Source organism: Cebus imitator, unplaced genomic scaffold, assembly GCF_001604975.1.
Source record: "Cebus imitator isolate Cc_AM_T3 unplaced genomic scaffold, Cebus_imitator-1.0 Scaffold55, whole genome shotgun sequence".
Classification (NCBI taxonomy): domain Eukaryota; kingdom Metazoa; phylum Chordata; class Mammalia; order Primates; family Cebidae; genus Cebus; species Cebus imitator.
Genome location: NW_016107370.1, coordinates 7,827,513 through 7,899,601, shown reverse-complemented (window position 1 = coordinate 7,899,601; position 72,089 = coordinate 7,827,513).

Below are 72,089 nucleotides of genomic sequence, written 5' to 3'. Positions count from 1 at the left end.
CTGGGTAACACCATTAAATGTTTCCTGGGGAGCAGAACTCTAGGGTCATTGCTGAATTACTATTTAACTTCCATGGGTATGTGAGCCTTCAACTGCTATTCAACTGTACTATTGAACTCTGCACGTGGTAAAACTAAGATTCCCATGAACTGAGTCTTTGATAAAAGGAATCATGGGCTGAATCTTTGACAGAACATGTCTGTTTTGTTCAACTCTGTATACTCAAAGTCCAACATAATGCATACATGGCACATAGTAGGTGTTCAACAGAAGTTTACTGAATGAATGGACTTGGAGAAGAAGCAGCTGGCTATGTGTTGTTATCTCAGCATTTATCTATTTTTTCCTCTGAATGAAGAAATGTAACTATGTTGACTGCACAGGTTAAAAGATAATTTAGTGACTCAGATTATAAGAGGTAATGAATATATGGGAAAAGTAATGAAGATGTAAGTTATTGGAAGACAGTTTGGGGTAGTACTGTCTGGACTAAACTCTACCTATTCTTAGAGTGACTAATAATCACAAGTAAATTGTCTACTTTTCTCTCTCATGCACACACACCCTTTCTGCTCTTCCAGGAATATATCTGGATACACATACAAAGGTGCTACAGAATTTCTAGGGGACCCAACATGAGAAGGACTGGAGCAATTGTATTCTGAGCTCCCTAACAAAAGTTCATTGCATAAATACTGAATGCTTTTTTCACCTAGAATCTCATGACAATTTATCTTTCTATAAAAAATAGGTTTAGAAAAGGCTTTGAAAGGTCAAATCTAACATCTGTTTCCCTAAGAATTTTGTTTTAAAGCATGGGTAACACATAATTAAGGGGCATTTATTCTATAAAAGGGAGAAATACTCTTTTGTCTCATTTGGTTTGTTTTGGGGAAGAAATTGGCTTATTTCTGTTAGCATATTTCCATTTAGATTTACTTTCAGAGGGGAAACATCTCTTCTTTGAACTTCAGCTTTATTTAATGTTTGAAGATGAAAGAAAAAATAAAGTGTGATGAAGAATAGTAAGGGATCCTGAAAGTACAGAAGTTACCAAATTTGTTTAAGGAGAAATACAAAATCTAAGCAGACCTATAACAAGTAAAGAGATTCAGTCAATAACCAAAAACCTCCAAGCAAAGAAAAGCTCCTGACCAGATGGCTTCACTGATGAATTCTACCAAACATTTAAAGAAGAGGTAATAATAATCATTCTCATTAAAACGAAGAAATACTTTCTAACTCATTCTACGAAATGAACATTATCTTGATACCAGAGCCAGACAAAGACATCACAAAAAAGGAAAACTATAGACAAATAGGCTGTATGCATAAAGATATACAAATTCTCAACATTGTGTCCCCAAAATACAAGGTGGTTCAACAAAACAAAACCAATCAATGCAATATATCACATTAGTAGAATGAAGAGGGGAAAAAACATAGTCATCTTAATTGGGCCGGAAAAAATATTTGACAAAAATCTGATACTACTTCATGATAAAATCACTTAACAGAGTGGAGATAGAAGGTAATTTCTTCAACCAGATAAAGGGCATTTATGAAAAAGCTAGTGCTAATTTCATATACAATGGTAAAAAAAAATGAAAGCTTTCCCCCTAAGCTCAGGAACAAGACAAGGATGCCCATATCCATTACATCTGTTCAAAAGTGTATTGTAAATTCTAGCAAGATCAATTAGGCAAGTAAAGAAATAAAAGACATTCAAACTACAAAGGAAGAAGAAAGAATATTTGCTGATGAAATGATCTTATCTACAGAAAGTCCTAAGGAATCCACAGTAAGCAAACAAAAAACAATTTACGCTAATAAGCAAATTTGATAACGTTGTAGGATATAAGATCAACATACAAAAACAATTTCATTTCAATACAAAAGCAATAATCAATCAAAAAATCAAATTAAGAAAACCAGGCTAGTGTAACATATCCATATAATTAAATATTATTCAGTCACTAAAAAAGAAAAAAATTACTGACACACCCAAAGCGTGGGTAGCCCTAACATGCTGTTAAGTAAAAGAGCCCAGACACAAAGGTCTGTATTATATAATTCAATTTATATGAAATATATATAATTTATAAATTCTTAGAGACATAAATCAGATTAGTGTTTGTTTGGGGATAGGGAAAGGAGCGAAATGTGAAGAGACTATTCAGTGGACACTGGGTTTCCTTTGGGGGTAACAAAAATGTTTTAAAACTTTAGGGTAGTGATGATTGCACAACATTGTGAATGTACTAAATTACACACTTTAAAGGGGTTAACTTTATGTTATATGAATTTTGCCTCAATAAAAATAAAAACAAGAGAAAAAAAAAAGTTTTTGAAATTCACAATTGGTGTTTAGAAAAAAAATTAAAATATATAATACACACACACACACACACAAAATGTATGAAAGACTGAAAATACTTGATCGTTTTTGAGGCTTGTATCATCACTTATGATTGAGGATTTTATCTAAAAGCTGAGTTTTTAAACACATGAAATTCACAGAAACTAAAAGGGGTCAATAAATAAAAATAAGAGCAGTTATTGGCGAAACAGAAAACATGCATACAATAGAGAGCATTGTTTAGACAAAAATAGATTGTTCAAAGGAATTAATAATATTGATAAGCTTTTAGCAAGACTAATTACTGATAGAAGAAAGAAAACATAAATATCAATAATCGGAAAAACTTGATTCCTATAGTGGATGTCCTTGTGGAATAAGGCAATAAGTGAACAATAAACAAAATAGATAAATAAGCAGACAGACAGAAATGCAGATAAACTAACTGTAACTACACCAAGAAAAAAATGAATTTCACAGACATAAATTTGCAATTAATGAAACCAGACATAAACACACATACTTTATGATTCATTTATATCAAGTATAAAAACAGTAAAAATATATTAATATTATTAGAAGCGGATAGGCTTTGATTTTCCTGAGTTAGTTAGCGACAGCAGCTTTGGTTGGAGGGGAGAAAGAGTTCCTTGGGGATTCGTATGTTTTGTGCTTTGACCTGGGTGCTGGTTGCATGAATGTGCTCAGTATGTAAAAATTATTTGATATGCACATTTATGAATCATGCATGTTTTTATATGCATGCTAAACTTAAAGAAAATGTTTGAATTTTACAAAAATTCTTGGGAAGGCACATATCCTTTAGGTAGATTAGATACTTAAAGACACATCAGTGCAAGAGACTTCAGAGTCTTAAATACTGAACATTTTTTCTTGAACAAAAGTGCACAGAGATATTTACTGGTAAGATTTCATACTGTACTTGAGACATTAACCAATTTGCCTTCTAAGAGATCAATGTCTTTCTTTTCCCATTTCAGGGTGTTTATTCACCCAGAATTTGTGTGTCTGTGTGCGGGGTTAGGGATGAGTATAGTTTTTCATGTTATTGGTTTCCCAAACATAAATTCATAATTGGGATTATGCTAGCAGCCAAAGAGACATGATTCTCTCAGTAAATAACGTAAATAAATAGATAGATAAATAAACAAATAAACAAACCAATAAAGAGCTAATCCTCCTCCCAAAATAGATGAGAGTGATATCGTTTAATAATAAGGTCAGACATGAAGGGTCCACAATAGACAGAGTGGGGGTTCAATGAAACTCTCACTGTTAGGCTGGCTCTCCTCCTTCTGAGAACCACCATAGGATTTCAGCAATTGACTTTTCATATCAGTAAAATTGTGCCTATTGTCATACAGATTCTCTAGTATTTATAGGAAAAGAATAGAAGCAAATTTGGTAATGGCATGCCTGTAGGTCAAGTTAAGATCAAGTGATCTCACAGCATATTATGTAGAGGCACCAAAAAAGAAAGGCAATGGCAGAAGGGTGGTATATACTTAGCACAGGCAGCCAGATTTAGAAAAACCATTGTCTTGCTGTGCTCTTCCCCTCTAGAATCATATTGTAAATAACAGTTAGATTGCAGTGTTAAAAAAAAAAGTCTGTCACATTGTTATAGGATCTTTGGAGCATGGCTTTGTCTGGCTGGAAACCTCTGTGGCCAGTGGCACCTTTGCCAAAGTTCTTGATCTGTGTCCAGGAAAAATGAAGTATGCAGACAAGTGAAGGGTGAGCAAGATACAGAGAAGCTTTACTGAGTGTTAGAACAGTTCAGAGGAGACCCCAGTGGGTAGCTCCTCTCTGTAAGCAGGTTGTCTCCTTGAGAATTCAGCTCTCGGTAGTAAGGAGACCATGGAGTGGGTGTCTCCTCCCTGCAGGCAGGTCATCCCATGTGACACGCTCAGGAGAGATGTCCTGGAAAGGGTAGCTCCTCTCTGCATCTGGTTGTCCTATCACCTGTCCATCCACTGCCCTGCTCTAGCTGAGTCGGGGGTTTCCCTATGAAACTCAGAGGGGAGGAAGTGCCTGCTGACTTGTCCATGGGCAGCCATGGGTGGGCAAGAAAAGGTACCGGAAGTCCCCACTGTGGTCCAGGGGACCAGCAGCCTGTACAGCAGCCTTCAGGCCCTCCCTGAGAGGAAAGTGGGGCTTTACTGGGACCTGTCCCCTTAACCCAGGAGTCTGCCTATGGCAGCCGTTCATGGCCACTGGGATCACTAGACTTTGCTCCCAGATCAGAGAGGTCAGAGCTCAATTTGAGCTCAATTAAATGGAGCAAAGCCTGAGGAGCTTGTAAGACCTGGAATTGGGGAACATTAGGCTACTTATGTTTGCCAATTGGTCTTAACAAAGGAAAACAAACTTGTTCATATTTTCCTAACAACAAGTAGTTTCACAACTTAGAACCAGGTCTTGCTGGAATTAGGCTGCTGGCCTCCACAGACTCAGAGATAGGGCCCTGTCTTCCTGGATAATTACATTTTAAAGAAACTGCTCCCAGCCTTTTGGCAATGATGTTTCTGGGTTATAAATGTTTTAAGAAGTTTTGACAAGTTTTACATCTCAAAAGGACAGAGAAGAAATTTACATGTGTAAGTTTTCTACAGGAATGCTCTAAGAAAAGGGAGATGAAAGGCCTGAAGCTGGGAAGAAGCCTGTCTAAAGTTTATTCCAGCTGTGGCCAGAGTGAAGGCTGTGTTGGTCAGTGACGCTTTGTTAGCGTACATTGGCCAGTTCTTCCTTATGACTGTAATACACTTGAGTGATCTACGCAGATGGTTTCGCTGGTTAATTTTCATGGCAATATCTCATGTTTGGAACTTAAAAGTCCTGTTTTATTATTTTAAGAAATAGTCCTTCCTTTGTTTCTGCGAATACAAAATACCATAAATATTTATTATACTAATTAGTATGTTACAAAATATTAATGATAGAAACCTCTCTTAATTTTACAATTCAAGAATAAATTGTAACTGTTGAAAAATGTTAAAGACCCAAATTCATTAAAAGATCATTTTTAACCTAATTGTCTAAAACTAATGGTAGACCCCAAATTTGTGTACCTTCTAGGTACACTGTATATATTTATTAAATATACTTAAATAAGCAATCAAACTGCATAAATTTTGCATCTTTTTTCTTTTGAGATAGGTTCTCACTCTTACTGTGCAACGGTGTGATCACAGCTCACTGTAGTCTCAGCACCCTAGTCTTACGTGATCCTCCCACTTGAGCTTCCTGAGTAGCTAAGACCACAGGCATGTGTCACTAAATCCTGGCTAATCTTTTATTTATTTATTTATTTATTTATTTTTATTTTTATTTTTATTTTTATTTTTTGTGAGGCAGAGTCTTGCCCTATTTGCCCTGGCTGGAGTGCAGTGGGGCAATCTCAGCTTATTGCAACTTTGCCTCCCGAGTTCAAGCAATTCTTCTGCTTCAGCCCCTTGAGTATCTGGGACCACAGGCACCTGGCACTGCGCCCAGCTAATTTTTGTATTTTTAGTGGAGACAGGGTTTCACCACATTGGCCAGGCTAGTCTCGAATTCCTGACCTTATGATCAGCCCTCCTTGGCCCCCCAAAGTGCTGGGATAACAGGTGTAAGCCACCATGTCTGGCCTAATCTTTTGCTTTTTGTAGAGGTATGTTCTCACTATGTTTCCCAAGCTGTTCTTGAACTCCTGAACTTAAGAAATCCTCCTGCCTTGGCCTCCCAAAGTTCTAGGTTTAAAAGCCTGAGGCATGGTGCCCAACTATTTTTGAATTATTAAATAGGACTATTTCATGTCAGACAGGATATTGTGTATTATGTCACTACAATATTGTGTGGGGAGGTCTTCTTTGAAGACTTTGGAGATACAATCTTGGAAAAAAGTACTCCATGCTTTATTCTCTGTGTGTCTGTGTGTGTTTGCATGTGAGTATAAAAGAGAGAGAGAGAGAAAGAGACAGAGTTTTAATTGTTGACCTTGAGCCAAAAATTTATACAGATAAATGTAGTTAATGCATTAAGTTCGTGTTTTAAGGTATCAAGTTGCTGAGTCTGTATGGGTGAAAACAAAGAGACCTGAAAAGGTTATGTTTCAGGGCCTCCAAGTAGATTTAAATTGTGAGAAGCAAATGTTCAAGGACAATGTTAAAATTTGCCATTCTAGAGTTAGCATCTAATTTGTAGAAGCTTAATACAATAATGGGGCATGCTTCAGCAGTATATATCAATAGGTTAAACAAATTTGCATTAACAATTAATTTCTAGTCCACAAACATTTCATGATAACCTGATATGTGCCAGAGATATAGAATTAATTAGGTCATAGCTGCTTCCCTCAAAAGGTTAACTTCTAGTAGGGAGATGCACACATACAGAAATAATTTTGATTGAATATGCTACAACTAAACTTTCTTCCCTTTATTCCGAAATAGTGTATGTAAACACCTAGTAGGTCAACTTAAGATACAATTGATGCTTTTCTAATGTCTCTATGTTGGTCCTTTGTTCAACTTAATTAAGCAGCAAACTGAGGCAGAATTCAGAATATGTATAATATATTATACATGTAATATATTATAATGTAATATGTATAATGTAATATGCTGAGGCTCACTAGTTAGCATATGAATCATATGTAAAGTAATATTTATTAAAATTGTAACTTTGATTTATTATCATTTCCTGAACAGTGTACCTTTTACCTGTAAATACCATTTTCAAAATGTCACTGTCATTGCTGTCTACAAAAATGCATCAATGATACATATTGATATAGAAGTTTTAAGTTAATTTTGGACAGGAAAGCATAGCTGATCTTATAATGGTTGTGGCATATGTGGTCTAAAACATACACTCAAAATATTGTTTTCATTTTCAGAAATTAGAAAACTCCTCATTTTCGTTATGTATATTACATAACCATGCATTCATGACTGATATAGTGATATAGAAGACAGAACGAGTACCTCTTATACTCCAAGGTGGTGGTAAATTATGTTTCTAGAAATAGTGCTTTGAAAAAAGAAATTTTATGCAATATAAAAATAGACCACCATTTTCAAGAGTGAAAAATGAAATAAAATTTTCTTGAGGTCATGTTCAATTAGGCTGCACCAGAGATAGCTGATGAAGGACAAACCACTATAATGGTGGCATTGAATTCTAAAGGTTTCTGTGTTTAGGTTTTTTCTTATTCTGTTATGTGGTACCCTAGCTTATATGTTCATATTTTTTATTTAGTCTTCAATAAATTTTCCTAATTTTTCCTAATACATTTCATATTATGTGCTTTGAAATTTGCCTAAATCTGATTTTGATCTCAAAAAAACACTTTTCTTAGCTTCACTAAACATCATCCAAAATATGAAGAAATTAAGATAATGAGAAATCTTAACTTTTCTTAATATTAAAGGAAATGAAAACAGTTACCACATGTAGGCATTTTACAACACAGACATGGAATATTCTCAACACAGTTCCCTCTCTTGCAGAGAAGAAAAATCTTCACAGCGCTCCCTAATCTTGATATGAGTACACAGTGTTGATATTTACATTCAAATGAAGTTAGGATCATAAAGGGTTTAGCTGGTGCTATTTGCTCATCAGGACTATAGGCCCATCAGGACCCATCCTTTTTAAGTATTCCATTTCTTTAGAACAGAATCTAATTGTTTCTTGAATGATCCTTGTGTTTTGCCTCAGCAATTGTGCCTGATAGGCCATTCCATATGTTTATTACGTTCTAAGTAGGAGGAAAAAAATCTTGCTAACATCTGTTATGGGTTGGTTTCTTTTTAATTCTCATTTACATCCGTTGCAATTCTTAGGTTTCTGGAAATGGGAGCTCAATTGTCACAACATATTAATAAAATAAGTATGTGGCTTAACCGTTGAAATATTTATAGTTTAATATGTTATTTTACGGTATTAAATTCTAGTTATTAGAAATTAAAATGATTTTGATTTTTTCTTCAACTAAATAAAATAAAACCTACATAGCAAGTGCCCTTCACCACCAAAAGGGGAAAAAATTGGATAAAATAAAGCTTGTACGTAATCCATGAAGCACTCGTTATTACAAAGTTCTAGGAATATATAAAGTACAGCAGTAGCAAAGTAAATAAAATTCTTTATAAATTGAAAAACTCAAATTATACCCATTTATTTTGTTCATGTGTATATTAATAGTAATAATGCATCCATCTTGGCCTTAACCATATGACTTTTATTACTTTTTGTTCAGAATGTAAATAATATTTACATTTCTATGTTTTATGAGTATATTTTCCTAAGCTACTTCAAACTTAACTAGAGAAAGGCAAAATATAAATAAAGAAAGCCAATATTAATAATAAGGAAAAGCCTAAAATAAGTATAAAATTTTTAGTATACTTGTTTTGATAGTCTTACATAAACCTCATAATAACCTGCCATAGAAAATCTTATTACTTTTCTTTGCTTATCACCTTGAAAAGGAAAGTAAAACTCAACTAAATTAAATGGCCGACCCAAAATGGCAAAATTGGAATAGAATCTATGCCATTGGGGCTATAGTATTATTTTAATAAATAGGTTTTCCATGTAACTTATGTCTAAATTTACATATTTTCATTTGGTCAAGTATGGACTCAGGACTAGCTTCAAATCTGGTGGGTAGTGAATTATTCACATTTTAAATGAGTTGTATGAGTGTGTGTGTGTGTGTGTGTGTGTGTGCATGCGCGTGCGCGCAGGCGTGCACACATGTGTCTGTGAGTTCATATCAAGGTGTAAACATCAGGATTATAGAATTCATAAGAACTTTGGAGTAGTATAAATGACACACCAAAGATAGAAGACATTCGGAGATAAAAGGAAGAAATGTTGAAGTTTAGCCCTTATGCAATATCTGATTGACACCCTGCATTTGGTGAAATCATCTAGGGATCTATAAACGGTTAAAAACAGGCTTATGGCAACTAACCTTATAATACTATTGCATTGCTTAGAGAGGTGAGCTGCAAATCTAGGTTTTATTGATTCTCATAGTTGTGCTCATTCAAACGCCTGAATCTAATTTAGTAGTTTAGGGCACAAGTTGCCTAAATCCATGAGCAAATCCTCATGGCTTGTTATCATACAGTATCTAAAGAACATGTTTTGTAGGAACACCACTGGGAGATTAGCAGCTGTGCTTTCTGCAGGTTAGTCATGATGGAATACCCTTCTCAGAAATGTGTTGTCAGACTCTACAGAGAGGTATATATTTGTATTATGAAGCGTTCAGATTTCCTGTGCAAACTGTCAGAAAATCTAATGAGAAGTTGTTTCTAGCTTTATATTTTCGTTACTTTTATCAGACTTAGATATTACAGGAGAAAAAAAAATTGTGCTTTGAAGAACTCAAGATGCTAATTGTATATTCCAGCTCGGGACTGCCTTCCTGGGTTTATACAAATGTCAAGGGATACCAGAAGCCAAAATACAAGAGAGAAAAATAAAGAATGTAAGGATTATAGCAATTCCATGTTCCTTTGATATCAAGAAACAACATTAAATCTCGTAGCCTCCATGTTGTTTTCTATACCAGTCTATTCATGAAAAACTACCCATAGATTCCTCAGGTTCCAGCAGCTAGTAATTTGGTTTCAGATACTGGTAGGATTTAGATATATATCCTCACAGATGGAGAAGGCAATAAAATAATTATTCTTTCAGTTCTTCAAAGTAGACAATAGTACTTTCTTGGAATATGGGGTGAGGAGGAAAATGTTACAGGATCACAATGAAGCACATTACAGTATTCTTTGTGAAATGTCTCCTCATCATGATATGTAAGATCTAATCAATAATTTGGATTTAGAATTATGATAATAATTATTAATGGTGCCATATTGTATAGTATATCTTGAAAAGCTGTAATGTTTATCTGCATGCAATGGAAACTTCTGTGTATTCATCTCCATATTTAAAACTTCAAGGCAAGAGTTACCATTGTCTTATCAAAATATGTGCTTCCAACTTCTACATCTTTTACTTTGTTTAGATTTGCCACTCTCCATTGTTTCAAAGAAGCTTGGCATTTCTTACCTACTTCACATTTATCAACAATGTGTGGCAAGGAGTACATGCGGTGGAATAAACATCTCAAATTTTAAAGCAAAATTTCAAAGGTCAATGTTCGATACCTATTTTTGTCTCTTATATGTTGTGTGATCTAAGCTCATTGCTTAACTTTTTTTAATTCTGCTTTCTAAACTGTAAAATGGGAATTAAATGAACCTCATAAGTATAACATAACCATCTAGTGAGACATAACTGTGTAAGTCTAAAATTTATTGAATGCCTTGTCTGTTTCAAAATGCTAGATATGTTGTATTGAAATAGAAAAGGCATTCAATAAATTTTAACCCTGCTTCTATATTCTTCATTCATTATCCTACTTTCCATGTATATACATTTTCAGTCATTCCCCTTTTGTAATATTCATTGCCTTTTACAGATGTAAATACCTCTTACCTCAAGTAGTGCCATGGTAAATGAATTGATTACTGTATCACCTACCCCTGCCCATGCTAGCCAATCATGTTATATATTGTTCTATAAATGTCCTGAAGCACATAACTTATCATGCTTCACCTCTCCAAAATAGATAATTATTTCTCCAGGTTGCATATAAAATAAAGTGAAACCTTTTACACTTGGCATTTAAAAGTCTCCACTATCTAGCTTAACAGCATTTTCAACCTTAACTTGCTATTTTTAACGTCCTCTTTATTCTCTCCTCACTGGTCAGGCCAATCTATTTGCTGTGTTTCTTAAACTCTTTATTTCATTATGCCAGGTGCTACTTTTTAATGCAAATATAAGAAAGTAAAATTCATTGATACTTATTTCAAAAACTAAATACCACTATTTTATATACATTAACCCATTTAATCTTCACAAATACTTTCCACATTAGGCATTATATAATTGTAAACAGAATAAACATTGAAGCCATGCTGCCTCAGTTGAAAACTGAGCTCTACCACTTCCTAGCAATGTGACCTTGGATAAATTACTTAATCTTCCATTGTATATAAATTTAGAGGGCAGTTACTCTCAGGGATACATTTAAACACCATAAGGTTTGCCAGAATCTAATTCCAATATACATATTTTTAACCAATACTTAAGTCTTTAGTTGCTAACACTAATAACTAAAATAGAAAAATAATTGCAACTCCTAATGAATATTAATTTTTTTTGTTAAGCACTTTAAGGAATACACCACACACAATTTTCTATATACGCACACAAGGAAACCTGCTGGGATCTGTTGAGTTTCCAGGGTATAAGAGTGATTCAGCAAAGGCAGTGGCAGGATATTTGATCTTGATTTTTTTTAATAATAAGAGTAACAAGCCTATGGAAAAGAATGAAAAATAATACTACAGAGCACCCATAGAAGTTTACAAGTGCAGATGAAATTTCATTATATATAACCTTGTGTTTTGATGAGCATCATTGACAATTATTTCAGGATAATCTTACACTCATCAAATGGCCTACAGAGCAAAAATAGTTTTAAAATACACATTTGCTGACATTTCATAATTACATTAAACTCTTTCTGTAAAGATTAAGAACTATAACTGAGGGTGTTTCTCCCTGTAATGAGGTGTTTTCCTTCCTACCGTTCTTTTCATCTCCTTTTTTTTTTTTCACGTGTCTGTTAGAAAGTGGTAAAATTTCCTCCATGCTACACTTCCAGTATGGAATGCTAATGAGGAGATTTGGGTTCTAAAAGTAGCTAATTGAATAGCTTGAATTGGGTTTGAAATTCTTTTGGGGAAATGTGCGTAATCCCTTCAGTGACCATCACCCTAAACATCACTTCTCCAGGAAAAGTAACTTTAAAAGAAAGTTTATTAATCCTATATAAAAATAGTACAAGCTCTGAGATCAACATGTGAAAAACAGAAAAGTAAAGCCAAATCTATCTACTCGTATTCGTACAATGCAGAAAGTAATTCATGCATTCCTTAGCTAGTTATTCATTACTTTAACAAATATGCAGTAATAATCCTTTCTCTGATAAGTGCTGTGCTACAGAATGACCAGCATGGTCTCCTAGGACACCAGGATGTAGACCTCATTGCAATATAAATATAAATGTATGCACATAAAGTGAGATGCATCTCTTAAATACCTAAGTGCACCCTACGCATCTTAGACTGTAACATATCATCAAATACACCACAGTGAATGGAAAATTGTCCCAGTTTCTTTTCTGAGTTGATTGTTATAGAAAGCCTTATGACCGTTAATGACACAGGGCAGGGAAGCCAACAACCGGGGCTTAGCTTGAGAAGTTTCTTGCCTTTGCTCAGGAAAGAATTCAATAGCTGGCCGGTGGGTAGTAGAAAATAGATTTATTGAGTGGACAGCGTTACAGCTTTGCTTTGTGACTGCTCCAGCAGAGTTGGCCAACCCCTAGGCATTGTGTGGAGAGTAGCAGCTTAGGGACAGTTAGTTCTGCAGTTATAGTTATATCCACTTTTAATTACATGCAAATTAAGGCGTGGATTATTCAGAAAGTTCTAGAAAAGGGGTAGTAACTTCCTGGCTGTTTCCACTGAAAGTGGCAGTAACTTGCAGGTGTTTGCCATGGCAACAGTAAACTAACATGGCACTGGTAGGCATGTGCGTTCGCGTCCTCTCTGTTTCAGCATTTTCAATTTGGTCCACAGTAAGTCTCGGCTTCTACTTCATTAATGTATCACAACTACCAATGATATCGGTTAGTTTTCTCATTTATTTTTCTGAAAAACTTAACTAGATGTCAAATTTTGTTTTGAAATCTAACCCATATCTCACATTAAAAATAAAATTTGAATATCAAGATATGGAAAGACTCGTAATAATTTCAGTGAAGTCAGGATTTTTAGTGCATTTATATTATGAGGAAAATACAAGTAAGCTAAATTATGTTAGTAGCCAAAATATTTGATCAGTCACAAGTGCAACAGAGGCAGATTTGTAGTAACAAGGCTTGCGTGTGCAAGTTTGTAGAATCAAATCTAGGCATTTTAAAAAGGTACATATTTTCATAAGATGGCAAACATGAAAATTAGTTATGCAGATCTCTGGTGTGTTGTTCAGTAACCTTGAAAGTTACTCTAAAGACTAGCATAAGCATACTGAGAATTAGCCCTGGTTATCACATGCTCCAATTCTACCATCCACTCTTGACTGTGTTTCGACAAGTTTCTTAACCTGTAATTTATCTTGTGTAAAGTGCTCTTAGTACCTTTGTGCGAAAGGTTGTCATATTAAGTGGATATCTAAAGATTGCTTAGTCCAGTGCCTACTACTCAGTGGGAACATTGTGTCAGCTGCATTTAATCTTTCTTTGTCCTGTTTTTCTATTCACACAGCAGACATTAATACATTGATAATGCCAACATATCTCCTTATAAAATCCTTCCTAGAATATAAAAAATTAAAAATTCAAAATTATGACCTAGGATCTCATTAAGAACAAGGAAAACAACAGCTCCACAAATTGGCCTATGTTGAAAATGTGTTTTTACTATTCATTTTTACATGTACAAACAGTCTTTTGTAACGGGAAGAAGCAAACTTTTAAATGGGAAGAAGCATATTTTTTAAATGCCTGTAGAGTTTAAATGTGTTTTTCCAGAAATAATTAATCACTCTTAGAGAAAAGCCTATTAATTTCTCCTCTTCTTTTTCTTCTTTGTTAATTTTTGGTTGTGGTAAAGCTTTATGAAAAGTCTTCAGTATTGGAAATTAAGATAATCAGGAAAATGTTGAAAAGAAAGCTAGTATACAAAGAGGGGCAGAGAAAAAAATAAAACAAGGGGTATGAAAACTTGAGCTACTTAATGGGGCTATCAAAATAAAGACTGACCTCGGACATATTGAATATTTGGAGCCATCAGAGTTACATATATTTAAGAATGCGAAGTTTTCAATATTTACCCCGCAAGTCTAGTTAACTGACGTTCTGGAGGTCAAGCTGCATGTTTTCATATCATCCCAAGATGTTAAATTTACTGACTCCACTTACTTAAGGCATTGTTTTTATTTATGTTTAAGCTTCATGTAATTATTACACCTAATATTAACACTAGTGATGGCTGATATCTACTGAACTTTTATAACTATTAAATACTGTCCTAGTGTTTTACGTATTGCACCTCATCAACAATCAAACAACTTTCTTAGTTTGATATGATTTTACTTTCCATTTTGTAGAAGAGTACATGGTAGCATGGCCTATTAAGAAACTTGTGCAGTAAACCCCAGCTAGCAAATGGCAGAGATAAATTCCAAATCCAGGGTGCCTGTTAGATGAATCAGCTATGCTAAAAGATTCAAAGAGCAGCAGGAAGTGTAATGCTTAAGAAGATCATGATAAGCCTTTCCTAGATCTCAGCCAGAAGTCAGTGATTTAGGAGAAGGCTACAGAACCATTAAGCACCCAACAGGCTTTCAATGTGCTCTAAAGCCAGTCTCCCACGTTTAATGCATCCTGCCGTTCATTTTTCATTGGATGATTTTGGGTAGCTATCAAGCAGGAGTGGAAAGGCATGCTCAGTGATGCATCCTTAAATTAGATTTGCTGTTATTGCTTTATTCACACTGTCATGATAAATCATAACATTTCCATCCTCTGGTTAACTGCATATTAAAATGACATGGGACAGTAACCCTTTAGTGGGCAGAAAATTAAAAGAATGTTTCTTATTTTCATGAGAAACATTTAATTTTCAACTCTATTTCTTTTAAATGCATGTGAGTGACATTTTTAAGACCTCATACTTTAGCCTTAATATCAATGGCCATTGTCAGGTAAAGAAATCAATAATAGTTATGACAGTTCAGTAAAACAAATTAGCAATCAAATTGGGGAAAATAATATGTTAAACTGTTCACTGGTTACATTTACTTTAAAATGATAGGCCTTCAACTCTACAAAGAGTTATTTTAATTGTCACAAATCCAGGTCTTTACATTTCCTGAGACACCACGAGTTATAAACATTCCTCTGTCAGTTAGTGTTACCTAAATGTTACATCTTTGGGGATCTTTCTCAAGTCTAGAACAATTCCATATTTTTATTTCTTCTCTCTGGAGCCTACAGAGATTCTATTTTATTTTATTTATAAACTTCCATATTAGCCCCACTAAGCCTGCCCCTAAAGATACACTAGAGATACATGAAAGGTACACAAGATACACTACATTTTAAAAAGTAGACAGAAGAGTCATCATTTGATATTCAAATGAATGTTGAATGTTCTTTATCAGTAATTAAAAGGGTGCAGTATGGGGCTGGGCATGCAGGCTCACACCTGTAATCCCAGCACTTTGGGAGGCCGGGGCGGGCGGATCACAAGGTCAAGAGATTGAGACCATCCTGGCCAACACGGTGAAATCTCGTCTCTACTAAAAAGACAAAAAAATTAGCCAGGCGTGGTGGCACGCGCCTGTGGTCCCAGCTACTCGGGAGGCTGAAGTGGAAGAATTGCTTGAACCCAGGAGGTGGACAGAGGTTGCAGTGATTGCGCCACTGCACTCCAGCCTGGTGACAAAGCAAGACCCCGTCTCAAAAAAAATAATAATAATAAAAAAAGTGCAGAATGAAGCAAGAGCACAATTTGAGACTTTTTAGGATATTTTAAAAACTATTACGAGCAGTTGTGTCCAGCGTTTACGGAAATCAAAATAAGGTTAACCTTTTGTAAAGACAGTGCCATACATTCTCTTAGACCGAATACATTTTATCACACATGACTTCCAAAATTTTAAAGAAATATTCAGTCATTTGTAGTTCACAAAATCCTCTACAAATCCATGCCCCACCGTGGAGAATCCTATCACTGTAATATATTTTGCCAATATATGTTAGGACAAAAATAAGACCTATGATTTCCACTAATAACAGGAAACAAATATTTGCTTATCCAACCTAAGCACATTTCATTTATTTTAAAATTTGAACTCTATCATGGTTTTTATGGTATATTCTTATTTTATTTTTTAACTACCTGTAACATAAATCTTTTCATTCAGTAAAAAAGAGGCGTCTGTGTTGAATTCAATTGATGCATATAAGACAATTATGCAGTCTGTTTTAGAAAAAAAAGTCAGACTTTTTACCTTCGATTTGACGCTATGACATATAGATTATTACAAAAATCTCCCTTTTTAACTTGCGTTTTATTTTCAGGAGAATATTTTATATCCTGTATTAAATCAGGCATCAACTGGTTATTTCACTTATCCGTTCATGAAATCAGCATTACACATCCAGGCACATTAATTTCTTCCATTAAATCACTGTGATAGGAGCAAAATACAGTGAGAAAGAAAAAGTTTTGGAGGTCTATTTATTCTTAAAAGTCTAGTAGCTTGGACATATCACATAAATATATAACAATAATCTTTCAAGATAAATATGCATGTGTGATACAACAACATACAAATAGAATGAATGAAAGTCTATGTTAAGTAAAAAATATTTTGTGTAATATGCCCTGAATATATGAAGCTATACTAGGAAACTAGTCATTTCTCAGATTTCTGTGTTCCCAGGCATATTTTTCATTTCTTCATATCATTTAACCACCTTCATTACTTTTCATAAATTTGATATTTGGGAACAGAACACTATAAATTACAATACCTCTTCTGTTTACAATTTCCATCTTAATTACTCATAATGATATTTTGAGATACTTATACACCGCAATTTGTTAAGATTTTCAAGTACTTTTCTTTTTCAAAGTTTTAATAATTTATATATTTTGCATTTTAGGCAATACATATTTCTCTGAAAGAATTTTTGGTCATTTTTTTTCTTTAAAATGTTGACTTTATTTTCATTTTTGCAAAATGATGAACTAGGTGTGAAATCAAACTCCACAGTGGATAATATATTAGTAAGAGTTTGAAATGCATGCCAAAACATTGAGAAACTAAATTAATATATATGTAATTTCTCGATGTTTTGACATGCATTTTAAACTCTTATTTATATATGTATTTATATATTTTATATATAATAGAGAGTAGGGGATGGGAGATAAAAAATAACCGATCAAAGAATAAGTTGCAGGGGTAAACTACAAGGGAGTCAGTGTCTGACTGTGTTTATTTGTCTGTATCTAGGATTCTAGAATTTGAATCTTAATCAATCAGGAAGAAAGTATTAAATATCAGAAATAATGGTAAATAAAGTCAAAAGTAAACACAGCCCATATGCAAGCACATGCATAAACAACACATATAAGCAATCAAGATAGAATCTAGGTTTTTAAGTTAAGGAAACCAAGCTAGTAGAAAAAAACTGAAGTTCAAGATTAAGATGGGTTTATTGGGGAAGGAAGTCAGGTTTAAATATTTTTTAATCCTCGTACTGTCTAAAAAATACTGACAACATTTATGCTCAAGCATTTTAATATAAACATTACAATTCCTAGGGCAATCATAAAATAATAAAAATATTATATAAAACCTTCATAATAGTTAAATAAAATAAGGAAGTTTTGAAGGACAACACAATTAAACCAACAGCCAAAAATGACAGAGACAAATAAGCAAAAAATAATAAAATTAGAAAACAATATTATGGCAAATATTAAATAGTGTATGAGTTTTTATACTTGAAATTTAAATGAATTGAAATTTTAAATATACATACAAACAGCTACAATGCTTTCAGTAATTTAAGTGCATAAGATGAAAACTATTCTAGGGTCAGATATAAGAGGATATTTTTGTAATGAAGGATTGGAAATAATGTTTTAAGAGCACAAAATGAAAAAGGTGACATATTAATAAATTTAGCTGTCTTACATTTAAGAATTTATATGTATTAGCACACACTATAAAGAATTAAAAAAATCTATAAACTAAATAATACATTTGCAAATCATTTTGACTACAAATGATTCATACTCAGAATATAAGAAAACTTCCACCTATCAAAAAAAGATAAAACCAGTTTAAAAGTAGATAAAGGTGCAAATATAATTTCATAGAAATGAATTAAAAATGACCAATAAACATGGGTACATTCTCAAGTTCATGAGTAATCAAGAAAATGCGAAACAAAATTTACATTCACTCTATGGGCAAAAACTTTAACATCTGATAACAAGAAGTGTTTTAAAGGATGAGTACCCATGGGATCTTTTATCATATTTGAAGAGCATGTAAAACAATACAAGCACTTTAAAGAACAATTAGGCATTACCTTGTAACGTTCAATATACATACACACTGCAACCCAACAATCACATATGTCTGTATACACGTAAATATGTGTATATAAACACAAATGTGTATACATATGTATGCATACACACGTGCTATAGGATATACATATGTTTATCAGACATTATGTAAAATACTGTTCTTGGGAAGTATTGATATTAATCAAATACACACAGTTTCAGTAGAATGGATTAATATATTTTTGTTTATTGATACAATAAAATATTTACTAACAAAATTTAAAAATAATAGCTATTTAATTTAAAAAATAGTTTGTTGGTTCAAACTATTTTAAATTTTACACTGTATGAATATTAGAAGGAAAGGAAATAATGTTCCACCAAATTCATCTTGAGTTAGAAACATAAGAGGCGATTACATACATGTATACATAGCAAGCATTATATTTTAATACCGCTATTTGAATCAAGAGTGAAAATCACTGATGGGCCATGAAACTTGCTGGTTAAGGTTGAATGATTGTTGGTATTTTAGGTAGAACATTGAAGAAAAAGGAAAATATTTGTCAATGTCCACTGAATCATGAGGTAGATATTCTTGCATTGCTGGGGAGCAGAAAGAGTAGTAGGCTACAGTGGCTTATTTCTCTTCAGAGTCAAATATACTCTTCCATTTTACATCATGAACAATGTTCTAATTGTAAAACAAATATTTATGAAATAAAACCAACATACCAGATATTAATAATCAGGAAAATCAATATTTCTACAAAAACCAACCATACCAAACTATTTGACCCTTTCACATGCAAATTACCAGTGTTGGGTGAATGATTTGGTTTGGCTCTGAGTCCCAAACCAAATCTCATCTCAAATTGTAATCCCACATGTCAAAGGAGAAATCTGGTGTGAGGTGATTGGATCATGAGGGAAGTCTTCCCCATGCTTTTCTCTTGATAGTGAGTGAGTTCTCATGCTACTCAATGATTTTATAAGTGACGGTTTCCTCTGCTCTTCTCTCTCCAGCCACCTAGTGATGAGCTGCCTGCTTTGCCTTCCACTATGACTAAGTTTCTTGAGGTCCCCTCAGCCATGTGGAACTATGAGTCAATTACACCTCCTTCCTTTATAAATTGCCCAGTCTCAGGGAAATTCTTTATAGCAGTCTTAAAAGGACTGACACAGTGAACTATTTATATTATTATAATAAATATATTTGGTTACATAGCAGCGATTATTTAAACAAGTTTTAAGTGTTGCTCAGCAAGAGCGTTTGCTTTATTATAGGTAGAACAGAGGCAGGTGGGCATAAAATTTTTATTTGTGTAAAAACTTACGATCTTTCAGTAGTTATACTGTATTTTTCCCTATAAATGTCGTCTAGAGATTTTAAAAGCATTTTATCTTCTTTAGCTCGTGTGAAACTAGGGTCATTTGAAATATTTCATAATTTAAACTCTTGTTTTGCCATTCACTGAAGGCTGAATGCTACTTACAATTTTGTGTAATATACTATCAAGAACAAAACAATAGAATGGTATCAGGTGATGGTCATTTTGGATTGTATTGCATTCTAATATTATCTCTCTAGGTTTTTTTCCTATAAATACTATCCTTCCAGGAGCAGAATAATTCACATGAAAAGGCTTTTGAATATACATTTTAGTATCATTGATTGATTAAAAAGGAAAAAGCTTAGATTCTTAGATGACTTTCTTTTGCAGCAATATCAGAATGAATCTATATTTCCTGTAGGGGAAGTAAAAAAGACACCCAATGTTCAGATGCATAAAATGCCTTCAAAACCTGGCAGCGATGACAGAGAGTTTCACTAAGTGCCTTACTGGCTCTTGGCCATGTTGGCAGTGGGAGGGGGCAGTGAGTGCATCACTGAGTACTCTGCTACTTGCAGCTTAGGCTCTGATGTACATTACAGAGTGAGAATCCGAGAGGAGCTATTGATCAGAGATCATTTTCTCTCATTGAGAAATAGGCTTTCACTACCTTTTGGCCTTGTTAGTAAAACTAGTCAGCAAGAAAAATGTACACTTAGCTTCAGGGTTACTGGAGAGAAGGAAAATATTTCTCAAATGACATCATTAGATTCTAGCTCTATGTGCTTGGAACTACCATTTGAATTTAATTAATGGATCAGTTTGTTCAATTTAATCACTGGTTTAATTTCTCATCCCCTCCACCACCATGAATGGAAGATTTATAATCCATTTTCAAATAGAGGCACTATCTTCAGTTTCCAATATAATTTTTCTACCTAATATACAGATTTTTGTGTTTAGGCTAAAGATAGAATTGCAGTATAAATTTGTGTAGATTGAAGAATCTCTTAGTCTCCATGATCACAACCAAATCTTGCCTGTTTTTTCATAACTACCCTGTAATGGTGAGAAAAATTTGGCCCAGAAAGTGAACTAAGCTGTGTGAAGAATCATGCACACAGATCTTCCCCAGTGCTAAAGGCTCCTTGTAGACCCAGGTTTCATGCTAGTGCCAACTAGGACAGATTTCTAAAGCTAGATTTGCTTCTCTGGCTGACTGACTTCAAAGCCTATGAGGATGAGAGCCTTGGAATGGAATCAAAGGATACGCTGCACAATGCAGATGGAAGGCCGTCTTTAGAAAATTATTTGAGGCTTTGATTTGCACTTCTCTGATGATTACTGATGTTGAACATTTTTTATGTTTGTTGGCCACTAGTATGTTCCTTTTTTGAGAAGTGTCTGTTCATGTCTTTTTCAGACTGGCCACTATGAAAAAGTCAAAAAACAACAGAGACTGGAGAAGCTGCAGAGAAAAGGGAATGATTATACACTTTCGATAGGAATGTAAATTAGTTCAGCCACAGTGGAAAACACTTTAGAGATTTCTCAAAGAACTTAGAATTACCATTTGATTCAGCAATTCCATTATCGGGTATATATCCAAAGGAAATAAATTGTCCTACCAAAAGGACACAGGCAATCTTACCTCTATCACAGCACTGTTTACAGTAGAAAAGATTAGAAAAGATATGGAATTGACCTAAGTACCCATCAATGGTAGATTCAAAAAGAAAATGTATCTTAACACCATAGAATACTATGCAGCCATAAAAAAGAATGAAACCATGTTCTTTGTTGCAGCATGGATGCATCTGGAGGCCATCATCCTAAGCAAATTTGTGCAGGAATGGAAAATCAAATATCTCATATTCACACTTGTAAGTGAGAGCTAAGAATTGAATACTCATGGATATAAAGATGGCAACGTAGACACTGGGGACTAACAGACTGAGGAAGTAGAGAGAGGGAAAGGATTAAAAAAGTAATTATTGGATACCATGCTCACTACCTGGGTGATGGGATCAGTTATACACCAACCTCAGCATTAGGCAATATACCAATGTAATAAACCTGCACAATACCCCCTGAATCTAAAGTGAAAGCTGAAAAAAGGAAAAAAAAATTCCTGCATCAATTAAATCTACCCTATAGGTCTCTGGCCATGTGAAGCACTCTAACTTTTCTTGGAGAAAGGAAGCAAGGAAGAACATAAAACTCTACTAGGAAAGATATTGTTATTTCTGTGGGATAATATTATCTAAATGCAAAACAAAAAAACAACAAAAATGACTTATTTGGGGGTTTATCATTCCACTTTGCACAAAGTGGAATGTAACACACAGACAAGATTTTCAAGACAATTACGCATGTAATACACAGATAAGATTTACAAGATAACTGCACATGTAATACACAGACAAGATTTTCATTACATTAGCATTTAAATTAAAATGTATTTACAGCAGAATGGAGTGTAATTTTAAAAGTACCTCCTCAATATTAACAACAAAAACAACTAACTGGACACCTTTTATTTATTTGTTTATTTTTTGGTTAGTCCATGGACTACACATTTCATGGATTCCCACCCTCAGTAAATGATTTATTTAAGTTTCCGATATAGATGTAATTGAAACAATTAAGACAGTTAAAAATTACTTAATGACCTTCCTCTACTTACCTTTATTTTCTTGCATGAGTCCTCCAAATTTGCTGGAATTATTTGTCTTTACATTTTCAGAAATGCTGTTTAGTTTGCTATTTTTGCAACAGTGGGAGCACTTATTTCTATTCTGTCTATGCTGCTAACCTAATTTTTTCAGAAAACACAATTTTCCTTATTAACCTCTTCTCATAAGGTCTTATAAAGGAATGACAACAGGGAGATATCAAGGAATTAATTGTTAAGTTTTGTAGAAGTAAAAGAAATTTGAAGTCACCTAACCTAATTAAACAATCTGAGTCGCTTCAGTGCCCCTTTTCTTATCCCATCAATCTTCCACCCTACACTGGAGTCATTTCCACTGGTCTGCAAGGTTAAGAAGAGTCAGTCTTGAACTAGATACCCAAACAGAACGCTAGTCCAAGGTGCAAACTTTGTCAAACCTTTCCTATGCTTAAGGATACACTCGTAAATTTGGATGCTTCTCTTTTCTTACAAAATGCCGCATCTTTATAGATTATGATCAATTATGAGCTTGTTATTATGATTTGCTCACCTGAACAAAACATAAATGTAGGAGTTTAGAGGCAATTATGGTGCTTTAAATATTTATATATGCCAAGTGTTAACATTCATTAAGTTAAGAGGAACAATTTTCAAGAAGTCCGTTAATGGTCAATATAACATTTTACCAGTTTACTCATATCTGAGACAAATTATTGGATTTTAAGTTTTTATTATAGCTGAAGCAAGTGAAACAAAATTAAGTAATATAAAGCAAAAATGTATGCCTCAGAATAAGACAAAAGTAATATGAATTAAGTTTGTAGCTTTTGGTTCAGTTTGGCCTTAAGACTCTGTTATGTAGTTTGAGATATAAAAGTGGTTCTTCTTATGTTCAACACAATCTTACATTTGGTATCAAGACACCTGTCTCCTTGTGTAATAGTCTTTGTGAAGTAAAGGATATTACCTTCCAACTCAAAAATTATTAATAAAATAGAGCAAATCTAAGGGGAAAATAAAGGTGATTACAAGGAATACAACACACATGTCTGTTTACACATACACACACACAACTGCAGTGTAATTTAGTTCCAGTTGTTCCAAATTCTTGTCAACTGTAATTTTAATTTTAATCATTCTAGTTGTTGCGCATCAGTGTAATTTTTATCTTTCCTGTCCTCTATAACTCCTGTGTGTGTGTGTGTGTGCGTGTGTGTGTGCGTGTGTGCCTGTGTGTGTGTGTGTGTCTTGATAAAAAAAAATATCAAGGCCATAAAGATGTCTTGATTCTACCATGGCAAAAAAATAAAGACACATGGCATATTTAGAAAAAATTATTGCGCTTTGGGGATTGATTTTTATTTACATCTGGTTAAAAATGAATGTATACATACAAAAATGAATAGTTACAGTAAAATATCTTCTAAATTTGATTTTATTAAGCCGTTAATATGATTGAAATACAAAAAAATAAGTATCTACAAATTCTGAGTAGAGTAGAATTAAAGCAGAAAGGGAGAATTCATAAAAACCATCCTAGGAGAGGTTAATCAAAAGTACACCTTTACTAATTTTCAATTTTGAAAAATCTCAACACTATGGAAAAGTTGAAAGAAATAGTAATGTATGTTCACATTCCTTCTACATAAATTTACCAAAGTATTTTGCCAAATTTGATTCCTCTTCTGTGTGTGTATGTGTGTTCATGCGTGTGTGTGTTATTTGACGAAACACTTAGGAGTGTATTAAATACACCGTGACACTTCATCCATAAATAATTAAGCATGCATTGTCTAGGAATATAATCCATATTCCATGCAAGTGTAGTACCATTCTGACACTTCACATGAATGAAGATTTATCTTTAATCATTTTAAATCAAGTCGAGTTTAGTCCTTGTTTAAACACCAAACATTTAATTTGGAGAGATCCCAGGCAGTTTTCCTCCAGAATGTTTCTCTCTCTATTTTTTAAAAATTGTTTCTACATTGTACTGATGCACTTGTGTCTATATGCTCTGTTTTCTGTAAAATGGAAGTTAATCTATAGCTCTGATTATATTTGATTAGTTTTTGTAATAATACTTTATAAAATAGATTATGTCTTTATGTTGTACCGCATTAGAAACATAGTAACTGATTTTTCTGTTATATTTCTATGACTATTTAGATATTGAGCCTATAATGAGACAAGGAACTGTCTTAAGTATAAAGAATAGAATCTAATAAAATAGATAAGATTCCCATAAAACTCTGAATCCATCAGAAGAAATAGCAAATACACAAACAAGATCATTTCTAATATGCATAAATAACTTAAAATAGGTTACTGTGATGATACATGAGTGGGTAGCGACATCAAATTTAGTGATCAAGGAAGCCATTTCTGTAGAATAAAATTTAACCCAATTTTTGTGTGATAATCACCAGGTACCCACAAGCCACAAGCCGAGGAAACTAGAAGAGAATCAGGATTAGGGATGAAAAAGGATTGCACTTTGCGGTAACATATGCATCTACACGTGCATGTATGCAGGTATGTAATTGTCTAAGGTATGAATTTTGAACTTTGAAAATGTGAAATGCATTTTTGATGCTTTTTAAGAAATGTCACTGGACGAGCAATTCTGCAGTTTATTTGGGTTCAGTCAAGCCCAGATGTATACCTTTAGGAGTTATCATTATGAACAAAAAAATGTAAAAGAGACAGTTTAAGGTCAACCAGAGAGAGAGTATAAATGCAGAAGATAAGTGGTCTTCTGATGGTTACTTGGAATATGTTGTCATTTGCAGTATGGTCAGGACACAAATAGCCAGCCAAAGAGATCAGAAAACAGGCAGTCGAGTATAAATAAAACAATATTCATGAAAGCCAAAAACAGAATATGTTTTTAAAATTGTTTTTTACTATGCAGAATATTGCTGAGAAGAACAAATACAACTCCACTATGTAAGGTTACATGGAGACCCTTAGTGATATTTGAAAAGACACATGTATACATAAGGTATCTTCTTAGTTACCTATTTTGACATTTCCATATCTTCCTTATTCTTCATGATTCCTTAATTATCATAATATTTTATGATTAATAACATGAACTAGACCAGGTGCAGTGGCTTATGCCTATAATTCCAACATTTTTGGAGGCTGAGGAGGGTGGATCACTTGAGATCAGGAGTTTGAGGCTAGTCTGGTCAACATGGTGAAACTTGTCTTTACTAAAAAATACAAAAATTAGCCAGGTGTGATGGCACCCTCCTGTAACGTCAGCTACTTGGGAGGCTGAGGCAGGAGAATACCTTGAACCTGGGAGGTGGAGGCTGCAGTGAGCAGAGATCACCCCATTGCACTCCAGCCTAGGCGACAGAATGAGACTCTGTTTCAGAAAAAAAAAAAGAAAGAAAGAAAGAAACAAACAAAAAAACAACCCATGAACTCTATAACCAGCTTACCTGGGTTCTCTGTGATATTGTATATCATACTCATCCTGTCTTTGTCCCAGTATCTTCATTTACAAAATGAAAATAGTATTTGTATTATCTCAATTTTGTATCTTTATAAAATACAAATTTCAGACTTTGTACATGTACAAAATCATTGGAATAGTGTCAGACAAATTGTAGATGCTATAGAGTTACTATTTCTACTACTACGATTGTTCTTGGTATGGTTATGATGATCATTATTTTATGCCATGGTGTTTCTGCTAATTATGCTCTGAAATTCCTGTTTTTAATGTTTGTCAGGTCACCTTTCATTTCTAAAAGGTTCTTTCCTAATTTTATATATTTTATGTTAAACTTATTTGTTTGTATTTATCATGTCCCTTCTGCCATTTGCCCTTGCAAACATCAGCCAAAGGAACATTGAGAATGTTAAATATTCTTGCCAAATGGCATTTATCTTACTTGTTTCACCAAATGATCAAGATGCACAACTCCGAAGCTCTGATTTCTCTTATAAAATCATGTTCCTTCATCCATTATCAAGTCCCTGGCAATGATCCACAGACTTTTTACTCTCTTAATCTTCCTATGCTTTTTAATGAAACCTACAAAAATATCCATTACCCATGAATCCTCTTTTGGCACAATATTACCTGACTTTTTATTTCTGCTAGTCTTTTATCTCTTCTAACCACACTAACCCCTCTCCTTCTCACACAACCAAAGTTTCATGCTTTTGTGTTTCATCATGGACTGAATCTGAGAGCCTGAGAACACTCTCCCTACTTATTCTTACTTATTTTAGAGTTTTTCTGTTTCTGCTATGATTTCTCCTATCTCTCACTATCTCTTTCTTCCCTTTCTTTCTCTCTCTCTCTTTTGCACGCAGGCACACACACACACACTCACACACACACACACACACACAGACATAGATACACATATAACACTATTCTTATTGATATCTGCAGCAAATTATATGATATTTTAGTTTTTTACTTATTTCTTACTGTGATGTAATTCACTATAAATGTTTAACTTAACACTAATTTGGGGAACCTAGAACACAGCATTCTCTTTCTAAATGTCAATTTTGCTGAAACATGATTTCTTCCCATTCTAAGTTGAATTTAATCACCTTTCTTATATGTAAGCCAAATTATGAGGTGTATGTTGTATAAAAAAGAAAACTTACAACATACATTGCCCTAGTAAATGATGTACTTTCCCTTTAGAAATGTATTATTTCATACAAAAAATGCTAACATTTACACTGAAGTACATCTTTTCTGTAAGAACATTTAAATCTAATATATATTTATGATCAACTCTCCATCTTAACATCTGAACATGCTGAATTCAAATATTTGTTGTAAATATTACTTTTTATTCACTGTCAAATCTGTTTTCTTCTATGGGTTTTAACTATAGAACCCCAGTAAATCCCAGAATAAGATGTTTTTACAAACTAACATTATCCATTCTACCCTGATACTTATTTAAATAAATTTAAAACCTAGCGAAAAGTTGCACATTCATATACCTGTAACCTACAGGTGTCGATTGTTATTTTGCCACATTTCAGCACTAACTCTTTTCTCTTTTTCTATCTTTCACTAGACATCACACACACCTGATGAGTTGTAGACATATTTCTCCCTAATGTGCAACGTGTACATTTTTGCCCAGTAAAAAGTACACTCACCTTTATAAACCAAAACACATAGTGATTAAACATTATAAATTGTACTTTAATACTGTTAGTTATCATGTCATACTAACATAAAATGCATGGTCAAATATCCCTAATTATTCTAGATAAAGTCCATGATCCAATCAAGGTTCACATCATCCCGTCCCTTATCTCTTATGACAGAAATTTTACGCTGTATTTTTTGTTTGTTTTTTTTTTATTTCACTGACATTTATAAATAAACTAAAACAGAATTTTTTACAATATTCTTAATTTGAATCTTTCTGACAACCCATATTAAGATGTAGTCATGTTAAATAATTTTTTTTTGCCCCAGATGCTACTTTTCAATACTATTTTTTAGATTACAAAATGGGGCCACATGGTATCCATTTATTTTGAGTCATGGTGATCAGATTTTCCTATTGTATACATAACTTAGATTCTGTTTGTTATTGGTATGTAATCTGTGTGATGATATCTTAAATTCTGTGAGTTTGTTCCTCAATGAAATTTTGTTAATTGATTCATTTAATTAATTGGCTTTGTTTTAGCAATTGTTGATGATTCTTGGCTAAATCAACTATTATTGTATGACTGTAAAAAGGTGAATTTTTATTCTAGCATTTCTTCTAAACTTGTAAGTGTATCTTAAGTAACTCTCTGTTCTCTTCATTCCTAAGTTAAAATATATTTATATAGAACCATTGATTTATTTCATTCAATGGGTTATATCTCAGGGCTATTATTTAAATGTAAATGTTTATTATTATTTGTTTTATAATTAGGTTAGTGGACCTCTTCAAACTGACTCCTGTGTCCTTTTAAAAGTCCCATCAGTGTTTTTAAATACTTGGCTTTCTCACAGAAGAGGTTTAAGGCTCACCTTGTATTTCTCCTGAACCAGATCTATCATCAGTTATATGCTCAACAATTTCTTCTCCTTTAACTGCAGAATGCAATGAGATTGCGAAATACCTCATGGAACAGATACACTTACCATTCCATCCAGCAATACAACTTCTGTGAATTTACCCAGTGACACAGCTCCAACAATACAAAAGCATGTACATTAGTATGTTTATGCATATATTTTGAAATAAATAAATATGAAAAACAACCTATTCACTCATATATAGATGTTTGTCAAATCTTGCTGTTATAGCCACAAAATGTAACAGTATTTTCAAAGATTTTTGTAAATTATATATTATTTTGTTTACTTATGTTTCGGTGACTATTTCCTTTTTATCATTTTTAAAATTCAGAATGTTGTGCCTTTCCCCTTTTTTTCTTAATTAATTTATCCAATGTTTTTTTCCATTTTTAATTTTTTGAAGAACAAACATTTAGCATATTAATTCTACATTTGGGGGATTTTCTGCAACATTGATTTCTGCTTTTCTTAATTTTCCTTTTTAATTTTTATTTTCTCTTTTGATTTACATTCTTGTTCCTTTTCTAGGTCTTTGAGTGAGAAATTAATTAATTTATTTTTATTATTTTATTTGTATTGATATACAGTTTTTTTGTAATCAATGTTTAAATATATTCCAAGACTGATATGTAGTAGTTTTCATTATCAATGTTATATAATTCTTCTGTTTCAGTGTACATTTTTCTTACTCTCAAAAGTTAATAGAGAGTTCTTTTCATTATTATTATTAAATATTTCTAGGCAGAGGAGACATTTTAGCATCTTGATTTTTTCTTTAATGTGTAATTTCATTGTATAGTGATCAAAGATATAATTACTTGTGCTCTATAGAACTTATTGATGCTTTCGTTGCTACTTAATATATGCCCACTCTATTTGAATTACTTTTCTGACTTGCTATAACTTTTTCCTGTCCACAGTGCTAATTAATTGAGGAAAAAACTCCTTTGCTATGTCCTGTATCCTCTCTTTTTTCCCAAAAGGATGTGAAAAAGACCTAACATTAACAATAGTATTCACTACAGTTTAGATAGGGGATATAATCATAGGGAAGTTTCATATTTGTCATCTTGCAATTAGTCAAACCCAGTGTTTCTACTTCTTTGGGGGTAGGTTTCATTTTGCATGAGATGATGAAAAAGCACAGTTCTCCTGTTTGTGTAGACTCATTTAATTGCGGCTTTTATCCACTCTAAAAAGGGCAAAGCTGCTACATTCAGAGAATGAATGAATTTAATGCCAAAAATCATATTTAATAGGATGCTAGTGATATTTCCTATAATCCTTGTTATTTTGAGGTATCTAGTATCAACTATAAAGTTATAACTCGCTGATATTTCCATTTGAGAACTCATGACAATAAAGATTCCATGGATAAGGGCTGATATTTCTCTCCAACGTAACCCTACAGTTGTATGTAACAGCTTGTATTTTTTTTTTCAGTTGTATTAATGTCTTGCTTATTCTTACCTGGAGCTTGGTTAGTATTTCCAAATTAAAGACCTCAGTGGTATGACCCAGGAACTATTTATGCTATTATACCAAATACCCTAAAGAACATTAGATGGCAAATTAGTGGGTTCTGATTTTAAACACCAGTCTTAAAGCTATCTACTCTGTCTTCCCTTCCAATGCTTATGGTTTTACTTTCAAAAATCATCTACGAAGTAACCATGGAGAATAGGGGTGTGTGTGTGTGTGTGTGTGCGTGTGTGTGTGTGTGCGCGCGCGCGCATGTGTGATCTCCGTTCAGTTTTGTTGCTTTTATTTTTTCTACCCATTGCTAATTTCACAGACATATTTTTTACACTACATTAAAAAGTCAAGTTCTACGTAAAAAAATTATACTTGGATTGACAAGCTTTCACACGTCAAATATTTAACACTACCTCACCAAACGTTCTTACCATATAGAATCTAGAATGTCTTATAACATGTTAGGCACGGGTTCCAGGCCACTTTACCCAGGCTGTAGGCTAACTTGCTGGAAATGAAACTGAAGCACCTGTACACCAGCAAATCCAGGCAACATCACTATCCGTTGCTCAAACCTCTATCTGCTGTGGTCACTGCTTAGCCCTTGGGAGTAAGTTATTGATCACAACTCTCTGATTGATTCTCATTAATCATGAATCTCACAATTTTAATAGAGTACAATCTGCCTAAGTACGATATGACACACATCAACATTTCATTTTTCTTAAACTACTACATTCCGAAGAACACCATTATAGGAAAGTTAATCCAGAGCCACCATCCCAAGTATACTGGTTCTGGGGTAAATAGCTAAGATAGTTGTTAAATTTTTACCCAGAGACGCAGTATTGATAATGGCAAACAGTAAAAATTTTGGCAGATAAATTGATAAATAAATGTTTATCACATATTGGAATACCTTGCAGTGGTTAAAATGAATTAATCCATGTGTCCTAATGGTTGATGACTTTATAAAGCATAAATATGAGTGAATATAAATTAGGTGAGGCTGTGGAAAATAACTGCAATGTGACTTTTGAAATATAATCCAAAATAATTGCACATATTGTTTATGGGAACAATGTTATCATAAAATTCACAAACACTCAAGCTAGTGGTTCTCTTTTCAGATGAAGATAAACACTACATAGCAAAGTATTTTGCTGAATCAGTAACATATAATTTATTTTCCAAAAGAAATACATAAGCAAATATAGAAGATTTTAGACGTGTCTAATTTTTCTGTTGGTTACATGAAAGCATACCATATCATTTTATATTACATTTCCTATTTTTCTAACATTAATAATATTTTAAGCCCAAAACAAAAAAAATACCCAGAGGTGAATGGTAGAGACTGGATTGTGTCCCTTCAATTTTGTGGTTTGTAGCCAACAAAATTGTGACTGTTTTTGAAGAAAGCGCTTTTAAGGAGGAAATTAAGGTTAAACGAGGTTGTAAAATTGGAGCTTTAATCGACCAGGGCTGATGTCCTTATGAAAAAACAAGGAGACATAGGGAGTTTGATTGCAAAGGGAGGTCATATGAAGACACAGCAAGAAGGTGACCTCTGCAACCCAAAGAAAGGGGCCTCAGAAAAATCCGACCTTGGCAGCACATTCATCTTGGACTTTCCCACCTCCAGAACTGTGAAAAATAAATTTCTGTTGTTTAAGCCACGCTGTCAGTGCCATTTTTGTTAGGTTAGCCCTAACAGACGAATACAGTGGGGATACACACTTTTTATCAAGCTCATTTCATGACGTTCAGCAAAATTTGTCTTGCTAGTGTTTCCTCAAGTGATCTTTCAAGCCTTTCCAAGTACCATGCCATCATTTTTCTTTAAAAATTACACTTCTGCCATGTTCATCTCACTCTACCTTGGATGCTAATATGACTGCGTTTTCCGACCTTTTCAGAAAACCCCTTTGTAGCTTTCCTCCTCCAGAAAGAATTGCTCTCATTTATTTGAGCAGATGTTTCCTTTCTTCTTTTTTGTTTTGACTTGCCTTTTGGCATTTTGTGCAGTAAATGTTTATAGACTTCTCCTTCTTAAAAAAGTATGTTTTATAATTAAAGTTAATAATGCATATATTTTCTGGTTAAAAATGTAGGCATTATAGGTAGGATTAAATTATCATTTTACCATATAAGATCAGAAGCACCTCCTCACAGCTCACATCTGGAATACTTTCCAGGAGTGTCTTTTATATATTTATTAATGCGCTCTCTATAGTATATGTGTACATATTATATATGTAAAAAAAGTATATATTTTATACTTATATGTTATTATATATAACAAAATATCACATTTTTACTTCTTATTTTTTATATTTTTTACATATATTATATATATATATGTTTATTTTATATGTATGTCAAAATATCACACTTTTACTTTGGAACTTGCTTTTATTACTTAAAAGTATATTTAGAAACTCTATGCACATTTGTAAACTTTTTCTTTTTATGCTGACCTCATTGCATGGCGTTATATGAATAAACAACAGTGGACTTAGTGACTCTCTTATACATTATTATTCAGGTTTTAACCTAAGTTTTTCTGTTACCACAAAGTTGTTTAATAAGCCCATAATTATTTGAACATATGAGTATCCGTAAAAATTGAATTGCAGGTGAAAGGGTACTAACTTCTTTAAATTTGCTAGATAAATGGTTCTTAATGCAACTGTTTCCACATGACTGGTCACCAACCTCTGCTCAATGTTACTTGTTTAAATTCTACAGCAAATACATTAATCGCCTCTTCCTGGCTGTAATAATCTCATTAGAAAAGCTCATTTTATTCTCACAATATCCCTGCAAACATAGGTATGTATACATATATATTACTTCATATTTTATACGGGAAATAAGTTACATGATTTGATCTGGGACTAACATCACTTAACAACTAGTCTATTTAGCCTTAAATATGTGTATATCTTCCCTCAAGTGAACAACATATTTTTTAAATCAGAAGGAATAGTTTCATAACAAATACATTTCCATGAAAGTTACATTTTTTTTCTAAAAAAAAAAAAGAAGAAGAAAGAAAGAAAGAAAAAAGAATGAAAGAGAAGAGGAAAGAGAAAGAGGAAGAGGGAGAGAGAATGGGGGTGTTGTTTTATTGCCTAGGCTAGAATGCAGTATAAAAAAGGGTATGCCTATAATTGTGCTTAATAATAGAGACAAGAAAAAAAAATGATGGAAGAAAATAACAAGCAGCCAACCAATATTTCATTGAAGCTTGTAAATAGATGTGATATGGTACTGATAAGAGTGTATATTTTGTGTATTTAAAGTGGAGAGTTCTATAAATGTTAATTAAGTTTACTTGTTCCAGATCCGAGTTCAAATCCTGGATATCGTTGTTAATTTTCTGTCTCATTGATCTGTCTAATATTGATGTTGAAGTCTCCCATTATTATTGTGTGGGAGTCTAAATCTCTTTGCAAGTCTTATATATCAGGGTATTCCTGTATTGGGTGCGTATATATTTAGGATCTTTAGCTCTTCTTGTTGCATTGATCCTTTTATCATTATGTAATATCCTTCTTTGCTTCTTTTGATGTTTGTTGCCTTAAAGCAACTCCTGCTTTTTATTTATTTATTTATCTTTGCTCTCCATTTGGTAGGTAAATCTTTCTCCATCCCTTTGTTTTGAGTCTTTGTGTAACCTTGCATGTGAGATGGGTCTGGATGCAGCACACCGATGGATTTTGGCTTTTTTACCTATCTGTGTCTTTGGATTGGGGGATTTAGTCAGTTTAAATTTAGAATTAATAATAATATATGTGAGTTTCATACTGCCATTTAATGTTAGCTGGCTGTTCTGCCTATTAGTTGATGTAGATTCTTGATTATGTTGATGCTCTTTACTTTTTGGTATTTTTTAAAAAGGCTATACTGGTTGTTCCTTTCTATGTGTAGTGGTTCTTTCAGAAGCTCTTGCAAAGCAGGCCTGATGGTGATGAAATCTCTGAGTGCTTGCTTGTTCACGAAAGACTTTATTTTACCTTCGCTTATGAAGCTTAGTTTGGCTGGATGTAAAATTATGGGTTGAAAGTTCTTTTCTTAAAGGATGTTGAATATTGGCCCCCCACTCTCTTCTAGCTTGTAGGGTTTCTGCTGAGAGATTTGCCGTGAATCTGATAGGCTTCCCTTTGTGAGTAATCTGACCTTTCTCTCTGGCTGCCCTCAGTATTTTCTCCTTCATTTCAACCCTGGTCAATCTGGCGATTATGTGCCTTGAGGCTGGTCTTCTTGAGGAATATCTTTGTGGTGTTCTCTGTATTACCTGGAGTTGAATAATGTCCTACCTTGCTAGGTTGGGAAAGTTTTCCTGAATAATATCCTGAAGCGTATTTTCCAGCTTGGATTGATTCTCTTCGTCACATTCAGGTACACCTATCAAACGTAGATTAGGTCTTTTCACATAGTCCCATATTTCTTGGAGGCTTTGCTCTTTCCTTTTTATCCTTTTTTCTCTAATCTTGTCTTCTCGTTTTATTTCATTAAGTTGGTCTTCGACTTCTGATATCTTTTCTTCTGCTTGATCGATTCAGCTGCTTAAACTTGTGCGTAGTTCACGAAGTTCTCGTGTTGTGTATTTCAGCTCCATTAATTCACTTATATTCCTCTCCAAATTGTGTATTCTTGTTAACATTTCGTCAAACCTTTTTTCAAAGTTTTTAGTTTCTTTACATTGGGTTAGAACAAGTTCTTTTAATTCACAGATGTTTCTTATCATCCACCTTTTGAAGCCTGTTTCTGTTAATGGAACACAGTCTTTCTCCATCAGGCCTTGTTCCGTTGCTGATGAGGAACTGTGATCCCTTGTAGAGGGAGAGGCGTTCTGATTTTGGGTATTCTCAGCCTTTTTAGGCTGCTTTCTTCCCTTCGTTATAGATTTATCCATCTGTGGTCTTTATAATTACCCTCTTTATAGTTGGGTTTCTTAGTGGACGTCCAACTTGTTGATTCCCAGTGCTAAAATCTGAGCAACCCACTGCCCCGGCCACAACAGCGGCGTCAAAATCAATGGTGCTTTTCTGACTCTGCACCGAGAACCGCCGCACCAAGGCAGCGGCAAAATCGCCTCGCCGGCCGCAAGAGTCACGCTGGCGACCCGTGGGGCTCCTCCGCTGGGAATCTTCTGATGCGTGAGCAACAAAAATTCATCTGAAAGTGTGGCGTCCTCTCATTCTCTGTGCTTTCACTGGGAGCTTCAATCCCGAGCTGCTAGTAATCAGCCATCTTGGAAAGCTACATTTTTAATAAAGCATATGTATATATGCAATCTATATATGTGCTTAATATATATTAAATAATTAATTGCATATATATAATATACTATGTAATTCATATCATATAAATATTATCTAAGCAATGTAATAGCATTTTCTATTCTCATAATAAAAAAATTAACATTTATGGTAAAATTTCTTGAGTTTTCAAGCATCAGGAAATCACGTAAAAATAATGAGTGGTTATGGTTATGCTTATATTTATGTTATATTTATATTAATTTTGAAGTCAAGCTGTCTCATAGCGTGATCTTCACAAAACATACTTGCTCTGAAATACAGATGAGAAATGCTTAAGACACAGCAATCTATATGACACTATTATTTCCATCTCCTGTTATTCTAAGTTTTAATTGTATTTCCCCTTCATTCAAGTGAAGATAATACTTTATTTTAATTTGGGAAATAATTGCTACAGCTCATAAATTACTTGCCTCTCTTCATTTTTAAGAGATGAACTTTTATACTTTTTCTGTGTAGAGCAACTTTGGCTTAATTTTTTCTTTAAGTTAAGAGTAACTGAGTGTCTCTTGATTAAGTGTGAACAATGAGGCAGGAGGGGTGGAGATTGCATTAGAAATTCAGTGTGTCTCCCTCTTCCTAAGCATAATTGTATACTTGGGCCTCTGAAAAGTAAGAAAATATGAGATTAGCATCATAAGCAAAAGGAGTTTCTTTCTCTTTTTCTTAAGTCTTATGACCTCTCCTCTGCTTTATTATAACCTCACCTTAGATGAAGTTTCTCTATGAGGGTAAGGTAAAACAAATTTAGCACATTATGAGCCTTTTCTGTACTGGCTGCTCTAATACCTACCTCCTCCTCTCTTGCTGCAACCCAAAGAAATAAAAATACATTTTGTCAATCTGTTAACCTATAGAGCTTCCCTTGTGGGTGGGAAGGGGATAGAAAAATTTGAAGTAATCTTGAGAAACTGATCATTTTACAAATGAATGATACTGGAGAGGAAATAATTAATAAAGGAGTGACAGCTTCGTGACATAAAATCATTTTGGAAAGTGATACAGGGAGAGGCAGGAGGATTGATTTTAGCTATGGATATGGGCAGTGTCTCTTTTGGGAGAAAGTGTGGAAATGAGGTTATTAGTAAGTCTATAAATTTTTTTTGCAGTGAAAACCTTTCTTTGTCAGATCTCCACTCAAACTGGTATTAAAGTGTTGCACTGCTTTTCAATGCTTTGGAGACTGGATTTGTAATTTTTAATTTTAGCGTGACACTTTGCTGAGTTAAGTACCAATTTTGTCTTGTTTTTTTCAGATAACATTTACTTCCTGCTGTAAATGAACAACAACAACAAAAAGGCTGTATCTTCACCTAGTTTAATTGCCCAAAATAAAATAACAAAAGTTCTTTTTTGCAATCTGCATTCCTAAGAGAGAATACTGTTTGGCCCATCTTTCTCAATTGATTTGTCTTCGCATAATTCCCTGTTATTGGTGGGATAATAAGGTACAGAGGTAGAAAGATTTCTTCACATAAATATTATTAAAGGGATTTAATTGGGTGTGTGGGAGCCCAGCTCTTAAAGAAAATTCCTTAAAGTAGGTTCTTATACAACTCATGATTTCCTAAAGGGCCTGGCATCACTTGTTCAAAATGGTTTATTATATGCCAAAGAAATGCCCTAAACCATGAAATGTCATGTTTATGAAGGCTTTTACATATAAAATTCAATTACCCTTCTGTTCTTTTTGTATCTAGTTGCTTCTCCTTTAATTATCCCACACTGCTGAAACATTAAACTATCATTTTCTTCTTTTTCTTTGTCAGTATTCATTTCAAAACCCTTAATTATTCTCTGGCCCTTGTAGTAAAATCATGAAATTTATCACTGAAGTCCTTGCCTCACTGGACCAGACTTGACTCCCCACTCCACCTGGATTAGTGTGCTGCTCCCAATACATTGTATTTTGTGTTCTATAATTTCCAGCTCAACTTCTCAGAGGTCCACATGCCCGAAGTGAAACTGATGTGCCTGTGTGCATGCATGCATGTGTGCATATATGCATGTGTGCGTGTGTGTGTGTGTGTTTTAAACTAGAAGGGAACTCTAAATAATCTAAGCCAGACTCTGTCGATTTTCCTATAAAGAAATACTAGACCAGAGTGTTAAATTAACTACATTAAGATCCCAGTTAGCCAATTGAATAGTTAGGAAGAATATGGATGTTTTCGAGTTTCCAGGCAGACTATTGCACCAACATCACTAGTTTCCTCTTTTTTTTTTTTTTCCAGCTCATAGTAAGCAGCTTGTGTATTTATTAGTTATGGGGAAAAGGCAAGATAAATTTAACTCAGAACAACAATGGAGTTTCTTGGTTTGGTATTTCTGTGTTGAGATGGCAGATACCAATAAAAACTGGCCAAGTTTCAAATCTCATCTGACCTCTTGTCAAGGATGAAGACCTCACAGAAAAGTTTAAGTTTTCATGTCATAGAACAAAATTTGAGAAGAAAAACTGAAAGATGTTATTGCCAATAAACACAATCCTCAGGACAGAAAAGAAAAGAAACAGAATGGTACAAACCACACAAATATTAAAGGGTGACAATAATTAACAAATCAAATTAACTAACTAAAATATTTTAAAGGCTCGAGAAAATGACAGTAAACCTGGAAGAAATAGAAACGATAATTAGAAATTCTCTCAGTGACATCAATACTCTGCTTATTGAAAGTAATGTAAATAGCTCCAAGAACAGAATGTTGTAGCCTATATCTTGGAGATTTCAAAGAAAAAAGCTTTGGCTATGTTAATAAAATTATGTACTTAATACTAGGTATCAAGTCTCCATTGGTTGTCATGTAAACTCAGCTACTCGGGATAGAAAGGAAATCTGAGTAAAGATTATAAATGACCTGTTTATCAGATTAATACGAGTTAATTATTACTTGCACTTGGGTAAGACACTTACTTCCTCAAGGCCTCAGTGTCCCTCTTACATGATACAGAAAATCAGACTTTTTTAGAGTTTTAAGAAGTTTAGGTATAATATATAATAATTGGTTCATGTTACATGGCATAAATAATAACTATTATTTAAAAATAATATAGAGACATTGATTTTAGTAGTATATTTAGGATTTCTAAGAACTCTGTTTTTTTAAAAAAATATATATAGTCGATTTTCTCTAAAAGCATTTTTTGACAGTTCTCTTAAAATTGCCAAACAAAACTTCAGCACAAAATTCAACTTATTGGGAAGAAAATACTAGATTATTACAATCCCACCTAAATTTATATCAAGAGAAGCAGACAAATATAATGCAATTCTGGCCCAACTGGAAGAAATCCCTGGAAAACAAAACAATTCTCTACAAATCTGTCAAAATTTGAAAATTAGGTAGAGAGTTTTATCTGACTAAATTAATCATGTTTTACCATTAAGCTGGTAGAAAACCAGCAGGACTGATTTCCCAATTCCCACGAAATGTATTTAAAAAAACAAACAAACAAAAAAAACCCAAACAGCAGCTGGTAATGAAAGCAATCCTAGCTGCCCTAATTACCTATTAGCATAAGACACTCTCCCCAGTGCCATGACAATGCGCATATGATAAGCCAGTGACCTGGAAGTTACCTCCTCTTTCCATGTCAATGACCTGGAAGTTACTGCCACTTTCCCACAAAGTTCTGAAAACCTGTCCCTCAATTGGCATTAACCGGCCCTTAATTTGCATGTAAGTAACAGTGGGTAAAAATGGGCATACATAGAGCTAGCCAACAGCCCACAAGTGTGGCTCTGAGCACACTGGCTATGAGTTGCCTCTGCTGGGCACGGAGCAGATCCACCACCTAGCTCTTGAATTATTTCCTGGGTAAAGCCAAGAACCCTACTTGGCTAATCACCAATTTTGGGGATCGCTTGCCCACCTACATCATTGTGGTGACCAAGAAGGGACCAATATGGGGGAAGATGGGGCAAGATGACATTATGGCAACACAGCCATCAGTGAGTTGGCAAGACAGTGATGGGCTGGACAGTGAGATGATGGTCAGCTTGATGGCAACAGCTGGGGATGGCAAAGTGACCGGTTAGATGTCAAGGGATAGTGACTTTAACAAGAAAGATCTGCATACCCTGCAGAGCTGAAACAGTAAACAAAGCTCTTTTAAGGGCTGTCCTACTTGCTCACATGCAGTGGAACCGGGAGGTGGGTGAGCAGCTGTAGTGCAGTGTCATGTGAGACATAGCACTCTGGTCAGCTAGTTGCAAGAGTATGTACCAGTTCCCTTGTGGCAGCCAGATTCACCCAAGCCAGGGGTCCAGTTACAGACCAGTCATTTCCATTTGGCTCCAGCAGATGGGTGAGTGTCCCCACTGACCCTTGTCACATCAACATTGGGTAGGCCAGAAAATAAGGCCTTTGGCTAGGTAATCAATTTAAAGTCCCCTTTAGCATACTTGACCCACTATAATACATTATTTTTCCTCTTCTCTCAGTCTTTTTTAAAATACCATTTCACTTTTCCATCAGTCATTTTATTTTTTGCTTGGAAATGTATGTTTTGTTTGCAGGGTTTTTGTTTTGTTTTGTTTTATTTTGCTTTAGCTCCTTGCTAATTGTATTTGGGTAATTATTTAAAGCAGGATATTTGGTTGTAAGGTCCCCGGCTGTATTGACTCTGCGAGGTCAGAATCACATTTTTCTGTGACCCCAACCAGCCTTTTAGGGCATGCTATTAGCTGCCCCTTGGATGCCTCAGGGTTTTCAACACTGGTTGCCCCTGGATACTCCAGGGTTTTAGGCAAGTGGTGTGTTTGTTGTCCAGCACTTGAGTAATCCAGGCTTTTTGGCACTTGGCATTGCTGTCAGCCCCCCTCCACCAGATGACCCTGGGTTTTCAACCTTGGCATTCTTTCTAGGATTATAGGTTCCATGCCCACTCCAGGTAAATTATGTTCTTGCGTTTTTCTGTTTGCTGTCCTAGGATCCTGCCACTCTATTTTCACTTTTCCTTTTATACTTTGCTTATTAAAAATATTTCTTTTCTCTCATTTTGCTCATCATCGAGCACCGTGCTCTGCTGCCTGCTTCTATCTCACAATCCGTTTGTCTAACACTTTGCTACCTACGCTTACACCTTCTCTACAGGAGGTAAACATCTAAACAGAAAAAGTAAGAAAAGCCCAGTTGCTTTTTCTCTTGTTAAACCTTAAAAAATTTCAATTCCTTATGAAGATTCCTGTTAGACATGGGGATAATGGCGAGCATCCCAGAGGACTTGCCACTAGAGTGTCTTTTATACAATTGGAGAAAATTCAAATCCCCTTAAGGAAAGAGAAACTCATTTTCTATCCCAACACCTTTTCAGTGTAATACAAATTGTGAGACCAAGAAATTAGACCTAAAAATCGTTCTTTACGTGTTTTGCAGTTGGACTTATTCTGTAATAAAGAAGGAAAATGAGTAGGGGTGCCCTATGTAAAGCCTTGTGCTGCCCTTTACTGGCTTATGTTACTTTTAGGCACAGAGAAGCTGTGTCTAAGGGATCCCCCTCCTAAGAGCTGTGCTCTTCTTAGAAGGCCTACACCCTCTTCAGTCACCCAGTTCTAAGTAGGGGGGTTACTGACAGTTATCTAATACAAGATTCTACCCCAGGGTCATTAGGCAAACTTCCCTTTATCCAAATAGCCAGACTATACCCCTGCTGCCTGAGGAAGTAAGCCCAGCCTGTGCCACCATGAATGGGGATCCATATCAGCACCTAAAATGAAATCTTTTCCATTGTGGCAGGTAGCTGATGGAGATGAACACCAGTGGCATTTTCTTCATCTAATATGGCATTTTTCGAGGACAAATTAGCTGAGTTTCAGAGAATCCAGGGAAGTTTATAGAGGAGTTTGTTAAGTTGACCTGTTCTTTGATTTAACTTGGCATGATGTGCAATGATCGCCGTCTACTTGCTGTGCTGTGGAGGAGAAGAGGAGAATTCTGAGTGCCACCCATGGATCTGCAGATGGAGTGGCTACATGCAACAAAGACCATGCCAGTTATCATATGGAGGGAGATACAGTTCCAGACTTGAACCCTTATTGCGATAACCAAGGGGGGATTCCCAAGATTTTGAGTGCCAAAAATCACATGGCAATTCTTTAAATAGAAAATATTTTTAAAAGTGTGAGATTAGTCCAGTTAATTATGAAAAGACTAGACAAGTAACTCAGGGGAGGGCCAAAAATCCCATTCTGTTTCAGGGCCATTTGGTGGAGGCACTCAGGAAATATACTAATGCAGACCCAGGCAACCTGGAAGGCCAAGGTCTCCTGGGTATGCATTTTATACTCAATCTGCCCCTGACATTAGGAGGAAGCTACAAAACACAGCTGTGGGTCTTCAAACCCCTATCAGCCCACCCTGAAACATGGCGTTTGGAGTTTACAACAATAGGAACAGAGTTGAGGAAGCAGAGAAAATTAAGAGAAGGAGCACAAAGTGCAACGTTTAGCCCCTGCTTTAAGCCCCTTCCCATCTTCAGGTTACCTATCCTAAAGAAGTATCTTAAGATCTGTGTCTGGGTTGCCCAGATGAAAGCCTCAAACTCACCATCCCCTGGACCAGAATCAGAGTAACTACTGTGAGCCAGAGGGCCATTGGCAATGAGAATGTCCTGACCATCCTTAGTAAGAAAGGAAAAACTCTACCCAACATTACTAGAGCTAACCTTCTTCCATTTGCCCTCAATGAGCTGCCTTTATTGGGGGTTCTGAACTCCTGACCTGAAGGACAACTTCCTGCAGCAACAGGCTCATAGCCCAAACACTTTTTCTCTGAATGCCTCTTCTGCTGGATGGATTCTTTGATGGCTCAAGGTCATCACGGTCTCCCCTTAAGCAATGTGGTTTTCCCCTTCCCCTCTTTATTTGTTACTGTGAGATCCCCTTCTCTGTTTTTCCTCACCTCCCATACCTATTGGGGAAAGCAAAGTTTAGCCAAGTTGACAGGTACCAATTCTGTGAATAACTTGAATCCAATTATCTTGTATGGTTCACTTTATTTGGGTAAAAATAAAACTTGTAAAGAAAAATCCCCTAAGGATCAATTACAACCAAATCAAAAAGGCTCCTATAAGGTATTTGATATGGTTTGGCTGTGTTTCCACCCAAATATCATCTGTAGTTCCCATAATCTTCATGGGTAGTGGGAGGGACCTGGTGGTAGGTAATTGAATCAGGGACAGTTGCCTCCCTGCTGTTCTTGTGAGAGTGAGTGAATTCTCACAAGCTCTGATGACTTGCTAAGGGGCTTTTCCCTGTTTTGGTCAGCACTTCAGCTCTTCTCCTCACTGCTGTCATGTGAAGGACATGCCTGCTTCCCCTCTTGCCATGATTGTAAATTTCCTGAGGCATCCCCACCCATGCTGAACTATGAGTCAATTAGACCTCTTTGCTCTGTAAACTACCCAGTCTCAGACATGCCTTTATTAGCAGCATGAGAATGGACTAATATAGTATTGTTAGATACCCCACTACTGTTAGATTTTAGGGAATTGCTAGGTGGGTACACCTCCCTGAGGGTAAAACAGTTTCTTATGAGTTCCCACAGGCATGAGAGGATGATAGCAGGACCTACACTTGTGAATCCCTAGAAGACCTAAAGCTGTTTTTACTCAAGTGCACAGATAAGTAACATAATGTTGGGTGTGGGCACAGGAGCATTAATTTTTATCTTCTTTCTTTCTACTGTATTGGCCAGCTGCCTTCTCCAGGGATATACCTCTTTTGTCCTTGTTGGGCATTGAAGCCACTTTAAGGCCCAACCAGACACCATACTGCCTCTATTAATCCTGCTTGCTCTCCAATTAACCTAGTGCTGCGTAGAAGGAGAAATAACTCCGTAATAAATATTTCGAATCGCATTCATAAAAGGAGTCATCTTTGTGGATGTTGGATCTATCATCAACTTTGAGGGACATCTGGCATATCTCTATCCCCAGGATAGAGCGCTCCACTTTCTGGCACATCTGAAAAATCACATGGCCATCTCTCCAGACCTTCTCATTAATCACAGTGATCCCAGATTACCCAGACCCGTATTTGTTAAGAGGAAGTTTCTCCCACTGAAACGATTCCACTTTAGCCCCACCGCCACTATTATCTGGACCTGGGAAGTTGGGTGTCTATATCTTCATTACACAAATGATACTATCTTTTATATTTATTGTTGCATGAATGACACAAAAGAGAAAGCTTCCTTGCAATGCTGTAATCCAACCCTAGTAGATGAGTTCCCAAGAGCACAATGAGGTAAAGAAAATCCTACTTATAAGCAAGGAAATTGTACATGGTGCCTCCTCCTGGATCAAAACATGCAACAGAAAACAAATGTCTGACTTGGGAAGTGGGAGTACTGCCCTCTTCTACAAAACAAAGGTTATTCAACCAACCCTATCGGACAAGGGAAAAATGTCTACAGAGAGCCAATTTGGCATCAGCAGATAGACATCACACTCCATAGGACCTCAGTTCGTGTGCCAGATGGGCTTATTTTTGTTTGTGGCCATAAGTGAGAAGAAGCTTCACTCTGTACCCACTCCTGACCCCCTAGGGAGCCACCTAGTTCTTTAACAGTAGCCATCCCTTGTGTATTAAAAACCTGAAACGGGTTAATATACATCAGCCACCATTGCCTCTCCGGGGGTCACCATCTATAACTGCATAAACCCAGAAATAAAAATAAATGAGTAATTTAATTAATTTTGGCAGGAATTCGGGAATCAATAAGACCAGCATTCCCTTGGAGCGGCTTCACATAGCACAAGTCAGCCCTTAGAAGTTTGACAAAAGCTCTAATATTAATATTAACAGGTCAAGCATTAAAGGAACTTCAGGGGTCCCTAGATTCTTCAGCAAATGTAGTCCTTGGCAACAGACTGGCATTGGATTATTTACTAGCTGAACTGGGTGGAGTCTGTACAGTTATTAATAAGACTTTCTGCATTTATATGAATAACTCTAGACAAATTGAGGTTAACATTCAAAAGATCTATAAGCAAGCCACCTGGTTACATAGATACAACCAGGGCTCTCACCCCAACTACATCTGGCCCACTATCAAAAGTGCTTTCCCAAGTGTCACCTGGTTTTTACCCTTCCAGGACCTTGGAGAGCTATCTTTTTATCACTGAATTTTGGCTCTTGCTTGTTTAACTCCTTTAATGTTTGGGTCTTTTAGACTCCAGCAGTTTCATGTAAAGACAAGGTTGGCAGAAAACTTCCAGTCTATCCCTTCTTCTGACCTGGAGAATGAAAACATCCTGCCATTGGGTCCCTTAAATCAGGTATGCAGGGATTTTTCCTCCTCCAATCCTAAGCAGGGCCTATGCCCATAAACTCAGATGAAAAATATTACAGAAGATGAAACTCTGCTCTTCTGCAGCCCCGTTAAGTTCAAGGAGGAGTATCTCATCTCTGAAGGGGGAATGAGGTGGGAGACTGGCAGAACTTACATCCTGGTCCTGACAGGATGAAGTGAATAAAACGGTCAAAACAAACAGATGGCAACAAAAATGATCCCTAGTTGCCATCATTGCTCATTAGTATAAGACACTACCACCAGCATCATGACAGTTTACAAACCCAGAAGTTACTTCCCCTTTCCTAGAAAATTCTGAATATCCTGCTCTTTACTTTGCATTAACCCACTCTTTAATTTGCATGTAAGTAACAGTGGATATAAGTGGGTGTAAATACAGTTGCTAACAGCTCAGAAGTGCTGCTCTGTATGCATTGCCTATGAGTTAGCTCTGTTCTGCAAGGAGTAGCTCTGGTTCAATAAAAGATTGCTGTTTAACATCAACTCACCCTTGAATTCTTTCCTGGGCAAAGCCAAGCACTGTCTTGGGCTAAGCCCCAACTTTGGGGCTTGCCTGCCCACATGCATCGATGGGAGTTTAACTAAAATCTGTTACAGACCAAACAGTGGCAGGCAAGGTAAAACTGAAAAAGGCGAGTAGTCACACATTCCTTATAGGATGCAGGCTAGAGAAATTCCTAGAGAGTAAGAGAAAGAGCAAGAGAACTTTAGATAGGTAGAAACTGGGTAAGTTTAGCTTAAAAAAAAAGTCATCATTATAATTATCATTTACTGCAAGAAAAAGTTCGCTAGAAACAGGATTACTCTATGAACCACATTTTCCTTAAATGTACTCACTCTGTGGGAAGGAAGGGTACGTGGGGTGCAAGAGGAGAAATGTCCCCAGGGAAGAGATTCAAATGGATTTAATGAGAAAATGTTCAAAGGCAACGTAGCTGAAGTTGTCACTGCTCCAATGAGTGCTCCCCCGCTCTTACTTAAAGTCTTCATCTTTCAATAAAAGACTGATGCAGGTGGATCTGAAGCAGTGGAATCTAATTGCCTACATTTACTATAGCAATGAGAGAGAATAAAATCGTGTGATTTCTGAAATTTTCCTTGGAATGGTAGAGTTTAAAACAGAAATGATCTAACTATAAATAGCATGTTGCAATTACATAAATGTATATACATAAATGACATCTTTAAAAGTTTACTGTAGGTCTAATTTTAACATATGCCCACCTTTCCTAACTATACACCTTACCCTCTGGCATAAAAATTGGGTTCTTTGCTTGACATATCCAACCGTCCCTCCTGCAAATGAAAATGAGCTCACCATTTTCCAAAATCAATCTTGTTATTGTTATTACATGCATGTAAGAATAGTCTAATATTTAAAATTCACTGATGTGTTTTGTGATGTGAAAAGGTCAGAAAAAAATTACAGAAATTTCTGAAATGCATTTATTATTTCTCAAACAACACTTTAAGAAGTTTGGCAACTTCATTATAAAATATGGAAATCAATAAATATTTTCTCAATAAGTTATAAAATACATAATGGTAAAGAAGATAATTATAAATAATGAAATATAAAGTCAGGAATAAGACATTGATGTTCATTGAATTAACTTTTTTTAGAAATGTTATCTAAAATATAATTACACATGTAAAAGTGTGAAATAATTGCTTCAATATTGCAAATTGGAAATTAAAATTATAAATATGTGTATGTTATATAATTTTATTTTTGTAGAACTTCACACAACTCCAAACATCTTTCAGAAACAAAAAACAAAAACAAAGCAATGAAAAATTCAGAATGATTTCTGGTTATGAAGTTAGGAAATGCACAATTCAATAATTTCAAACAATAACCAGTTTGATAATGAACCTAGCAATAAAAGTAATAAGCCTAAAATATACACACTTAAGTTTAAGAGAAAACGTGTATTACTTATGAAATAAATGTAACGTTTCACTGAGGGGAATGAAAGCTCACCTGAATGAAAGAAATAACTCATCTTAGGAAGATTTAATAGTTTAACAAAACTGACTGTTTTTGAAATTTTTTTTTTTTTTTTTTTTTTTTTTTTTGTGGAAGTGGCAAGTAGAAACAACAGAATAGTTATTTTTACCTCACGTCAAAATAACTGATTCAAAGTTACAACAATTATTCAGTTTCCATGGTTTGGAGGTACATTGCAAATATATTGCCTGTCTCAAAGATCACCCAAAAGACATTTAAATTGCAAACCTTTCCCTAATTCTTAGCATTTAACAATGCACAATTCCATAGAGTTACAATTTTATGTACCAATAAAGGCTATTAACTAGCGAGCCTCTAAACAAGCATTTTATAATAGAAATTGATGTGTTATCAGATCCTTTTCAATTTCAATATTCGGTTAATAAAGGTGTATTTTTCTTCCTATAAACTCAGGCCCAGGATAGTGGCAATTTTGGTATTTGAGTGTCATCAGTGTGCTTTGAGTATGTCACAATTTTTAATTACTCCTGTCTTCGATTTCTAATAATAAATTACTATTAGTACATTTTATAGTTATCAGTTTAGTTGTGTGTTGTTTAGTTAAACCTATAACTACTATTTACATTAACTATATTTATGAACAAAGCCTTTCTCCATTTTTTAAACTTTGACATGTATGTTCAATGAAGTTCATGAATAATTTCTTCATAGAAGATTTTTTTTTTTTTTTTTTACAAACAGGTGAGAGAAGGAAGAGAAACTGAGTGGTTTTGCTCACCTAAGAAGGTACACAGATCAAAAGAAAAATAACTAGATAGATAGCCATAAGTATAGACTATATAACCTATATCCAGTGATGAGCTATATAATGATATGATCGATTGTATAATCAATTCTTTTTTCTCTATTTTACCATTTTTAAAAATTTAGTCACCATTAAAAATGTATGGTTAGTACAAGACACAAGATATCAAACAGTACCTTTTAAAGTCAAACCATAAAAAATAAAAAATAAAAAGCTTGAATTTACAGGCCATTTATTCACACAAAAAGATTCCCTTAATGGATACCCGCAAAATGCAGGTTGGTGGTGGTGAGTTGCCTTATATTTTATAATGGTGGTGCATGGGTCCAGGCCCCTGCTGACTCCATTTTCTGTTAAACCCCTTTATCAACAACCTATTTATACGGGAATGTTACCTATATCTTTTTTCTGCTCTCTCAACTTCAATTTTATTTTATTTTTTTCACTACTGAATGTACTTGAATAAATCTGTGCACTCTTTCAGAATGAACCAAGCCGTTAGAAAACATTGCAAAGCAGAGTTGAAGCAGCATTTCCAGTGAATTACATTATCGCCAAAGCAGGGAAGAAAGAGAGGTAAATGGAGTGCTGCCCAGCCTCATTTGTGTTTAAAGAAAAGGAATCTCTAACCCACTTCCCAATGAAGGGGGAGGAGAGGAAAATGCATATTGAAATAATACACTCCATGAAGACACTTATTTAGAAGTACTTATATCCCAGGTCTATTTATTGTTACGTGGAAATAATTCCTGTTGTAGGTGTAAAGGTCCACACATGGCTGTATGTAATGTGAAGTCTATGAATTCAAATCGGGTATTGCCGGGAAGATGGAGAAATTTTAAACTCAAAGTGAAAGATAGGGTTGTTTTCTTTCTGATTTTTCATAGTAAAATTGCTCGAGATAGCGCAAAAGCAGCACTGTACTTTCTAAACACATTTCAGGAGAGCCATCTCCAGCTTCTGATATTGATGACACCTCCCAGAGAGGACTGTGTTGCCATTGGCATCCCGGAGTCTGAAAGTGTCCAGGTCAGAGACGCTTTCACTAAGGTGTGCACATCCTGCAACCATAGATGAATCTCTAACAAGCTGCCTGCTTCTAGACCTATTACTTCCATAATGGGACTCATTGCTTTCCTAAGCAGCTCTTGTAATTTTCAGCAAGGTCCTTAACTCAGTTAATGTGAAACATTTGTTCATGCCTAATTTGTCGGAGCCCAGCCATGTTTGTGTTTTCCTTGAGTTGCGGAAGGTTGATTGTGGGGTAAAACGGTCAGCCTCAAGTGACTACATATCTCTGCTGAATTATAGTAATTACTGTGGATTGCACTTGCTTGGTGTTCTCTGCGAGAGGCCCTCCACGACAAGGTTAACAAGCAGAAGGTAACCAGACCTCACAATATAAGTGCCTCATCACACACAGGAAATTGTTGACAGTGCATTTTTTTTTCCTGTCGTAATTATGATAAGATGTGGTAATGGATGCAGCTGTACAATGCCCTGGAAATTAAAATTTGGAATCCATAATTTAAGGAAAATTACAATATGCAGCAATATTTTTCTTCAACTTCCGATATTAAGATTGTCCTTTGCATATGCTTTAAAATGTTAGATAACCCCATTTTTGCAGCTCTTTGGTAATTCTCACCTTATTATTAGGACATTTCAGACTCATATCACACTCTTTGGTAGTTCTTTTTTTCAAAGTGAGAACATTATTTGGCTATAATTCAAAATGACACCTGCATTCTTTGTGAATTTTTTTCTCCTAGCTTGGTACATCAAAACTGATTTTGTTGCTTGTATACCATCACAAAACAATTTATTTTATTTTAATGTGTATTTATATAATATTTAAGTTAGTTTCTTCCTTTCTCTTTCCTTTGCATCTGTCAAGACTGGAAGACTTTTTTCAGCTCTCTAGCATTACGATGACCTTAAACTCCTAGCTGTGGAATTATATTAGAAAACTAACCTTTAAATAAATTTTGGATAGGGGACAACGGCATAATAGCAAGCAGACATTTGAGTTTTAGCATAATCTTCCTTTGAAGTGTCATTTATAAAATGTATGTACATTTTATCATTACACATAATTTAATGAAGCATGATGTAGAATATATAAGATAGTCTTCTAGGGAAGAAAATTAACATACTTCTAATATGCACACATGTGGTACATATATATGAAAGAGTTATCATACACGTTATTTATATTACTAACTGTATGCAGTAAAATAGCATGATGTGTTATTTTTTATTTTAGAAACTAAATCTCGAGCTATGTAGTTTGAGTAAAGCTAACAGTAAAAATTTTCTATTACTATTCCTCATCTTTAAAAATCAAACTATTAAATACTTTAAAAGGAACTGTGACTTTAAAATATAATGGGATTATGGGCAGTCATTCATCCCAGAGGAATGACATTTTATAGAAAACATATCTTGAGCACTGATAGTATGGAAACATGCTAATAGAAAAATTATGTTTCATTTTCTAGTTTACTAATCAGTAACGCATCTTGATTTTACTCTTTCTAAGATTTGGGGTGTGTGTGTGTGTGTGTGTGTGTGTGTGTGTGAGATCTTCCTTAAGGGAGGATCATAATAAAATCATATACAGTGATATAAAATAAGATATTTTCTTTCTCATGAGCTTCTGACAAATTTCAGATAAAACTTACTTCAAAAAAAAGTTGTCTTGCGAATGATGTAGAACAAATAAAATTTCTACAAATATAACGGTCATCAACTAATAAATGGATTAAAATAGATGCAGTGATTAGAAAAAAAGAAACAATACAACTGAAATTTAACAAAGGAAGCATCCAACAAGAACAAAAACAACAAAGAGAACTAATATACTTGACATGGGTGTGAGGCTGGAAAGCGTGGGGAGAGAGAGACTTACACTTTCCAAAAAGCAGCTGCTGTTTTTTTATTTTTATTTTTAACTCTCATTTTTCTTTAGTTGGTGACAAACTCCGATTCATAATGACAGATAATTAAATTGTTTGTTCTTCACTATCACAATCTATATTTAGAGTCTCTACCTCTGGAATATAGTGAATAATACTGAGGCTGAGACTGGAACACATTCGTATTCGACACCAAAGATCAGGTCTGCACTTAATAAAAGTAAAACCCTGCTGTCCTTTGTGTAATGATCAGCCCTATAAAGTAGACTTCTTCTTTAGCTTTGCTAAAAGCGCTTTAACTACATGTGTAATTTTGAGCAATTATCTCTATATAAATCAGAAACTGCCTTGTGACCCAATATAGCTTCACTTTGTTAAAATTTCTGTCCTCAGAAAACACTGTTTTCCAAGGAAGAAGTTTATCACTATTAACACAAATCTTATGAATCAGAATGAGCAAAATTATTACAATTCAGACAAAGTGGATTGCAAACCAAGCATGGATATGTGATTTTTAGAAGGGAAATTTTCATTAATCTAACATTTTACTAAAATTTAAGAAGTAAAAATGATGTAAGAGTATCTTCATAGATAGAAAATCAAAATAACGAAATTAACAAATGAGAAAAGTGGTATTTATTGTTTACTTATTTATATAGAAATAGGTTCTGACACAAATATTTTTCAGAAATATCAATGAAATCCTGGAATTATGAAGAGGATACAACAATTTTATTTCTGTTACAAGCTAATGGAGCAGACATCAACTGAGGACCTATTATGTTTTGGGTCATTTATTTCTCAATATTATACAGTATACATTAAGTCATTTATTACTCAAATTTATCCTATTAGACATATATTTATTCCTACATTGTATGTATTAATATAAGACCCAGAAAAGTTGAATGATGTACAGTATCTTTCAAGTATTACACTTAAAAACTTAGAGATTTGGCCCAGGTTTATCTGAGCCAATATCTTGTGTTCTGTTCCCTTAATATTTTGAGGATGAGCATCATTTAGTAATGAATAGGTATGCTTTTATGCATAAAATCCTCTAATACATTATGCTTAGTGAAAGAAACCAGGGACTAACAGGACTCACATAAGATTCTATGTATGTGAAATATAAATCCATGAAGACATAGCTCAGATTGGGTGTTGTTAGATTATAGGGAGGGAGCATGGGGAGGAACTTCATAATGAATAACAGTTTTACTAAGCCTTATGGAAATATCTTGGAACTGGAGAGAGATGATTATTGTACAGTGTTGTGAATGTGCTATATGATACTTAATTGTTCATTTTAAAATGGTTAATTTTATGTTGTGTGAATTTCGCCCTAGTAAATTATTTTTGAAATAGAAAATACAACTGTGATGACAAAGAACATTAGATTCCAGTTCTAACATTATGACAGTTAATGCACGAAAATAGAAATGACTCTTCCCTTTCTCCACACATTATATTCCCAAAGTTGATACCCAACATTAAATCCTTTCAGAAATAGAGAAAATATTGCTGAACAATGACAGTGGCTCCGAGGCAGCTCTAAGAACAGAAGTGCCACATGTGACTCATTGTGATTCATGTCTGTGTCTTCCTTAGAACCTAGTACAGTACCTGGCAGAATCCTCACCCAGGATCAATATAAATAAATAGTTACACATTTTCTAAAAGCTACTGCATGTATGTTTCATAGTTTTGCCTTTATAAGCAGTCATGGTTCAACACCTTATTTCTTTCTTTATTTTTTAATTTTTATTATATTTTGAGTTCTGGGGTACATGTGCAAAACATGCAGGTTTGTTACATAGGTATACATGTGCCATGGTGGTTTGCTGCATCCATCACTCCATCATCTACATTCAGTATTTCTCCAAATTCTATCTCTCCCCTACCCTCCACCCTCCTGCTGCTCCTCCCCTAGTCTCCCACCCTGCAACAGGCCCCAGTGTATGATGTTTCCCTCCGTATGTCCATGTGTTCTCACTGTTTAACACCCACTTATGAGTGAGAACATACAGTTCAACACCTTATTTCTAAGCTTAACTAAAGATATATTGTTCATGCTTTAGGGGTAGGAGAAGAAAGTGTAAGTTGGATTAAAATTAAAATATAGCTTTTTGATGAAAATTGAATTCTTTGGCACCAGCTGTCCTATCACAAGCAATTTTACTGGCACACTTGTATTTACACACAGTGTAAACATACAGTATGGTTAATCTCATCCAATGGTGGCTTTTTATTTTAAAGAGCTCTATAAATAGCAAACGATTTTGTTATACATAATCAACTACACCTTGCTGCCTGATTAAAAAAAGAGATTTTATCTCTTTCATTGAATGACACTTTAAAAAAGAAAAAGGAAATGCTGTCGAATATTAGAAAATGCAGGTAATAAACAGTATCTTGCAGTTGCCAAGGCTTTGGTAAAAAATTAGCAGTCAGGAAAATTTCCAAATGGAGACAAGTTACTTGACTATTTTATAAAATTCAGCAGAATACAAAGCAATTTGTCCTGTTTGCTGCTTTTATTGTCTACTGAAGTAAAGGACTTATAACGTATCTGACCTCATGCCCAACAGCTTTGACTCTTTGAGCTATAATGTGAGTTCTGCCATTAGGACTCAAAGTCTGAACCAAACATAAAACATAAAACAACCAGCGACTGCAACTTTAAAACTTGAAGATCCCTCAGATTTTAACCTGTAACAAAGTTGAACTGTTTTATGAAATTAAATGAAAATAGAATGATCCATTCGAAGTGGAACAAACAAATGGAAAAATAAAATGCCCTTTCTTCAAATATACCCAGATGTGTTCAGAAATCACTTTCTATCAAATAGAATTTATCTACACCCCACATGTTGCCTGCTCCTCACTGTCAGTAATGATTTACAAATTAAATAGTCACGGTGAATATCCAAACAGCTTTCTGTCTCCTGACATCTCTCCCTTCCTTTCTTCATTCTCACCAACCACTTCTTCCAGCTTTTCTTTGCTTTCAGCATTTGGCTGGCCAATCTGTTTTGAACTTTTGGGGTAGCCTGATGTTTCAGCAGGGTAGTTTTTAAACAGGACTTTTAAATCTTAGCTATATCCCAACTTTAAAGGTCAATGTAAAAATAATTTAAAGTATGAAGTTTTTAAAAAGGATGAAAAAAAATGTCCCCAATTCTGCTCAGTCATCTCTGCAATAGTGCAAAAATATCTAATAAATAGCAAAACTTAGGAAAGGTCAAAATGGAAATTGTTAATAAATGCTAAATAACCGAGAGGCAGTACCAGTAATATATAAAATGATGAAATGCCAATTTAAAACCACCATGTGAAGCAAAAAAAATCTTTATATTTAATTGAAAATGTCTGTAACAGGAAGAAATAAAACAAATTTCCAAGCTAAAGCATCCCAAGGCTTGATTACTAGATTGCTGTCATGAGAAATACCATTTCTGCTTAGGATGTCACGACGCCTAGTGGGGTTTTATCTTTCATAGATTATTGTATAGACCTCGTTAAGAAAAATTAACTAATTCATGAGATGACTTGTAGTTTTTGGAAAAGATAGCTAATAACTAAGAAACGGAGCAATAATTTATTTTTTTTAACTTGGAAGTATTTATCTTTAATGACAAACTTGTGGATGTTGGTTGCCCTCCCACTCAAGGTCATTAACCCTGTAATACTACATATTCTGGGTAGATTATGCACCTGTTTTCTGTAGTTAGGCAAAACCTTAACATTTAATATTTAATGCAATTATAAATGTTTAAATGGCTTTCAGAAACTTTAATAATCTCCAAAAATGGACACATTTATGCTACTCACATCTGCCTGTTGCAAGCATATTTGCCATTAGCATTTAGTAAACTGAATATACTTCATCACTGCTTCTTTCTGTTACCATTTCTGCTTGTGTTTGTATTTCAAAGTAGCTTTATGAGAAAAAAATAGAAGTGTGCCTTGAGTTATTATAGTTCTTTAAAAGATTGATGATAATATTGTTAGAGTTGCTTTGCCAAACTATGTTTTTTACTTTCTGAATTTTCAGACTCCCTTTATTTCTCTATTTCATTCTTCATTCTCCCTGAAATGTTTTTAATTTGTGGGGTGATTCATAAAAAAATCTCCAAGATAGTTAAGGCTCATATACTTTGAGAATAAATGAACTTTCCTAAATTATAAACAATAAATTAGGTAACTGTAAAATCGTAAAAAAAAAAAATGTCCTTGGCTTGCAGGGACAATGATAAGTGGCAGACTATGAAAGTGTCTTTGTAACTTTTAACTAAATTTTTTGGGGACTTATTTTATTATTGTTCTCTTCATGCATGACTTTTCTAAAATGAGATTTGGAAGGAACAGTATTTCAAGAAAACCCTAAGTTTTAATGATGGATGTTTTAAGTAATAAGGATAAGATTTATTGTGATTACACTTAAACATTTTCCACAGTGAGTGCCCTTGGGAAAATCTGCATTCTGTGTGGTAATTAAAATTCTGCACAAGCTATAATGAATAGAACAATGTAGAAATAATTCTTGGCTCTATAGTTTTAGCATCTACTTAGTTGAATGAAAATTTCCTGTGAAAAAGTAGGGTGACATCAATTAACTGCCAATTTACAATCTATAATAGTGACACAAAGATGACAAGTAAAGCAAAAATTAATGCAATAATGACATCTGACATGACTTTTCTCATGCCTAGGAACTATGAGAATACCTTAGGATTATTTTACATTATAATAGTAATATATCAACATTGCTACAGCTTAAAAAAATACTTTTAAATAAAATTAAAATTGGTACCTAGAATAGTGCCTGGCAGGCACTCAATACATATTTTTGCTCTTGTTGACCCATATAAATAATCTGAATACAATTGTGTTTTATACTTAACAAGTTTACAGTATTGAAATCAGGTCACATAAAATTAATCGGAAAATAATGCAAGTATTTGTGGGATGGAAAAGACAATGGTATTGAAACAAAAGCAATTTTTAGAAACCAGATGCAATTATGCTACATATAAAAGGAGTTGATAGAACTGCTGGTAGACCAAAATACCTTTATAAGAAAACATGTAGAGAATGTTCAGAAGCTTGTTTATCTGTGGAATTATTTAAGCCTGTATAAATCTCCATGAATTTTACTGTGGATCTTTTAAAGGAAGATTTAAGTAAACTAGTGTACATGTCACTATTCCTAGACAACACATTAAAAAAATCAGAAATTATCCCAAAACCTAAAATGCAATAAAAAAAATCAGAAAATAGCCCATCTTATTTTATATTATAAGGTGGCACAGATATGTCTCCCTGAAGTAAGAATATGAAGATAAGGGTATATAGGTAATTTACAATATCTTTGAAATTATATGTAATATTAAAAATAAATAAAAATGGATGAAATAGGAATGCCTTCATGCCAATTCATGATTGATGCGAATAAATTGGAGGCTTTGGCAAGAGATGACAGTTGTCAAAACCAGTGACTGAGGAACAGAACTTGCTTATGGAAAAGCTTTCCTTTTTCTTTACCTCATGTGTACACATGAAGTGATGAAGGGAGAAGGAGACAGCTACCTTTACACTTGATCAGCCAGCCAAATCAATCATGAAAGTCAGTGGACTGTTCGCCATATTGCCTTCAGTCCAAAGTTAGGAAAGTGTTGAAGAAATGCTGCATTTTGATGGTGGGCAAGTAGCCTTTCAATTAGTATGTGACACCATGCAAGTTTAGTGCAGAAGGTGAGAATTCAGCTTCCTCAGGGTCAGGTTTACTTTCTGGAAAAGACACTATACATAGAATGACACTATATACAGGGGAAAAGCTAAAAATATACAAACTATCATAAAGCTAACTGAAGTAGAAGGGAATGCTGTGAGCATTCTAATGAGGATATTAATGATGAAGAGTAAGTCCATCTTGAAATACTGAGAAAGTTAAAAGCTCCCTATGCTTTTCCTGCTGTATTCCATGAGGAGAATTAAAATAATACATATAGAATTGCAGAGGAGAGAGGTAGAATATGAAAAAAAAATCTACATATACATTAAAGGTAAAGGAATATTTAAGAAAAAATTTTAATATATCATATTTGAACTGAATCTATGATGTAACTACATAAGTTTGGGGATTTTTTTTTCCCTCTAACTCCTGTAATTTAAGACACAATTACTTGACGGAATCTTCATTCTAATATGTATGTATTATATTCCAATTTCTGATATTGACTATAATATGGTGTGATTTTCTCTGTGTATAGATCTGTACTGAAATAATACTTATGAGTTTCCTTATAAAGGCTATTATTAAAAATAATAATGTGGGCCGGGCGTGGTGGCTGATGCCTACAATCCCAGCACTTTGGAAGGCTGAGGCGGGTGGATCAGGAGGTCAGGAGAATGAGATCATCCTGGCAACATGCCCATCTCTACTAAAATACAAAAAGTTAGCCAGGTGCGGTGGCATGTGCCTGTAGTCCCACCTACTTGGGTGACTGAGGCAGGAGAATTGCTTGAACCTGGGAGGTTGCAGTGAGCTGAGATCATACCACTGTGCTCCAGCCCATCGACAGACTGAGACTCTGTCTCAAAAATAAATAAATGATATAATATAATATAATATAAAAATTAACTGCAATATAGCAAATCTTTGAAAGAATAATATAAACATTCTCTCAATGACCCAGAGAACTACACCAGGATTTCTTTGGCATCCCTCTGAATGCTGAATTACAGTGGAGATGACTGTGGCTCTCTGATTTTGAATTGCAAATGCCGACATCCAGCTTCTCATTCTCCATCCTCTGGACATAACAGGCAGTTGTCCCCATGCTCCCGCTTCTTAAAATCGTCGACTGCAGTGTCAGCCTCAAGCTGTGGCTTCTCTGGTGTGTCAGGTCAATGGGTCCACAGAACAGCTTGCCCCTGCAAACCCTTCCTGATGATTTCTTTAGACATAATTCCTTGTGTTCATTTCTGCCCTCCATAAGATACCTGGAATAATTTTTATTCTTTAAAAAATAATTTAAGTAAAAAACTTTCATGAAATATCTGGATGATAGAATGAATAAAGTAGGAGTAAATTCTATAAAAATGTTTGACATCTTGTAGGTTATGAGGAAACATTTCAGGTTTAATTTTTTATATTTTTCTTTATATTAAATAATGTATACTTGTAAAAATTTGAAGCTGTAAAATATATAGTGAAAAGGTCACTGTTCCCTCAGACCAAAGTAGAAAGCAAGCAAGTTAACATTTTGAACTATTTTCTGTCATATTTTTTTTCTATTTATATTTTTAGTACTTTGAATCATACTGGATTTATAATTTTATAAAAATATTTATAATCACTGCTATAACACAATTATAGGTTAATACTCTAATTACTCAGTATTTCTCATCTATAAATATGTCACAACAAACTTTTTATCTCATTGGATATTAGTTAAGATTATTTTCTCTTAATATATCTTTTATGCTTGGGCAAATGAAAGAAGAACCTATTCGTCTTAAAGATTTATATGAATTCCAGTGAATTTGAATACTTTTACATGTACTTAAGTTTGTATGGTTTTTTCTATTTTTGTTTGAGTCACGCAAATAAAATTGCGACATGGGACATTTGTATTTTAATCAGTATACAACAATGTACAGGACAAATTGGAGCTGTGCTTCTAATAAGAAAAGCTAATAATTTTTTCACAGTTTATGAGTACCAGGCACCATTCAATGTGGTTCACGCACTTTACCCATCTAATATAATGTTCATAGAAACTATGTAAAGTTTGTACGCCTATTTCAATTTTAGAATAAGAAATTTGGAGGCAAATAATGTAATTAATTGCCCCAAGATCACTTAGATGAGAAGCACTTAAACCAAGGCTGGGAACCAATTAATCTGACTCTAGATTTTATACTTGTAAACTTAAAGTTAAATGCATTTTAACTGCGCAGCATTTCTCTGTACTCTTAGAAACAGAATCTTTGGCCCAGGATCTTGCCCATATGTGAAACATATGGTTCTAGAGGGTATTGTCAACCGTCATCTTTCTGGAAGCCACACTTAACTAGTTGCAATGTGCAACTGTGATGCCCATGGGGCCATTGTAGCGGTAAACCTTTGATAAGCACCAAGGGAAGGTATAGTTTCACTGGTGTTGAAATTGCGAACAGTGCCACTACAAAGATATCAGTAGTCACGTAGCCCATTATGTGGAAGAAAATGGGCCTAAGACAGTGAAGCCAGAAAAGAGAGGGAGGACCGAGGGCCCCATTTTCTAAACTCTGACGGCTGTCATCTCTTCTCCAGAACGATAATCTTGTCATTTCAGAAATGTTATAGAAACGCAATCATAAGAATGTCCATATGAAATTGCCTTTATTTCATTCAGCTTAATTCCTTTGAAATGCACTGTCCCTGCAGTACTGGGGTCACATGCCATTCTGAATGTTTTAATGTTCAGAATGCCTCTATGGTTGCCTCTTTTTTTTTCCCATTTATTTATTTTATTGCATTTTAGGTTTTGGGGTACATGTGAAGAACATGCAAAATTGTTGCATAGGAACACACGTGGCAGTGTGATTTGCTGCCTTCCTCCCCATCACCTACATCTGGCATTTCTCCCCTTGCTATCTCTCCCCAGCTTCCCACCCCCCCCCGTCCCTCCCCTATTTCCCCCCAACTGACCCCAGTGTGTAGTGCTCCCCTCCCTGTGTCCATGGGTTCTCATTGTTCAACACCCGCCTATGAGTGAGAACATGCGGTGTTTGATCTTCTGCTCTTCTGTCAGTTTGCTGAGAATGATGGTTTCCAGGTTCATCCATGCCTCTTGTGTGAGTTCAAAAGCAAGCTATGTGGAAGAGTTAACATAGATATTTCTAAAATCTCAGAGGAGTTAAAATCTGATTCTTATTTTTAACAATGAAAAAATTACACAAAAATTCATTATGAATATTATGTCATAGCATTTTTTAAATATTGAGAGTATGTCAGGGTTAAGACCCACAGAAAATTATTAGTTTTGTTTCATCAATTTTATATGCAATCTACCCAATGGAGTAGGCAACTTATGGGTATTCCATATGCTTGCACCTCTTTTAAAAATGGTAGAAGTCATCATTCGAGTACAGATGTCACCTCTTCTATTACTAATCAATATATTTCATGTGTATCTTTTCTTATGTTTCATCAATTGACTATTCAGACAGGAATGTGATACATAGAATCTCTTCTTGAATGAAATAGAGTCATTTCCATCTTATTATGTCTTTCAGTTAGCTTAGTGGGTGAAGGATATCAACAGATACTTTTCAAAAGAAGACATATATTAGGCCAACAAACATATGAAAAAATGTCATCATTGGTCATTAGAGAAATGCAAAGCAAAACCACATTCAGATACCATCTCACGCCAGTTAGAACGGCAATCATTAAAAAATTTGGAGACAACAGATGCCGGAGAGGATGTGGAGAAATAGGAACACTTGTATACAGTTGGTGGGAGTGTAAATTAGTTCAACCATTGTGGAAGACAGGGTGGCAATTCCTCAAGGATCTAGAAATAGAAATTTCATTTAACCCAGCAATCCCATTACTGGGTATATACCCAAAGGATTATAAATCATTCTATTATAAAGACACATGCACACATATGTTCATTGCAGCACTGTTTACAATAGCAAAGACCTGGAACCAACCCAAATGCCCATCAATAATAGACTAAACAAAGAAAATGTGGCTTATATATACACACCATGGAATATTATGCAACCATAAAAAATGATGAGTTTGTGTCCTTGGTAGGGACATGGGTGAACATGGAAACCATCATTCTCAGGAAACTGACACAAGAACAGAAAATCAGACACCACATGTTCTCACTCATAGACGGGTGTTGAACAATGAGAACACATGGGCACAGGGAAGGGAACATCATACACGGGGTCTGTTGGTGGGTGAGGGGCTGGGGAGGGATAGCATGGGGTGGGAGCTTGGGGAGGGATAACACTAGGAGAAATGCCTGACGTAGGTGACAGGGGGATGGAGACAGCAAACTACCGTGGCATGTGTGTACCTATGCAACAATTCTGCAAGATCTGCACATGTACCCCAGAACTTAAAGTACAATTTAAAAAAAGGTATAACTGACATCAAATAAACTATGCCTATTTAAGCTGTAGTATGAACCTTGTATTTCATATAATCCCATGAAAGCATCATCAGTGTCACAATACTGAACTTATCTATCACCTTTACATTTACCTAGAGCCTGTTTATGAAGTCTTTCTACCGTCCAGATAAGCATTGATTTACTTTGCTGTATCATGGAGTACTTTCCATTTTCTGGAATTTTTGAACTGATGTAATAAAGTATTTCCTCTTATAAAAAATAATTTTGTATCTAAATCTAGCTTTCATAATTTTACCAATTTTACCCATCCCAACTGCTTGAAATTGGATGCCTCCATGTTCTCAGACCGAAAAATTTTGGTGTCCTCACTAATGGCATTTTTTTCACACTTTTTATATCTATGTTCTTTTTAAAACCCTGTTGGAGCCCTTTCAATTAAATACTCAGAATTGACAATATCTCACAACCTCCAAAGTTTTTCTGTCTAAGTTACTCCAATACTTTTTTTACCCAGATTATAGTAACAGCTTCCTTACTAATGTAGTTGAACCTTTGATCCTTCAATCCACTCCACCATCTACTCTCAGCATGACAGAAGAAGAAGTGTTTATATGTCAGATGAAGTCACCCCTCTGATAGAAAGCCTCTAATGGCTCCCTGGATCTTTGAGCATCCTGGAAGGAAACAGGTGGCATCCTCAGTTTAGGTCATTTGAAGAACGACTGATAAAGGGACTTCTTCTAATCATGCAGGCAGTATGCAGTCCAAGCAAACCACGGTGCAGGACGTAGGGGTTAGTAACTAGAGGTCCACCTTATGCCCTCTAAACTAACAGTATAAGGAGAGCAGTATAAGGTTCAAATTAACCAATAAACGTGAAAATATAAAGAGGCCACGATCAATCAAACGCAAAGTATGGAACAATGATCTTGTTAGCTTATAAATAAGGAACCTCTCAAAATAAAGATAATCCAAAGTAACAAAGCATATATTCTTTTTCTTTCTAAATATAAAGATCAATAGACGAATAGATGTGTGGATCAGTAGATAATGTGTGAGTCTGTTTGTCTCTTCTCTATTCTCATGCTTTGAGTTTTATTGTTTACAAGATAACCAATCTTATTTCACCACCCTCAACCTTTTTATGTACCTCTACACCCAAAACCCATTTATATTCCCCTTGGAAGAGATAATAACATAGTTGTAAGATAGGTGATTAGCATATCTCTATTGAGCAAATGTAGGAAATTATATAAATTTTTCTTTTTGATTCTGGTGACATTTTTATTAGCCCAGTATTTCTATCATTTAAAATATTTACTTTACTTATTAAATTTTTAGTAAAGTAAACCAAAATTTAGAAAGTACAGAAAACAAGATACATGTTTTCCAGATTTTTCTCCTAGGGTTCCACTGGCATTATTTTATAAATGAGTGAGTGCTGTAATATTCACTGCCTCATGCTTCAGTTAAAACATCTGGTGAACAGAGATCTAATACATCATGAAACATGCCTCATACGCAATGGAAAAATATCAGCACACTAGTAATAAATAGATTTTTGAAAGCTTGAGCAATTAGCAGAAATGTTCATAATTTTATATAGTTATGTAGCTTTTTAAGGAGAAAGGCACACGGAGCACTTGGGAGAGTTGTCATAACAGTGGGCTACTGCCAGAGTTGAAATGGTGCTATCATCTACTTAAAGAATTGGTCTAGAAACAATCTGTTACTTTCATGAAAGTAGGTTAATATTCGAGCTGATATATTTTGATGTATTGTTCCTTCATTCCACAGGCTTCACTTTTAGCCCTGTAACTTTTAAAAATAATTGATACACATAATCCATTGACTTAATTACATTGAAATATCAAGTTGGCTCTTCACTGTGTCCATAACGTGTTAACCATGGGTTCGAAAATCCATAATCACTGTCTATCCTATCAAAGTGTGTAAACTACTTTCAAGTATAATTAAATTAAACATGATTTTTTGTCTCATAAATTAAACTTACCTCTAGACTCTGATTTGTGTTGTAAATATTTAATATATGGACCATCCGTGGATAAAATGACTATTACATTTGCCAACTGAAATAACATTAATCTTGCCTCTTTTTTCATTTAAATAATATAACTTTTTGTGCTAAAACAAAATATAAATATTCTTGTTGTTTCTGTATAAATGAAAACTCAGTTTCTACTTTTTTTGTTTTTTGTGTTTTGCAACAAAGTCTCTGCCAGTCAGGCTGGAGTGTAGTGGCGGGATCTCAGCTGACTGCAACCTCTGTCTCCTGGGTTCAAGCAATTCTTCTGCCTCAGCCTCCTGAGTAGCTAGGAGTACAGGCATGTGCCACCACACTCGGCTAATTTTTATATTTGTAGTAGAGATGGGGTTTCATCATTTTGGCCAGGCTGGTCTTGAACTTCTGACCTCAAATAGTCTACCTGTTTTGGCCTTCCAAAGATCTGGGATTACAGGTATGAGCCACCATGCCAGGCATCTATTTCTGTCCTATCTACAATAATTTTCTCAATGCTGTAGTTCCCTATTTGAGTTATCTGATTTAGTATTTGTCTGAAACTCTGCTGCCCAGAATCTCACAAGTAAAAATGTAAGTACCAGAACTGTTTTTTGTGTCTCAGCTTCTATCCTTCTTTCTCTTTGTCACTAGATCTTCATCAAATACACAGTTTAATTTTAAAGTCAACATAATTTTTCATGATATTAAATCTGTATAACTTTCCCAGGAATTTTTTGCTGGATTTATAGTCTATGAATTATAGGCCATAGCTTGTAGATTGAAAATGTTGATACAGTATCATTTTATCCGTCCTCAGATTTCTAAGACATATGTCAGTTCATTTGGAATATTCTACATTGCAAATAAGATGTGGGATAATTTCTTTTCTTTGGAATTGTTTAAATCTGATAATAAAGACACATTTTTTTTAACTTTTAAGTTAGGTGATACATGTCCAGGTTCGTTACATAGGTAAACTTGTGTCACGGGAGTTCAATGTATAGATTATTTGATCACCCAAGTATTAAGTCTAGCACCTACTAGTTATTTTTCCTCTCTCTCCTCCCACCCACCTCATTCCCTCCAACCTCCTAAAGGCTCCAGTGTGTGTTGTTCCCCACCCTGTGTCTATGTAAGTAAGAACATGGTTTTCTGTTCCTGCATTAGTTTGCTGAGGATAATGACCTCCGGCTCCATCCATATCCGTGCAAAGGACATGATCTTGTTTCTTTTTATGGCCACATAGTACCCCATGGTGTACATGTACCACATTTTCTTTATCCAGTCTATCATTGAGGAGCATTTAAGTTGATTCCATGTCTTTGCTATTGTGAATAGCACTGCATGTGTCTTTATAATAGAATGATTTATATTCTTTTGGGTATCTACCCAGAAATGAGATACTGGGTCAAATAGAACTGCTTCTTTCAGGTCTTTGAGGAATTGCCACACTGTCTTCCACAATGGCTGAACTAATTTACACTCTCACCACAGTGTGTAAGTGTCCCTTTCTTTCCACAACCTTGCTAGCACCTGTTGCTTTTTGATTTATAAAGAGTCTTATTTTCATCTCACAGTTTATCTACTAGTAAATAATTTTGCATATTACATAAAGATACTTGATGTACACTTGTGGGTATAGATGTAGAAAATTATTAATAAATATTTATCAAAAGGTTTTCGAAATGTCTTGAAAGGTGTAAGTGTTTTAATTCTGTTGTGATTTATTACAACCAACAGTTCCTGACAACGTATGAGGTCAAAGCACTGGGTTAGAAACATGTTAAATAAGTAATGGCCCATTAAGGGCTGAAGGACAGTTAGAAAATATTCTAAACATGAGAAATATCATTAAGGGAAATGCCCAATACAATGTTATAGGCTTAAAATATGGAGAAATCACTTCTGGATGTTTTTGTAATTTCAGAGGATCAAGAAAGAATGCCCCATAGAGATGGACTTTGATCTGCTGCTTAAAATATTGGTGAGCTTTCGAAAAGAAAGATGTAGGACTAAGAGGGATTATCTATTGGAGGAAGCAACAGAGGGGTGCATGAGTTGCAAAACACTGAGAAGAGGAAGCAACAGCAATAGCAACCAATTCATACAGGGTGAATTTAAAGGGACTCTATGAATGCACAGCAAAGAATGCACCCATGTTTGATTACAATGCACAGTAAAGAATGCACTCATATTTGGCTCCAAAATACTACTATCAGGGGAAGGAGCAAAACTCCCTGTGCGTTATCAAAATTTCCCCCATAAAATTAAATGCATTTTTAAGCACTATCAGAAATTGACATTTCTTGGCATTAAACTCTATCAGTGCCCAGTCATGAATTTTAAATTACAATTTTAAATAAATGATAGTGAGTGTATAGAAAAGCCTGCATTATAAAATATCACTATGGTTTTATACAAAGAAAATGTTTTCTATATCTTTAGAACACTTTATTTATTTTTTCTTATTATTTCACCAAAATAAGAATAATTTGCAATAATTATAATATTTCTCTTAAAATATAAGCCTCTTTATTTGGAACTTACATTGTAACTACTGGAAAATTAAATATGTAATTTAAATAATATGACATAGTTAGACATATTATTAAGGATAGGTACAGAATTTTGAAGGTAGAGCTATGCTCAGCATTGTTTTTGTTAGCCGAAGAAAAATATTAAAAGTAGAAACTATACTGAGATACAATATAGAGACTAAATTTGGGGAGGCAAATAAATAGTGTACTGTCCCTTAAAACACAAAATGTTAAGCAGCCAACTATATTAACTTAAATTGGGTAGAGAATTTTAAGAGGAAACATTTTTAAAGGAAAAAATAAGTTGTCCTTTATCAAAAACACAAACTCTTAAACCAATATATAGTCAATTAAAGAAATAAGCAAATAGGCACATAAATGCCTATAATACACGATTAGAAATGATGAGTTTAATTATTTAGAGACGGTAAGTGAGAGGTGTAGAAGTCAGAAGTATGAAAAAGAAGGAAAGCAATCTATTATTCTGTAGGCACTCCTGCATTGCAAGGAGAGCAGCGAGATTTCCCCAACCCAACACCTCCTTGATCCTAAGCAACCTCTCAAACAGGAAGCTTCTGCCCTCTATTGCCGGAAAACCACTTCAAATGCAAGAAAAAGAGGATTTCTTTTATGAGATGATTGTATATTGAATGAAAATAAAACAAGTTTAAAAGGGACCACGACTTCAGTTCCCAGTGTGCAGAAGTACAGTACGCAGAAGGCCAGGATACATTGTCATCCATTTGCATATCTTGTAGTCAAATTTACATAATCCCATGTAATTCTAAGAATAATACTTTTAAGTAGGCAATGTGACACTTATTTTTAAATATAAAAAGGAGCCAAAAATTAAACCCAGATATGTTTGATTTTAAAAATTGATATGTCCATCTCATTATGCTACATTTCTGTTGAGCAAACAAAATATCCAAAATGTCAAAGTGAGTTTTGTTCTTACTTTTAATTTAGATATATTGCTATTAGGAAGCCATCACCACCAGTGACTTTTAAGTGTGTGTGTGCCTGTACCTTATTTTCCCTCCCTAGACTTGGGCTCTGGTATAAAATATCACAGATATTTAGAAATCCTTGAAATCAGGGCGGATGCGAGGTTTTGTTTTAGTTTTTCCTGAAACTGCTATCCTCTGATTTTTTTTCCTCTGATTTTTAAAAATACCTTTGAGCTTGAATTATAGATAGCTTAGAAGTGTTCAAATAATATTTTTTGAGTGTGCCAAGTGCTTTTGAGTAGAAAATAATGGCATCTTTTCTCTAAATCAATTGTGGAGAGACTGGAGAAATTTAGCAAGAGATGATTCGGTTATGTAGAAGGAGACTCACAAAGGCTGTTAGACACTGAAGTGCTAGAAATCCTTGACTGGAGAAATTCAAAAGTAAAAGATATTATTTGGCTTTTTACGAACAATTTTTAAGGCATGGCCTTAAGAAAAATGGCTTATAAAAATGAACTTCTTAAATATTCTCTTGTGTCTCAAGTTATTTCTTTTTTTACAGAATATCGACTATGTTACCTAGAAGAAAAAAAGGCACTTACATATGTGGAGTGCATACTTTTAGCCAGAAGTTTTACATTATCACCTCATTAGAATGTTCAAGTCCACATGATGTTTTTCTAAAACTTTTTTTTTCAGACGAAGAAGCCAAAGAGTAATGATCAAACAATTTTTCAAACACATGAAGGGGGTATTTGAACGTTGGTATACCTATTTTAAAATTCTTTTCTTTCCATATTTCCATTTTTGTGGTGGCTATTTTGCTTGTATTAATTTAACAGTTAAGACTATTAGAAATGGATCTACCAGACAGCATTAATTTAGATTGAGATCATAATGGAATTTTCAGGTGCTTTTAAAAATGATTAGAGCTTAGTATTTCTCAATAACCTATTCTGCTTATACTTAACTATTTCAAGATCAAGCTTTCATTCTGCTATTTTAAAACATCACTAAAATATAATATTTAATATAATTAATAACAGAAGAAGATAAGATAGCCTCATAATGTAAGAATTGGTGTGTTTATAGGCCTTGTTTTCATGTATTACTCCTTTCACTCTTTGGAAGTGAAGAAAGAGAATTAGGGCTTAGAAAAAGTAATGGCTACAATGTCAGATCCTCAGGACTTAAGGCTTCTGAAAGCAAAGTCATTGCTTGCCTACCTCCAAGCAAGGTAGCACAAAGAACAAAGCAAAAAAGGAAAGGCACATCTGGAAGTTCCTTGCCTTTATGATATTGCCAATGAAATGTCACAATTCTACACTAGCAAACTATATAAAAAATGACGAGTACATTCAGTTCAGCAATTATCTCAGTCAAATTCAAAGCTAAAACATTTTACTTTTTCAATGGAGCCAAAGTATTATAAGTGAAAAACATTTATGAATTAAAAATTTGAACATTTTTACACAAAATTCGTCTAAAATATTCTTCAATCCTAAAATATAAATTAATTTTATAATCAAAGTTTCACCCAAGACAATCTGATGCTTTTGTTTTGCATGCATCAAACTCATGAAGTTTAGGGATCTGCTTTGTAAAATATTTTACAAAATGCCTCAGAAATTTCAGTTGTGACAAATAAAACTTATACAATTTTCTCACTGATACTCTACTTTAAGATAAATAAGCAATGTTCCTCAGAGTTAAACTGTTATTTAGCTTTCTGTATTACTTAAAATTTTTGTACAGTCTTTCTGGAGTAAGTGTTTATAAGCTGAATTTATTATATAATAGTTTAGAATCAACTGAATATTGAAACCCAAAAAAGGCAGTATAATCTTTGAAGCAACTTGTGAGTTTTAATTCATAGATTTTAAAATCGTGTCAATATTCTATAAGTTTGAACCAAGTGCATACTTAAATAGTATTTTATTGCTTTCAGAATATTTCAAATTTACCTTTAAATCGATGCTTATTTTAAAATGTTGAATTACAGTCTGATGCTCGTGGAGTGAAAACAAATGCCAACGTTTGCCTGGTTATAATTATAGAACATGTCTCCGAAGTAAATCGATATTAGCACAATTCAGTGTGGCAATTAAGATAAAAAAAAAAAAAAAAGCAGCACTAAGCTGTGTCAATAAAGATAAAAAAAAAAAAAAGCAGCACTAAGCTGTGTGTCCTATCAGTTTCCTTGGGGAGAAAAAAAAAAAAAAAAAACACTGACGTGACTTGAAATGTGTCCAAGTGGTTTAGTAAGCCTCCAATTAGCTGCGAAGTTCTGCAATTAAAATGCAAAACAAATACCAGTCTCCATGTCCCTGAACCCTTTATTATTTAAGTCCTAATTTCAGAGAGTTCCTACATTAGAGCACATATCCCAAAAGCTACCTTCGACTTACAATTACACTATACAATCAGTGTTGTCAGATGATTAGTTAGAAGGACAAGGGACTCCAGGGCATATCTTGGTGAACCTCAAAGGCCCAGCTCTTAACCAGAGGCAAACAGAACAAAGGCAAACATTCTAGGAACAATCTACCATGAAATACAGGCCAAATTATTGCCCCTGTTTAGCAGTGCAGTTTACACCTGTCATGAAATCCATATAGTAAATTCAAGAGGCCAGGCAGAGATAAGAACACAGCAAATGTCTTAAGAATGGGAAATTGGAATCTGTCTTTTCTTGGATTCAGAAAGTGCATGCCTTGTTTTCATATCCCTTTCACCTTCTGCATCCCTACTTCCCTTCATAATCACTTGGACCCACAAGAAATGCTTGTTTGCACTTTAAATACCACTTTGACACTTAATATCCAAGTTGGATGACAAACAAGTTGGCTTACTAACTATTTAATGAATACTTCTGAGACTATAGTTAGTTTGTTTCTATATTAGTCTACTTGTAATTTACTTTTTCGGAAATTATGACACATTTTTCTTTATAAAACACGTTTCAAAATGTTACTCAATTTCCAGGACAGGACAGGTCAGAAAGTAGTCTAACCCACAATATAACTTGAATGGCCTTCAGAATTAAATTTTACCCGTTTGTAACGCATTGAATATGTAAGAGTTGTCTCAACTTCCAGTTAAGTTCCAAGTAATATCCTGTGCCTCTTAGTAAGGCTGTTTAAGAAAAGAGCCAATTCTTCGGTCATAATGACTTCTTTGACAATGTCAGCATATTCAAGAGAGTGGGTGATGGGAAAGATTTTTATATGGCAACAACTTTCAAAATTCATATAATTTTATAAATAAAGGGATCTTTCAAAATTTTATTAAGAGGAAAATATTACCAAGAGCCAATAATCTCTCAGTTGATCTAAACGAGGGAAAAAAAATTGTATGTGCATGCATTTTTGAAAGTGTGAGTATGTGTATATGTGTGTGACGAAGTGTGTGAGTGAGTATGTGTGCATTAGTATGTGTAGGAGCATGAATGTATGCTTGAATTTGTGTGGATGTGAACATGTGTTTGAGTGTACAAACACACACATATAAATGTGTGCATGTGAGGTGTGGAAGAGAAATGTGGTATTCATAAGCTGAGACTGGCAAGCAATGCACATGGATACAAGTGCGATAGTTATCACCTAAGAGAAACTACACAGCTATTCAACACCATATGGAGAAATTGCTGGAAAAAGCCGGTGGAGGAATATGTTAAACTTGATTGTTCAAATAATATTCATCTAAGACATGTAATTTCCATATGACCTTATTGTATTGAAGGTATATCAAAAGTAAGCTCCCAATAACCATATGAAAAGAAATACAATTTCATAAGTAAAAGGATCTTTCAAAATTTTGTGGAGAAAAACACTAGTGAGAGCTGATAATCCCTCAGTTGCTCTAAATTGCATTAAATTGGATCGCATTAAAATGGCACCATTAAGAGAGTAAAAAAAGCCACAGAGTGGAAAAAGGTATTTTTAATAACCAACAAAGGGCTTATATTCAGAATATATTAAAAACTTGCATAATTACATTAAAATCAGGCATTTCCTTAGGGAAAAAAGGAAAATATCAAAAAGACCAATGAACCTGGTAAATGTCTCCACCTCTTCAGTGGAATCTCATACAAACCCATGGTGTGATAATACTTTCCTCTCCAAGAATGGCCAGAATAGCCCAGGTGAAAGTAGAACCCACTTGCAGCACGTTTTAATGCACCGCACATTGGGGTGCTTTGTGTGGCTCTGCATCTGTCACAAGGTAAATGCCCCCTGAGCATCTGCCATGTACCCACTTCCAGACCATACTTCAGCTGCCAGTGCCCCAAATTCCCTGTCCACACGGCCTGTGGCCTGTTTCCAGAAGATGCTTGGAGTTTTCACCTGGGTTTTTCATCTGAAGGAAGATGATATCGCCTATATGTGTAGCACTACAGCCAAGGTATGGTCTACACTCAGGAAGTTGTAGGCAGAGCCTTAGTGTACAGACTGACTTTTGACAAGTGTATTTCTCTCTTTGTAAGTTCACCCTTTTTTTTTTTTTTTCACTCATTAAGTCTTATCAACTTTATTTTTAAATATTTCTGGTATCTTTCTACTTCTGACTATACCTAAAATATCCTTTCAGTTTTCATTGATTCCTCATTTTCCTGCCTACATTAATCCAATTTTGTTATTTGCTGTTACATATCCCCAATTTACATAAACATTTTTAGAACCAAATCCTTCATATATAAATGCTCAATATGTAGTTCTTTAATAAATAACTATAAATAAACATTTAGCTATGTCAATTAGTAAAATATGCCATATTTAGATTATGTGAATGAAGGTTGAATAATGCTTAAAGAATACTTTAAAATCTAAATGACCCTTCCAAGAATTATTTTAAAATAGTGATGTTCTGTAGAATACATTATTTTAAATAACCCTAAAATTATACTTCTAGAAAGGATAACAGGATAAGCAAAATAGAGATACAAATCTATCAACTTAATTATAATAAGGAATATTATCTAAACAAAATATGCATAGGCATAAATTCACAAACCTTAAGTTTTCATATTCAAATAGCAATTTTAGGGCATATGTATACATTCTCATATAACATATTATTTTTATGCATATTAACAGCTATTAATCACGCATATTAATATCATATTAATAGCTATCATTTTTGAGAATTGAACAAGTATAAGATAATTCAATTATCCCTAATCTCACAAAAAAAAACCTCATAGCAGATATTATTCCTGATTCACTGGTGAGGAAATGAGGATTATGTTGCTATAAAACTTGTCAAGATTCCGGAAACCAAGTTTGAGTGTTTCTGTCTGACTTCAAGGCTTGGACCCCAAAAAATCATTTTTATTTTGACAGAATTAAGTTTTTCAATTTCTAAGTTCTGTTTTTAGATCATAATTTAACTTTTCCAAAGAAGAGTACCTAATCAAATCTCTTAAATACATTAGCATTTAGCATACATCATGAATGAATAGTTCACTAAGAAGAAAAATAAGGCAGTAACAAACCAAGCAACCTATCAGCTAACCACCAGATTAGCTTGTTAAACTCTTTGAGAGTAATTTCAAACATATCCTTTATTTTTAAACTGGGAACTTATATTTAATAGGCTTCTTTGCATTTATTAAAGAAGGGTAGATACAAAATCAAAATATAAACAAGGATGGTGCTGACAATGCAATACTAATGTACAAGAAAATAAGAAAATAATACTACGAAATGACTGTAATCTGCTAATATAAAGGTTTATTATTTTAATTTGAATATACATATTTTTCCCCCGATAAGTTAATTTCTAAGGGTGGAAGCTCAAGTCCAAGGTAAAAATCAATCATTGAACACTATGGCTCATTTTAAGCTAGAATCTCACTGTGCAATCTATTTTAGTCCTTGTCCTTTATCTATGGAGAAAGGATACACATGTGCA